General features: G+C 38.0%; 1 protein-coding gene across 1 annotated transcript; it reads left to right on the plus strand.

The window, feature by feature from the left end:
- The first annotated feature begins 17,879 nt into the window (after positions 1-17,879).
- CARNMT1 (carnosine N-methyltransferase 1) lies at positions 17,880-58,635 on the plus strand. Its single transcript, XM_021008529.2, has 8 exons — positions 17,880-18,210; positions 25,568-25,763; positions 26,688-26,851; positions 41,633-41,773; positions 43,524-43,702; positions 51,070-51,183; positions 54,667-54,770; positions 56,001-58,635. The coding sequence occupies exons 1-8, from the start codon at positions 17,891-17,893 to the stop codon at positions 56,100-56,102; spliced, it is 1,320 nt and encodes a 439-aa protein (XP_020864188.1). The 5' UTR covers positions 17,880-17,890; the 3' UTR covers positions 56,103-58,635.
- The last annotated feature ends 13,454 nt before the right edge of the window (positions 58,636-72,089 follow it).

Raw genomic sequence — 72,089 nt, forward strand, 5'->3', positions numbered from 1 at the left:
ATCAGGAATATGATGGTTTTCTTCCACTGTTTGAAGGACTTTCAAAAGGAAGGGGATTAGATTTGGCTTGGCTTGGCAAGGAACAACAGGTAGAAATAACAAAGAGGAAAATTTAAGATTGATGTCAGGAAAAGTTACCTAACAATTAAAGCTGCCCCAAAGTAGAATGGGCTGCCTCCAGAAGTCATAGGTTCCCTCACAGGGAAGGTCTTCAAAGCAAAGGTTGAATGATTCTTAGTTAGGAATCTTGGGACTGTCAAGGATTCTCGTTCATGTATTACTTTGATAGAACTGCCTTTGAGGTAGGTTCAAACTCTCAGATTATATGATTTTGAGAATCTTTCCAAACCATTCCTATTTCTGTCATGCCAAATCCAGGTTGTTTTTTTTTAACCTGTCCAATATTTATTATCTCTTGTATAGACTCCTGCAGTAGATTCCTAATATCTCCTCACCTTCAATTTTCTCCTGATATAAACCACCTTACATACAGCTACAACTTATTCCAGTCCTTTTCATAAATATACTATTTTCCAATTACATGTAAAAATAATTTTTAACATTCATTTTTAAAATTTGAGTTCCAAGTTCTCTCCCTCCCTCACTCAGCCATGCAAAACATATTTCGCTATTATCCATATTGCAAAAGAAAACACAAATCATAAAAACCAAAAACAAGAAAAATAAAGAAAGTGAAAAAAGCATGCTGTCATTAGGGAAACTGGTGTTTAGTTTTTCTTTCTTTCTTTTTGCTCTTCCTGGTTTAACAGCATTATATATGACATAAAAGGAATTTGATAGGACTCCATCTTTGCCTCTTTTTCCAAATAGTTTATATAGTATTGGAATTAATTGTTCTTTTAATGTTGAATAGAATTCAATTTTAAAACCATATGGTCCTGTGTTGTTTTTTTTCCCCCCTTAAGGAGTTCAATTATGACTTGTTCAATTTCTTTTCCCAAGATAAGGTTATTTAAGGGTTTTACTTACTCTTCTGTCAATCTGGGCACTTATCTTTTTTAAAAAGACTCATCCATTGTTAGATTTATTAGCATAGCATTGGGCAAAATGACTCCTAAAAACTGTTGTTATTTCTTTTTTATTGGTGGTGAATTCACTCCCTTCATTTTTTATACTGGTAATTTGGTTTTCTTTTTCTTTTTTTTAAAAATCAAATTAATGAATGTGTTATCTGTTTTTTTTTTCATAAAACCAATGGTTAGTTTTATTTATTAGTTCAATGGTCTTACTACTTTCAGTTTTATTAATCTCCTCTTTGATTTTCAGGATTTTCAATTTGGTGTTTCACTGAGGAATTTTAATTTGTTCTTCCAGGTTTTTTTTAGTAGCATTTCCAAATCATTGATCTGCTCTTTCTCTATTTTATTGATTTAAACACTGAGAGATAGGAATTTTCCCCTAAGTACAGCTTTGGCTGCATCCCACAAGTTTTGGTATGTCGTCTCACTGTTTTCACTCTCTTTAATGAAATTATTTATTGTTTCTTTGATTTGTTCATTGACCAACTTATTCTTTAGGATTAGATTATTTAGTTTTCAACTTTTTTTCTTAATAGTATTTTTTTCAATTACATGTAAATAGTTTTCAACATTCATTTTTGTAAGATTTTGAGCTCCAAATTTTTCTCCCTCCCTGCCATCTCTCCCCCTTCCCCAAAACAGCAAGCAATCTGATATAGGTAGTACATGTACAATCATATTAAACATATTTCTACGTTAGTCATTTTGTGAAAGAAGAATCAGAACAAAAGGGGAAAACCATGAGAAAGAAAAAAATGGGGAAAATAATATCCTTCACTCTGCATTCAGACTCCATAGTTCTTTCTCTGGATGTGGATAGCATTTTCCACCATTAGTCTTTTGGAATTGTCTTAGATCATTGCATTGCTGAGAAGAGCTAAATCTATCATAGTTGATCATCACACAATATTGTTGTTATTGTATACAATGTTCCCCTGGTTCTGCTCACTTCACTCAGCATCAGTTCGTGTAAGTATTTCCAGGTTTTTCTGAAATCTGCCTACTCATCATTTCTTATAGAGCAATAGTATTCCATTATATTCATATACCACAACTTGTTTAGCCATTCCCCAGTTGATGAGATTCCCTCAATTTCCAATTCTTTGCCACCACAAAAAGAGCTGCTACAAATATCTTTATATTTGTGGGTCCTTTTCCATTTTTTATGATTTCTTTGGGATACAGACTTAGTAGTGGCATTACTGGATCAAAGGATATGCATGGTTTTATAACCATTTGGACACAGTTCCAAATTGCTCTCCAGAATGGTTGGATTAGTTCACAACTCCACCAGTAACGCATTAGTGTTCCAGTTTTCCCACATCTTCTCCAACATTTATCATTTTCTTTTTTTGTCACATTAGCCATCTGATAGGTGTTATGTGGTACCTCAGAGTTGTTTTAATTTGCATTTCTCTAATCAATAGTAATTTAGAGCATTTTTTTCCATATGACTATAGATAGCTTTGATTTCTTTTTCTGAAAACTGCCTGTTCATATCCTTTGACCATTTATCAATTGGGGAAATGACTTGTATTCTTATAAGTTTGACTTAGTTCTCTATATATTTGAGAAAGGAGGCCTTTATCAGAGACATTTGCAGTAAAGAGTGTTTCCCAGCTTTCTGCTTTCCTTCTAATCTTCATTGCATTGGCTTTATTTGTGTAAAACTTTTTAATTTAATGTAATCAAAATTATCCATTTTGTATTTCATCATGTTCCCTATCTCTGGTCATAAATTCATCCCTTCTCCATAGATCTGACAGGTAAAATATTCTTTGCTCTCCTAATTTGCCTTTCTTTATGTCTAAATCATGTGCCCATTTCAATCTTGTCTTGGTACAGGGTGTGAGATGTTGTTCTATGCCTAGTTTCTGCCATAGTACTTTCCAGTTTTCTCAGCAATTTTTGTCAAATAGCGAGTATTTATCCCAGAAGCTAGATTCCAATTAATTTTAATTGATGTAATTTTATTGGATATAATTTTTATTAGATTATGATGTGAAAAAGATGCATTTAATATTTCTGCTTTTTTGGAGAAATATGGTTGTGAGGTTTATAATAACCTAACATGTGCTCAATTTTTGTCTAGGTGCCAATACTGCTGAGTAAAAAGTATATTCTTTCTATTTCTATTCAATTTTCTCCAGAGCTCTATTATATCTAACTTTTCTAAAATTCTGTGTATCTCCTTAACTTCTTTCTTGGTTATTTTTTGGTTAGATATATCTAGTCTTCGGAGGGGAAAGCTGAGGTTCCCCCATTAATGTAGTTTTACTATCTATTTCCTCTCGTAACTCATTTAACTTTTCCTTTAAGCATTTGGATGCTACATCATTTGATGCATCTGTTTGTTACTGATATTATTTCATTGTCTCTGGTAGCCTTTAGCAAAATGAAGTTTCCTTGCTTATCTCTTTTAATTAGATCTATTTTTGCTCTTGCTTTGTCTGAGTTAATGATTGCTACCCCTGCTTTTTTTTTTTTTACTTTAGTGGAAGCACAACAAATTCTGTTTCAGCCCCTTTCTTTTAATACTGTGAACATCTCTGTTCAAATGGGTTTCCAGCAAACAACATATTACAGAATTGTGATTTTTAATGCACTTTGCTCTCCACTTCTATTTTATGAGTGAGATCATCCAATCTGCATTCAGAGTTATGATTATTATGCATTTCCTTCCATCCAATTTTCCCCTTGTCTGTCCTTCTCTCTCTCTCCTTTCAACCTGTCCCTCCTGAAAGGCATTTTGCTTCTGCCCACCATTTCCCCCAAACTGCCCACCCTTCTATCAGCCTTCATCCTTCTCTTATCCCCTTCCTCTCTTACTTCCTCATAAGGTAAGAAAGATTTCTATATCCAACTGAATTTGTAAGTTATTTGCTTTCTTAGTCATTTCCAATCAGATAATTTCAATTGTTTTCCACTCCACTTAATCTTTCCTTCCACTTTATAAGCTCTCTGGTGCCTCATTTATGTGAGATAATTTATTCCATTCTACCTCTCCCTTCCACCTTCCACCTAGTAAAGCCCTCTTTCTCATTCCTTGAATTTATTTTCTTAGATAAAAATCCATCATAGTCAACTAACAGCCACCCATGCCCTCTGCCTATGTATACTCCTTCTAATAGCCCTAATAATAATAAAAATTTTTAAGAGTTGCAAGTATCAGCTTCTCATGCAGGAATGCAAACAGTTTAATCTTAATGAAATCCTTATGATTTCTCTCTCCTGTTTACCTCTTTATGATTCTCTTGAGTCTTGTATTTGAAATCCAAATTTTCTGTTTAGCCCTGGTCTTTTTTATCAGGAATGCTTGAGAGTCCTCTATTTCATTAAATATCTATTTTCCCCCTAGAAGGATTATACTCAGTTTTCCCAGGTGGGTTATTCTAGCTCATTCCCTAAGAAATCCTCCCCAGGGCCACTTGTGCTCATCTACTATTGGTTGCCCATTTAATATCTCTTTGGGTCTGAATGGAAGCACGAAGCAGTATTCCTCCAGGGACCCCCCTAACAAATTTATGAAATCCTGAGCCAAGGTAACCTGCAGGTTCAACTGGAGATGACAAAGCCATTTGCTTAAACTAAGTAAGCATTGGTCTAAAACTGCTAGGGACTCACCTGATAGATTACCTTAGTCTGAATTTGATGATCTTGACTATGGTGCGTTAGAAAACTTCCCACTGAACAATGTCACCCAAAACAAATAAACCATGGAGTGGGCTGATGAGACATGCCCACTGCTTCTTACAGTGCCTGCTTTTGCCTATTCTGTTCTGACTATATTCTGTTTTGCTCCTCTACCCTATTCCTCCTCCACAATGGTCAAATAGTCATTTGCAGCATGAGAGTAAGAGTTGGTGGTGATGGTAAGGGTCTGCCTTATCTGTGTTTTCTGTTAATCTATGTTGACAGGTACTTCTAAGCATCTGTTTGTTTGTTTTTTTCCTATGTCCTAATAATTAAATCTATACTTTTTCTTTTGGCCTGATCAACCAATAAAAAAGACTGTAAAAAGTAAAACTTTCAAAATATTTTAAGAAGACAAATCTCTTCTCTTCTCTCTATCTCTCTCTGTATATACCTATATATGCACACAGATATATTATATATATTTTATAAGTATATAGACAGATGAAGATTATGTATACATACATATGTGTTTATATACTATTCGAAAACTGGCCACTTTGTATATTGCAAAGATGAAAAGATAGATACGAAAAGTAAAGACTAATTCATGTTTTTAAACTAGGGATAACTTTTCCACTGAAAATGTCTCAATTATGATTCGAATAATTCCACGAGTATTTTGATTAAGTTTTGGAGGTACCAGTAAACTTTTTAAAATTTTAAGAACTCTTTTACTGATATGAAATCTGTTCAGAAGAGATTCAATAAAATTCAGAGAAGGGTTAAAATAAGTAGAACTTATGAAAACAGTACAAGAGAAATTACAATAAAATTTCTGTGAGTTTATAATACTTCCATAATTCAGAATTTAAGACCTTTCTGTTACTCACTGCTTTTTAACAACACCTTGAAGACATTGAGCAAGCCCTGTTATCAGCTCCTACTTTGGGATTCCCATATTAAAGGTGAATCCCAAAGTGATCCAAGAGAAAGAAAAGCTTGTTTAAAGGGAGGAAGCAACTGAAAAGTAAACAAAGTTCAATGTTTTCTATGAAGGCTATGATAAGTTAGGGTAAGAACACAGAAGAAATGGACTTATCCTTTGAATGATTTGAAAGGAAATAAAGAAAAAGTTACAGCTAGAGCCCTTCCAAAAATTAGTCTCCATTAGACAGCTTTTTTTTAGTAGTGCAATCTCTATTGGTTCTAATTAATCAAAATTGATTTAAGAAAAGCAGATACTTGAAATCTAGAAATTGTTATGCTACAAATCAAAGGATACTTCTAATGCAAACCATTGTTGACTATCTGACAATGAAGCACATTTTATTATAGATCATAAAGGATAATAAGGAAAAGTAATTGTGCAAATTGGAGGTTGGAATGCAGGAATGTCTCTGATGAAGTTAATGAGGACTGAAGCTTTCTACCCACTCTGAGACTGCCTGTAGGCTAAATTTAAATGAAGGAGAGCCAGAACTTCTGAGATAGTATTTGATGATGGTATTTGATAGTATTTGACCATCCTCCTAAATCTATACAACAGTTTGTTTGAAAGGAGAGAGAAGAGGAGTTATATGGCATAGTAATATGCCTTCGGGGTCTTCTATTCCAATGTGTCTTTTTCTACATGTCTCTGTGTTCTCCTGTGTTCTATTGGTCCTGGGAATTCTTGGATGGTAGGTTATATTGAAAACTGAATGAAGTCTTTAGAATATTACAAATTTTATATGAAGATAACTTGATAATTTTGGGTCACAAAGTTGGTACCTTTGGAAATGCCTTCAGAGCTCTTTGTTATTCTCTCAGTTGCTAGTGACAGAAGTTAAAGCATCTCCCTTAGATACTGCTTCCTGAATCACTTATTTCTATTAAAAGAGCCATCATTATCCCAAGCATTCATGTTAAGAATATTGGTGAGATATCTGACTCCTTTCTCTTCTTCAATATAATATATCTAATCTTCTTCATGTCCAACCAATGCTACCTCTGCCCTACAACATCACACTAAATATGATAAAAAGACATTTAATGAGGATAAACATAAAGGCTTATCTAGAAATTCAAAATTGACCCAGCATGGCTAGATAAATGTTCACACGATAAAAACTGGGAGTTTTAGTGGATTACAAGCTCAATATGAGATAATAATGTGATAAAACAGCCATAATAAGTTACGATATCAGACTGCATTGAGAGATAGAACATTCAGAAAAAGCAAGGCATAGCCCTCTTGTACTTTCTACTAGTTAGGCTACACCTAAAGTATTTTGTTCCATTCTAGTCATGATAGTGTAAGGTCATTGATAATCTATAAAATGTCCAGAAGATAATGAATTTGAGGAAAGATCTCAAGATCAAGATATATGAGCATTAGTAGAAGGAAGAGAGAGTTTTTGCCTAAAGAATATTAGACTCAGCAGGAACATGATTTTTCTTCCACTGTTTGAAGGACTTTCAAAGGGAAGACGATTAGACTTGCCTTTGCTTGGCAAGGAACAATGGGTAGGAATACAAAGAGGAAAATTGAGGATTCATGTCAGGAAAAGCTCCCCCTCCCCATCCTTTTCTCTCTCTCCTTTCACCTTTCCCCTTCTCAGTAGTGTTTTTCTTCTGCCCACTACTTCCCCCAAACCACCATCTCTTCTATCAGCTCCCTTCCTTTTCTTATTCCTTTTTCCTCTACTTCCCTGGAGGGTAAGATAAATTTCTATTCCCAATTGAATGCATAGTAATTCCTTCTTTGAGCCAATTACTGTGAGAATAAGGCTTACATGCTACCTGCCCCTCCCCCATATTCCCCTCCAATGTAAAAGCTCTTCCTTTAGTGCCTCTTTTATGTGAAATAATTTATTCCATCCTACCTCTTCGTAACACCAGTTCATCTCTCTTTCTCATTCCTTAATTTTATCTTCTTAGATATTCCATCATATTCAACTCAATACCCATGTCTTCTATGTAGGAGTTGCAAGTATCACCTTCCCATGTAGGAATGTAAACAGTTTAATCTTATTGAAATCCTTATGATTTCTCTTTCCTGTTTACCTTTTTATGTTTCTCTTGAGTCTTATATTTAAAAGTCAAATTTTCTATTCATCACTTGTCTTTTCATCAGGAATGCTTGAAAGTCCTTTATTTCAATAAATATCCATTTTTCCCCTGAAAGATTATACTCTTTTTTTTTCTGAGTAGGTTATTCTTGGTTATAGTCCTAGCTCCTTTGACCTCCAGAATATCACATTCCAAACCTTCTGATCCTTTAAGGTAGAAGCTGCTAAATCTTGTGTTATCCTGATTGTGTTTCCACCATAGTTGAATTGTTTCTTTCTGGCTGCTTGCAATATTTTCTCCTTGATCTGGGAGCTCTGTAATTTGGCTATGATATTCCTGAGAGTTTTGATTTGGGAATCACTTTCGGGAGGCGATTGGTGGAGTCTTTCATTTTCTATTTTACAATTTGGTTCTAGAATATGAGGGCAGTTTTTCTTGGTAATTTATTGAAAAATTAAGTGTAGGCTCTCTTTTTAAAAAAATCATGGCTTTTAGGTACTCCAATAATTCTTAAATTATCTCTCCTTGACACATTCTGCAGGTCAGTTGTTTTCCAATTTGTTATTTCACATTTTCTTCTTTTTTAAACGTTTTTAATATTTACATTGTTGTTTTCTGATGTCTCAGGGAGTCATGAGCTTCCGCTAGCCCAATTCTAACTTTTAAGGAATTTTTTCTTTAGTGAGCTTTTGTACCTTCTTTTCCATTTAGCCAATTCTATTTTTTCAAGGAGTTCTTTTCATCAGTGGATTTTTGTGCCTTATGTGTCGTTTGATCAATTCAGTTTTTTAGGATCTTATTTTCTTCAGTATTTTTTGATGCCTCCTTTATCAAGCTGTTGACTTTTTTTTCATGATTTTCTTGCATCACTCTCATTTCTTTCCCCAATTTTTCTCCTACCTCTCTTATTTGATTTTTTAAATCATTTTTTTAGCTCTTTGAAGAATTCTTTTTTTTGTACCTCTGACCAATTCAAAATTTTCTTTGAGGCTTTGCATATAGCTGTTTTGACTTTGTTGTCTTCTACCTGTCACTATAGTAACTTTCTGTGGTCAGGTTCTTTTTTAGTTGGTTGCTCATTTTTCCAGCCTATTTCTTGACTTTGAATTTTATGTTAAAGTTGGACTCTGCTCCCTTGGTGGTAGGTGTACTGTCCCAAGTTTCAGGTTTTCTTGCTACTGTTTTCAGAGCTAGTTCTGGGAGTGTCTAAGTTTTCCATTCTTCCAAGGTGGTATGATCTAAGGAGAGATGTGGTCACTGCTCTCCTTGCAGTGGTCACAAGCACTCTTTTCTTCCCTGGAACTATGACCAGGCTCCCCACTCCCCTGTGACCCAGAACCACATATTGGCAATGCAGCAGAGTTTTCCACCTAGTGCCAGCAAAGGGTTCCCTGTAATCTTCTGACTAATTGTCTGCCCCCTTTGCCATCTGTAGGCTGAGAGCTCTGGAAGAATCTCCTGCCTCCAATTCTGCCCCCGAGACCTGCTGCTGATCATGCACGGCCTGTGCTGTCCTCACTGTTCTACTTTCACTCAGTAAGAAAGACCTTTCCCCCTGTCCTTCTAAGTTGTCTTATGTTAAAAAATTGCTTCACCCCATCTTTTTGTTGATTCTGCCTCCAGAATTCATCTTGAGGCAGTATTTTAAAGCTGTTTGGAAGGGAATTTCAGAGAGTTCAGGGAAGTACCTGCCTTTACTTTTCCATCTTGGCTTCACCCCTAAGACCTGAGTTCATTTATTTATTTATTTATTTGTCTGTCTATCTATCTATCTATCTATCTATTTATTTATTTATTTTGGTGAGGCAATTGAAGACCTAAGTTTAAATTTAGCTTCAGACATCTTTTCAGCTATGTGGCTTTGGGCAAATCAATTAATTTGTCTGCCTTAGTTTTCTCAATTATAAAATGGGGATAATAAATAATAGCGTCTGCCTCACAGGGTTATGAGGATCAAATGAAATAATATTCATAAAAGCACTTAGCACGGTGCCTGGTACATAGTAGGTATCTAATAAATAATTGCTTCTTTCCTTACTTTCCAAAATGGACCAGTTCACAGCTCCACTAACACTGAATTAATATGCCTGTTTTCCCACAGTCCTTTCAGCATTTGTCTTTTTTTTTTTGGCATTTTATTTGCATCTCTATAATTGTTTTATATAATTGATTTAGAGCACATGTTCATTTGACTACTGATAGTCTGGATTTCAATTGATGTATACTGTAGCTACTCTTTGGAGCCCCAGTTTCACATCCCGACTGCCTGGCAGACACCTACAACTAAACGTCTCAAAAGGCAATTCAGATGCAAACCAGTATAACAGAACTCATCTTTGCCTACACTCACCCTCTTCCTAACTTTCCTATTTCTGTTGAGGACACTACCATCCTTACAGTCACCCAGGTTTGCAACTTTGGAGTCATGCTCCAGATGCTTCATTCTCACCCTTCATATCTAGTCAGTGTCTGGCCCCTTCTCTTCATTCTCACAGCCACCACTCTAATTCAGGCTTTTATCTCCTCACCTGGATTGCTGAAATAACCTCACAATTTATCTCCCTGCTTCTAGTCTTAAATATGGAACAAGAGCACCAAAAAGCAAACCCTGGATCTAAGCCAAGAATTAAGTTCTGAGTGGGACAGAGAGATTCTGGGGCAAATTTAAAACTGATAATAACGAAAATCAGTAAATCCGCCTAGCCCTCTCAACCCATCTTCCACACAACCGATATTCCTAGAGCATAGATCTGACCATGTTACTCCCCTGCTCAAGAAGTTGCTTCTAGGATAAAACAGACTACTCTGTTTGGCTGTTAAAGACCTTCACAATCTGGTTCCTCTCAGATTTCAAGAGTGATTATCTATTACTTTCCTTCACACATGATCTGATATGCTTCTTGTTCCCTTTACACAACCTTCCATCTCCCATCTTTGTGCTTTGATTCAAGCTACCACCATCCTTGGAGTGCATCCCTACTTGCCTGCCTCAAAGTTCAGTTCAAGTTCTACCTCCTCTCAGAAGCCTTCTTAGATTCTCTCAGCTGATTGGGTCCCTACCTCCCCCACCAGAAATGACTTTTTTCCTACTCTACTTATATTTTGTTTGCTTTTTGTGTTCAGGTTATTTTTCTCTAATAGTTTGTAAGTTCCTTGAAGGCATTCTTACCTTTGCATCCTCAGCACCTAGGGTAGCGCCCAGGCACAAATTAGGCACTTGATAAATGCTTATGGAATGAAAGAAGAAAGTTATCCTATGATGGTGTTTTTACTTATACTCATCACAAGCATCATAGAGTATCCCAGAAAAAATGATGTCTTTAGTCGGGTAAGTGGTATAACTTTGGAAGACCCGAGCTCAAATCTCATCTCCAACAATGACTAGTTTTATGACCTTGGACAAATCAGTTAACCTCTCTGTGTCTCAGTTTCCTCATTTGTAAAATGAGGATAATAATAGCACCTACCTTCTAGGTTATTGTGAAGATATAAAATGAGATATTGTAAAATGTTTTGCAAACCCTAAAAATTCTATTATCATGGTAAAACCAACTCAGCCTACTCTTTTTTTTTTGCAAGGCAATTGGGGTTAAATTACTTGCCCAGGGTCACAGAACTAGTGAGTATCATGTGTCTGAGGCAAAATTGGAACTCAGATCCTCCTGATTCCAAAGCTGGAGCTCTATCCACTGTGCCTCCTACCCACCCCCTCCTGACTCCTTTATTTGTTTCTATGGGAGATTTATGAGCTTACTGTATTGAGTTATAACCTCTTTTTTATCTTCTGGGTTCATTTATATCAAGAGTGTCCGTACTGAGGTCGTTTAGTTCCTCTGGTAATAATCATTCACCGTTGGACAAAGAGTTTCCATTTTTACTATACACAGTTAAATAAATGTTTATAGACAGCTTCAACAATGTGTGATTTTAACACCTCATACCTCCTTTCCACCACTTTACCAAGTCACTATGGAATCAAAAGGACTAAAAGCCATTTTGTATTTTTCTTGTTTCATAGGCCCCTCGTGGCTAAAGAACTCATCACATTGTGGTCAGCTTTTTTATAATGAACCTTATGGCATACAGATTTACAACTGAAAAGAACCTTAAGGGTCATTTTTTCCAATCCCCTCAGATGAAGGAAATTGAGACTCAGAGAAGTTAAAAGACTTGCTGAGAATCATACAGCTGATGTCTGAGGTAGGATTCAAGGCAGGTCTCTCTGACTACAAGTCCAGCAGTCTATCTACTATGCCATCTAGCTGCCTCGAATTAAGGTGATTTGTTCAAGGTCAAATAGCTAGTAAGTAGCAGAGCCAGGATTTGAATCTTGTTCCTCCAAATCCAAATCTAGTGTTTTTTCCACCATACCTTGTTACCTCCAACAGCACTTAGTCAAGCTTGTCCTCAAATAATAGATACAGTCTTTATGCTGGATCATACTCAAAGCCTTCCCAGATTTGTAAAAACCTGTCAGAATGTGTGCTCTGCTGCCATAACTTTCAAGAATATAGGGTCTCCTACATCCCAAAATTAACAGAATAGGACTTTTGTGGAAGTTAGTAGATTAAGAAAATGTCCATATACCTAGATTTAGCAAAACTGGTCAACACCTCTCATAGTATGCTCCTGGAGATGGTAAAGAGACACGTACTGAACAATAGTTTAGTGAGGTACATTCAGAACTGATGGAATGACTGGAACAAAAAAGCAACACATTGATGTATGTTGCTAAATAGCTAATTGAGTCATGTGCCATGTATTCATTGAAGACTTTTATCAATGACTTAGCTTATTATATTTTTAAGTGACATAAAGTTTGACACATAAATCTAATATGCTAGATAATAGGGGTCCCCCCCAAAAATCAACAGGTTAAAATGACGGAAGAAATAAGATGAAATGTATTTGTTTGTTTATTTATTTATATCTGAGTCTCCCTCTCTCAGCCAGGTTGGAAGGGAAGGGAACTCCAGAGCTCAGGCAATCCACCAGCCTTGGCCTTCCAGGTAGCTCCATTACAGGTGTGCACCACCATATCCAGGATTAAACTGAAATTTAATAGGAATATATCCTGCACTTAGATAAAAAACAATAAAAACCTACACAAGGACAGCTTGGATAAAATATGATTTGACAGCATTTCAAGTAGAAAGAATCTGGAGCTTTGGGTAGACTATAAACTAAAGATGCCAGGGGGAAAAATATATATCTAATCCCTAAACTTCTTAGTTTCCCTGTCTTCCTTCAAGACTCAGCTTAAATACTACCTTCCGCAGGAAGTCTTTTACAATACTACCTCTGCTCCCATGTTTCCACCCCCCAGCTGCTAGTGCTTTTTCATCTCAGATTCTCTTGTGCCTAGCTCTCCCCTATTATAATGTGAGCTCCCTGGAGGGAGGGATTGTTTTTGCCTTTCTTTATAACCCCAGCCTAAATGTCTGTTGATTGACTAATGTTTGTTGACTAATAGAAGTACCCTGTATGGAATGAGAGAGCGAATGGTCCCACAAGTAGTCTGACCTGGTTAGACCACATATGGAGTATTGTATTCCACTGAATATGCCAAATTTTAAGAGGGACATTAATAACTTGATGTGAGATAATAAGAAGGTAACCAGGATAATGAAAGGACTTCAAGACATATCATTCAAAGATAAGTTAAAGGATTTGGGGGTGCTTACTCTAAAGAAGAGAAGACATAAATCATGTTCATATTCATTTGAAAGAATGTTATGTAGAGAGATATTAAGCTTGTTCTACTTAGCCTTGAAATGTAAAATGAATACTTAAAAGACAGAATTTACAAGAAGGAAAATTTTGGCTTAGTATGAGAAAGAACTTCCTAGCAATTAGCATTGTTCAAAAATGAAATAGGCTCCATCCATGGAAAGCTAATGATTTGCTAACCACTTAAGCAAAAAACTGGGTGACCACTTGCAAAAGGAATTCATTCTTCAGAGTTTAGACTACATGACTTCTAATGTACCTTCTAACTCTAATTACTTGAATTTAGAGCAGTGCTTTTGCATATAGCAAGGATTTAATGTTTGACAAATTTAACTTATAGTAGAAATTCTTCAAAGTAAAATTATAGACTTTTAGAAATAGAAAAGACTTTAGAAATCATTTAATCTAACACCTTCATTTTACAGTTGAGAACACTGTAGCTTAGAGATGTGATCTGATTACCAAAGATCATTCAACTGGTTCAGTCAGATCTCCTTATTCCTTACTTGATATTTACTTGATAATAACTGACATTATTCAAATCTTTTTAGAACTCCTCTTTTAGAATTACCAATCAATCAACAAACATTTGTTAAATGCCTACTACTAACTATACTGTTAAATGCCACTAAAGTGCCAGCCACTGTGCTAATCCCTGTGGATAGAAATACAAAGAAATAGAACAGTCCTTATTCTCAATGAGTTTACATTGTAATGGGGAAGACAATATGTCCATATTAAGCATAAAAAAAATAAATACAGAGAGAATAAATGCAAGTAAATAGAAAATAGTTAAATATGCTGTAGTTAGGGAGAGAGGACACCAGCAACTGGGAGGATTAAGAAAGGTTTTATTTAGGTCAGGCTCGAGCCAGGTCTTAAAAGGAGAAGGATTTTATAAAGCAGAAATTAAGAAAAAGTGCATGGGGGGAGAGGATGTCAAGAAGTGCAAAGATATACTGGAATGACATGTATGAAGAACAGAGAGAAGGATGGTTTAGTTGGATGGATGTGTGTGAAATAAGTTGGGGCTAGGTTGTGAAAGGCTTTAGAAACTAAACATAGACATTTATAGTTGACTATAGAGGAGATAAGAATTCAGTGGAGTTGACTTCATGGGAGAATGACATGTTCAGACCTGTACTTGAGGAAAATAATTTTTGGCACAATGTGGCGAGTCAACTGGGGCAGGGTGACCAATTGAGAGGCTGTTTCTTTCTAGCCAAAAAATGATCAGGGCCTGAACTAAGTGGTAGTTGTGTGATGAGATCATTCAGACTTAAGAGCCACATGAGAAAATTAATTTCATATTACATCTATCTTTTCCCCTACCTCTTAGCATTAACCAACTTAGTAATTCTTTTCATTTACTATACTTAGCTATACACATCTTTTTAACTGTTTCCAAAAAATTAAATCATACATTTGGATATATGTTAAAAATCACTTACTTCCTAAGCCACAAGCTAGGCAGTACCTCCTTTTCCTGGTAGTTAGCTGAAATTAGGAACATTTTGAAGTGCTTTGCATCAAGCAGTTAAGAGCTTCTAATGGCACAAAATGTATACTCTGGGAAGCATAGTTCTATATTTAATTTTTACATAATTATTAGATACAAAGGTGAAAAATAGATTAGTAGGTGCCAAGAGTATATGGGGTTGGTTGTTACCTGAAGGAGGGGCCAGAGCAAGGCATACAAATGCAAAAGTGAAACAATCCTTACTCTCAAGGAACTTATATTCTAATGGGAAAGACAAGCACTCAGGTAAATATATAGAGAGCAACTATAAAAAGAATAAATTCATGGCAGACGCATATGATCTTACACACCTCACCAACTCAACCTCTCTATGCTTTTTTTTTTAATTTGTAAAAGGGGAATAATATTTGTATTACAGATTATAGGGATGTATGTAAAACACTTTCTACAATGCAAAGAGCTATATGTGTGTTATTATTTTGGTATGTTATTATTTTTGATTTGCATTAGCTTTTGGTAAAATCCCTAATCCATGCTTAAGAAGGCAAGGAAGTAAGGCTCAAGGTAGTTAGGGTAACATAAAATCCAGCCATCAACAAACTTTTTAGACCTAAACCCAAGAAGGAAAAAAGGAAAGAAAGAAAGAGGGTGAAAGTTGGTATTAGAGCTCTAATACCAATGTTTTTTTCACTATCACACTGTGAGATATGAGAGAAAGTGTCAGGACTTCCATAGAGTCAATAGATAATCTCTTAGCTAGGGTGCCTATCCGATGACTAAGTGCATTATCAAATGATCACAGGCTGTAAACTAGAAGGTGCCTTAGAAATCATCAAGTCCTCTCTTTTCCTCTTACAGAAGAGTAAACTGAGGGCAGCAACTCGTCCAGGGTTACTTGTCTACTAAGGATCAGATACAGGATATGAACCCAGATCTTCTGACTCTAAACCTAGGGATCTTTCCATGACAGCAAATTATGCTCCAGGGTACTTGGTGCTTATTCCCAAGGTACACAGACGCTGTAAATAATTTGGCCTTGATCATCCAGGAGACAGAAAACCTAGGCCCTAGTTCCCACATAAGAAATCTTGGCAAGGTGAAAGTGCCTCGTATAGTTAGCCAGGGTTAGGGAACCTTTGGGCTCCAGGCCCCACATGGCTGGCCCTCTAGGTCCTCAAGTTCAGCCCTTTGACTGAATCCAAACTTCACAGGACCTAGAAGGCAGGCCACATGGGGCGGAGGGAGCCCAAAGGTTCCCCATCCCTTTGAGTTCTTTGCGATTCTGAGATTCTGTGAAATAAAATTTTAAAATAAGTCTTCCAGAAAATATTGTGAAATGTGAAGCTAATTTAAAAAACCTTTTAATTCAATGTTTAAAAATCTTAAATTAGTAAAAACTTTAGGTTTTTGTTTGTTCTGGAGAGATATAGGCACTTTGTCCTCAATATCACAAACCTTATTGTAGCATCAACTGCATCTAAGATAGTTTCTTATGGGTGTGTGTGTGTGTGTGTGTGTGTGTGTGTGTGTGTGTGAAAATAAACAGCTGACATTTATAAAGCACATTAAGGTTTCCAAGGTGTTTTACATGCATTATTTCTTTTGATCCTCATAAAACCCCTGTGAAATATGCACTATTATCCCCATTTTACAGATGAGGAAACTAAGTCGAAGACAATTTCTTACAGGCTGTGTAAGATAAAAAAAATTAACTGACATTTATATAGCTCTTGAAGGTCTGCAAAGTGTTTTTCATGCATAATCTCTTTTGAATCTCATTAAAGCCCTGTGAAATTATCCCTGTTTTGCTGAAGAGGAAACTCGGCTACAGTGGTTAAGTGTCTGAGGCAGAATTTGAACTTAGTTCTTCCTGATTCGAAATCCAGCTTCCAAGGGGCTCCCTCTTACCTCTAGATCAATTTTTTTTGAACTGGTCTGTTTGTTTGGCTTTTAAAGCCCTTTGCAATCTAGAGCCCCGTCCTGTTTCCAATCTTCTTTCCCCCCTCTCTACTCTTCGATCCAGTGACACTTGTTTCTTTACTGCTCCTCGCCCAAGACACTCCCGACTCAGAGCCTCTGCAATGGCCGTGGCCCGAGCCTGGAATTCTCTCCCTCCTCATCCTCCACCTCCTGGCCTCCCTCAAGTCTCAGCCTCGAAGAAGTCCCCAGCCTCTTCAAAGAAGCCTTTCCTAGTCCTCTGCAATCTTGGAGGCTTTCCTCTCTTGATTATCTCCCATTTATCCTGCACACATCTTGTTTGTGCATAGCGGCATGCATGTCACGGCCCCCGTGAGCTTCTTGAGGGCAGGGACTGTGTTTTCTTTTTCTTTTCTACTTTTTTTTTTTTACTTTTCTTTGAATCCTTATAGCTTAGCACAGTGTCTGGCACATAGTAGGCGCTTAATCGATGACTGAGAAGGCGCGGGTTTCCACCCTGGCAGGCTCATACGTTGAGTGACCTTGGTAATGTCATCTTTCCCCCATCCCGGCCTCAGTTTGCCCATCTATAAGAGAAGGGCTTGGGCTAGCTGACGGCATTCTGAATCCCTCTGCAGTTCTACAGCCCGCGGCCACCTCAGCCACCGGACAGGACACTGGTGAGGCAGCTTCCCGATCCCGGAGTCTCCGCTCCCCTCCCCCTCAGGCCCCTCCCCCCACACGTTCCTCCCTCCCGCCTCTCCCAGCCCGCGTGCGGCTGTCGCCGTGACGTCGGCACGGCGTTGCGGACGCCGAGTTCCATAGAAGGGGAAGGGGGTGGGAGTGGGGGCGGGGGACGGGGCACTGGGCACCGAAGAAATAAACGGGCGGCTCGCGGGTCGAGCTCGAGCCCGACGGCCGGTCCCAGCGCCCGAGGGGCGCCTCCGCGACGGCCCGAGGGATCGCCCGAGCGCGAGGGCCCGCGGGGGGAGGGGCGGAGGGGGAGGAGTCGAGGAGGGGGCGGGGGCAGGGAGGGATGTCAGCCGCGTGCGCCGTCTCTCAGAAGGCTCCGCAGCCGCCGCCGCCTCAGTCTCCGCGAGAGGAGCGGGCCCGGCCGGCGATGCACCGGCGGCGCCGCCCTCCGCCTCCCGCCGCTCAGCCACCCGAAGGCGGAGGCGATGGCGGCAGCGGCGTAGGGGGAAGAGGGGAGAGCGAGGACGTGGAGGTGCTGTTCTCGGCCGGGCGCCGGGCGGCGGCGGCCGGGGCAGCGGCGGTGGCGCGCAGTGCCGAGGAGGAGGAGGAGCGGCTGGAGCGGGAGCACTTCTGGAAGATCATCAACGCCTTCCGCTACTACGGGTAAGGGCTCGTTCCCCACCCCTCCGCGATCCCCGGCGCGGCCCCGGCCCGGCCCCCGCCCCGCGGGCCTCGGCCCCGCACGCAACAATGCCCACCTCCGTCCGCCCTCCCGCAGGTGCCCGCGCCGGCCGCCGGCATCCATCCCCCGGCCCGCGGGACCGGCCCCCCTCCTGCTGGAAGTTGGCTTCCAACTTCCCGGGGGGATGTCCCACCCAGCCTCGGTGCAGCTCCGAGCACTCGCCGGACCTGTGCGCGTTACAGATGCTTGAGAAATGCTTGTTGAATTGGATCGCACTCCATCGGATGTGGCCGAGGTCTCTGCCTCTCCTTGAATAATGTAAACTTGTCTTTTGGGCGAGTCTAGAAGCAGCAAGCATTTATTAAGCGCCTACTAATACCCCGGAAATGGGATGGGCTCTGAGAATACCTAGAAGGGCAAAAACAGCCCCTGCCCGCGGGGGACTCTCGGTCTAACGGGGAAGACGGTGCAGACAACTTTTCACCCACGAGATGTGTGCTAGGTGAATTGGAGCTGATCTCCAAGGGAGACACTAGAGGGGCCGGGTTGTTGCCTCCCTCTCCCACCTAAAGTAATCTTACCTCCTCAGATGTTCTCATGACTTTGAATCTCCCCTTAATCTATCAGTTGGTCAGTCAACAAGCGTTTAAGTCATTGCTATGTGCCGACGCTGAACTACTCTTCAGATGTAAAGAATGGCAGTCCTAATCACATTCAGCTTTGCGTGACACTTGTAAGTGTGCACGTCAAGGGCAGAGACTTTTTTAAAAACCTTTCTATTCCTAGCACTGTTCCTTGCCTTTATTAAATTAAAATTAAATATTTTTAAGAGCCTGATTTAGAAAGAGATTTTTCAGTTATCTGATAGGTCATAAAAACGTCACATATGATAGATACTTGCTCTATTAGCAACATTTTTATGTTTTTATGCTAGGCTGTTCATACAGTTTTGTGTGTGTGTGTGTGTGTGTTGTTTTTTTTAATATAGAGAGACTTAGAGTTTCCTACTGGTGGAATTGAGTGTCAGGCACTGTTTTTTCGATTGTTTTTCACTCGTGCATAACTATATTAGCCCTTACAAACTGATACTGATTGAACTTTGAAATTTCCATTCTTTATGAATGCAGACTGATGAATTGTTGAGTGATGCTACATTTGTTGGTGTGTTGAAGATGGGTGGGGAATAATTTGCATCAGTTCAGTTTTAGGTTTTCATAGTTGATAGAAATTGACAAAAGCCAAGGCCTTTAAAAAATCTGCTACTGTTACTAAGTACTGAAAACTGAAACCAGATTAAATAAGGAAAATGTGAGTTTTTGTTTTAAACAGTCGGGGTTAAGTGACTTGCCCAGCGTCACACAGCTAGTGAGTATCAAGTTTTGGTCTGAAGCTGGATTTGAACTCAGGTTCTACTGACTTCAGGGCCACTGTTCTCTATCCACTTGGCCACCTAACTGCCCCCGAAAATGTGATTTTCTGTCTTTCGCATCAGTACTCCCATTCTGCCATCTGCACTTGGGATTGACCTATAATGCATAATAGTTTTGGGATGGATATCTGTATATTGTTAGCCTACCCCTATATGCACAGAGGACAAATTTGACCCTGAAACTGCCATTTAAAATAAATGAATGGGATTAGAATGAGGGAAAATGTAAAAGACTATATGGATAGAAAAGTAAGTGGTTTCTTCAGCAAAAGATAGAGATTCTGTAGGTATCAAACACAGGATCATAGGATTGGAGGAAGACTAATATACCTCCTCTTTTAGGTATAGAAATTATGTTAAGGTGAAGGGTGGAGTCATCTTCCTGAATTAAAATCGGGCTTGAAACCCTGGAAAAGCCTCAGTTTCCTCATCTGTAAAGTGAGCTGGAGAAGGAAATGGCAAACCAATCCTGTATCTTTGCCAGGAAAACCCCAGATGGGGTCATGTAGTGTCAGACACTACTGAACCACAGCAAAAAAAGACAATGACATACCAAGTGTTAGAGGTTTCCATGTTACAATGAAACAATTTGATACTACCATGGAGGCATGATTTGACTAACATTATAAAAAGTCCCAAATAGTAGTTTGTTGTTGTTGTTTTTTAATCTTAAACTGATCTAGTACTTTAACTTGGGATTGACCCCCTTAAATACTGTTCCTCCTCTTACCTTATTTTCAGATGACATAACTGACATTTATATGACTCTACAAAGTTAGATACAACAGTAATTATTATCCCTACTTTACAAATAAGGAAACTGAGGCTACAAGAGATTAGGTAATTTCTCCATGAACAACACCTAATAAGTGTCTCTGTATTTTAACCCAGATCTGTCATTCTCTCTACTCTGTAGTGCTGCATCTGAAAATAAAGTAGCATTCCTTCCTTTGCAGCATATTGCAAAATGTCAAGTTAGATACTGTTATTGTAATTGAAAAATATTTTTAGGTACCATAAATGTCAACAACCAAATGAAACCCAGATATCAGCAGGTATAAACTATGTATGACATTGTTAAGACATAAGGCTCCTAGTATTTTTTAGGGGAAGGATTGGAGGTGATAGATTTTCCTTAGCTTCCCCACACAGGACAACTCTTGTTCTTTGAAGGGAATTTATTTCAGTCAGGGAATAAATAAGGGAATTATTTAAATCTTAATCAGAGATAGTAGATATAATTTATTCCAGCCCCCTGGCCTTTGACCTAATTTGGCAATATTCATCTCCTTTATCCTACTCTCCTCCCTTCACAGATGAGCTGGTGGAGAAAATTGTAGCAGTGTTTTACAAGTGTCACACACAGTGCCTTGCACATAGTAGACATTTAATAAATGTTTGAGTTGAAAGTTGTTGGTAGGGTCACTGTCTTATTTGCTTTTCCTGAAGGGCTGAGCACATTATAGTCTTTGAATAAATTTTGTCGAATTTTAAATTATATTATTCCTTTATGTTCCAGTTAGTAGTAAACATTGGATAAATATTTGTTGATTTGATAAATTAACTTGTTATAATGTTGTGATTTGATTTTTAGGAACTTTCCTGTAAAAAGCTGGAAGTGCTCTGTATCCAAAAAAACTGAAAACTCCTTCAGAGTTCTGTGTTCCTACCACCTGTGCAAGAAATGCCTTGGCAAAATAGTTACTAGTTTAGTTAGGAAGCTGTCTTAAGATTTGCTCCTATCCTCTGCCTGTGCCAGAAAGGAGTTAGTGTGGAGCTTCAGTTTCTCCCGGTTTTATGACCCATTTTAGATATCCCTCTTCTCTATGTCTCTTCTGACCTCTTGTGCAAATGAAAATGGTAGCATTGTGGCAGAAAAATTGAACTTAAGAATTGAAGTAGAAGTATAAGGAAGGTGAGGGGAGGGGTAGCTGGGCATAAAATGGACAAGAAGAATATGTACTCCTAGTTTATTTGCATCTGGGGAGAGGGAAGAATGAAAGGATCAAAGACAAAAAAATCTGGTGCGTTTTCTTTTTTAAAAATGTGGAAAGGATGTTTAAGAACTCTGTAGAAGAGCCATGGACTTGTATTCGTTTAGAGCAGATAGTTTATTTCAGTGATTAGAGACATTCTTATAGTCAGTGCTTGTAATGCATTACAATTATGCTTATAAAATGACTGAGTAAACCTAATAGTCCTGTGACTTGGAGATGAAGTGTTGCTTTCTAGTTGTTAGGTCAGTCCTTTAACATAATTTCTGTGCAGTATATTTTGACTAAATTGCTGTGTCCCTGTTGAAAACTTCTCCCTCTGCCCTTCCTCCCTTTCTCCAAAAAAGTCCAAGGAAGGGAGGGAAGAAATTTCACTTAATTTTTGTTCAAGTTTCATTTGCATTATTACCAGTTTCACATTTAACTAATCTAGGGAAGAAACATCACCCTATTCCTGAAGACAAAGTAGCAAATAGATCTCCCTTCCCCAAATACTTCTTTATATACTTGTTTTTTTTTTCCTCTTTGTGGTTTATTTGTCTTTAAGGAGTATAGCACTTTTTCTTGGTTTTATTACACTGTGTAGTCATTTTAGATTTTAATTTCCTAGGGCAAGAAATGTACTTTGATTATTTTCTTTCATTTTCCCCAAATACTGAAGTTCTATGTTCAGCAAACAAGTCATGCTAAATAAATATTTTGTTACTGAAGTTGAAAGTTTTGAGTATAGCTATAGCAGTTGTTTTTAAGTAATAGGCTACCATTTCTTTAGTATTAAAAGCATTACCTTTTTTTTTAAGTGTCTTTTTACCTGCCAAACAGTATCACATAGGGGAAGGGACCTCAAAGGTCGAGTCTAGCCTATACCTGAATAATCAATCTTTCTATCCCCTCGTTAGTAATCTTCCACATCTGTGAGTAGTGGTAGCTGCTCTACTGGGGACCCAACTGGCCAGTTCCATTTGGGCAGTGCAGCTCCTTCTTTCCTTCCTTCTCTTCTCTCCTTTTTCCCCTTCCCTCCTTCCCTTCTTCTCTCCCTACCTTTTCTCTTTCTTTCCTCTTCCACTGTCCACATAGGGAATCAGACCTTTATCTGCAGGTGCCCTGCCCAAAGGAATATACATTTTGATCACTGTTACCTTGGGGTTTATGGGCTGGGTTTTCTTATTTAAGGACCGTATCTTAAACCCAAATCACTCTGGCTTTCATTGATTAGCCAGCAACATCCCAGCCTAAGCTGTCTCAGTCACTGTATGGGCTCCTGCTGGCTCTGAGTAAGTGTAAATAGCGGTTGTTTCTGCTTTGGCCAGAAACCCTGAGGGTCTTCCCCTCCCAGATTGATTTTTTTTTTTTTGGACTAGATAAAAGAGGCCTTTCTTTGCCTTATTTCTTACCTAACCTTAATCACAAACTGTGACCTTTGGAAAGACCTTAGCTTAAAAAGGCTGGTGTCTCCCATTGTATGAGGGTCATCTCCTGTCATTCTGATCTATATCTTGTCACTGGATCCAAATGGCTCTGGAGGAGAGAGTGGCCCTCCCTCACTTAAGTCCTAGCACTTGCTTATCATTGATAACATATGGGGGGGGCAGCCCTCTGCAGAATTAGCTGGTAGAAAAGTTTAAGATATTTAACTGCTTTGGCTAAATATCATATTTAGATTCAGATGATTAAATATTTCATCTATATCGATTCAGTTCTCCATGATTTTTGTTTTTGAATCTTCCCCTTATTTCTACTCTTCTAGTGTTTTGAAAATAGTTTTCCAAAAGATTCCAGATTACTTTTTGTTTGACTTCTGTGAACAGGAACATTCAGAGTTTAGAAAATGTTGTTCAATGAGCTAAAGGTTACAATGGAAAGTAATCATCTACAACATGGTCTTTCAAATATTTGAAAATTGAAATGGTTTCAGTTGAAAAATATTGTGGCATGACTGAACAGTATCTTAAGAATGCAATTGAATGTTACCTTCCCTTCCAGATGTCATGGTTCTCTTCAAGAACAAAGGACAAACAAACTAGAAACAATCTTTCACACTGAGTGGATTCTTAGATACCTACAGTGACAAGAAACTCATTGTAAAGAATATTGTCTAGGCAGATAGAATTCAGTGTCTTAACAGCCCATAAGGTAATTGTCTTGCTTTTGGATACCTCTAGATAGGATTTGAGAGCTGGATTTAGAATTAGAGATTCCTGGACTGCCATTTTACATAAGAGGAAACTCAGGTGCAGAGAAATGACTTGTCTAAGATCACTTAGCTACTTGGTAATAAACCCAGGAATATTGAACCCAGGTGTCTTGGCTCCCAAGTCCCTGGCTTTCAAATTTTTCTACTATGGACCATAATGGTGCCTATCAACAGAAACACTATTTATGTGATCTTGTGATTTAGAGTTGGAAGAAATCTCAGAGGTCATCTAATTCCAACCCTCACTATTTTACAGATGAGGGAACTGAATCTTTAAAAGACTGTGACTTCCACAGATAGGTGGTAAGTTGCAGAGTAAGGATCTTCTGAATTTAAATCAAGCACTATCTCCATTGCACTGCACTACTTCATTGTTAAATAATGGGAAGGAAACTTTTCTCAGTCCTTGTTAAGAAAGATTATGTGTCATTAATTTATTTCCTTGGTAAATTTCCTAATTGTTTAAAACTCTTAGGTTTAGATTATTATTCATCGAAAAATAAGTACTGAAGTTAATATAAATGACTAAAAATATTACATCTATATGTATAAAAAGTTGTTATTGCTTCAGTAAGTTGTGGGAAGGGAGGGTCTTAAGAGTTAGGATAAAAGGTCTGACAGAAGAGGGAGGGAATTGCAATTCTTTGCAATTGCCTGGACTCGGTTGGTTTTTAATTGTCTTCCTGGTCAGATTTTGGTAAGAGCTTCAGCTACAGTTCTTTATAACTGGAGGTTCCAAGTATCACTTACTTATTCAGCTATGTGACCTTAGCCCAATCACATAGCTTCTGTGAACCTCGTTTGGTTCATCTGTAAAATGAGAATATTTGTCCAACATGCACTTCTATTTCCTTTTTTTCTAGTTTTATGGGTCAGTTATAAAATTCAGTTGTAGGAAATAATTATTGGGAAGCTTGAAATACATATTTGTTCAATCAAAAATAACAGAGGCTTTTCTCATAAGATTTAAGTTCAAATGCTAGGGCATTTCATTGCAGTTGAAGTATTTCATATGACCATTTATGATATAACAGTGAAAAATTGTATTTAACACAGAATACTTAGGTATGGTGTGGAAAGAGCCTTGGATTTGGAGATCTGGAGGCTTGAAGTCAAAACCTCATGTGGCATTGTGGAAACAGACCCAAAGAAGAAGAATTTCCCCATTTCTAAAATAGAGAATAATAATACTTGTACTATCTAACTCAAAGCTTTTGAGCAAATAAGATAATAAATATGAATATTTTGTAAACTATGTATTACAACACAAATATAAGAGTTTATCATTAATAAAATATCAGGGGGGAGATATTTAGCTGTTTTGACCAAATGTCATATTTAGGTTCAGATGATTAAATATTTCATCTATATGATTCAGTTCTCCATGATTTTTGTTTTTGAATCTTCCCCTTATTTCTACTCTTCCAGTGTTTTGAAAATGGTTAGTTTTCTAAAAGATTCCAGACTACTTTTTGTTTGACTTCTGTGAACAGGAACATTCAGAGCTTAGAAAATGTTTAATGAACTAAAGGTTACAATTGAAAGTAATGATCTACAACATGGTCTTTAAAATATTTGAAAGCTGAAATGGCTTCAGTTGAAAAGTATTGTGGAATGACTGAACAGTATCTTAAGGACACAATTGAACAGCTATGTGAAAGAAGATAAGACTACCCTTTGGTGTTAATCCTTGTGCCACTGACTGTTTTTGTCCTTTCTAGAACGAGCATGCATGAACGAGTGAATCGAACAGAAAGGCAATTCAGATCACTTCCAGCTAACCAGCAGAGCCTGCTTCCTCAATTTCTTCTTCACTTGGACAAAATTCGGAAATGCATTGATCATAATCAAGATATACTACAAACCATTGTGAATGACTGCATACATATGTTTGAAAATAAAGAGTATGGAGATGATGTATGTAAAGCCAGGCTAAAATGCAAAAATTCCTCCACTTCTTAAATTCTGAGTATTTGATGACTTATGAAGTAGGACCTATGCTCCCCTCTCCTTTTCTTGGTTTCATATTAATCATATATCTTACTGTGCTAATTGGTATCATAAACTTACTGTCAGACAATGAAATCAGAGTTAGTAATATATATTAATCACTTCCCTGAAAAGCAACCAGCTTTTCCTAATGTGCTCAGTCACATAGTTGACGCTAACTCTATTAGAGGGGTAACAACTTTAAAATCTGATTTTGTTACAAATTTAATCATTCACATTTTAGGTGGCCTCTTCATTTGATTACTGTTACCCTGCCATAATAGTTACTTCTCACTTCAGACAGTGTAGTTATTTGTTATTAACACTATAAAATTAATATTTTAAGATCCCCAAGTATTTTTACCAATACAGTTTATCCATTGACATACTGTCCTTTTAAAATAATATTTACTCTTATGAAGTTTAAGGGGCTGATACTGTTAGAAACTGAAGTCTTCTTTTTGTATTCACACAGTAGGTACAGGTGGGCCACTCCAGTGTGAGCTTCTCCATCAAATGGCCACTAGTGTCACCTAGAGGATCTTCCCTCTTGTTAGGTCTATGGCAGCTCAGGTTTGGTCCTCTTCTGAGTAAAGATGACTGCCCAATTCTATGGTAGTTTTTTTGATAAAGAACTTTAATCTGTTGAGGGCAGAGTTGAGACCACCAAACTCATTTCACTAAGGATCTCAAGCTACACTGAAATATTGGTGGTAGAGGTGAGAGGCAAGAGCTTTATCCATTAAGCCACCTGTGATAACTCTCCCAGTTGTTTTCAGCATGTCTGTTGAATTTATTCAAGATTACTTTTCTTAAACTGCTTTAACTCACTGATGTTTGTATTTTAAACAGGGGACAGGGAAGATTATGCCAGCATCCACATTTGACATGGATAAGTTAAAATCTACACTGAAACAATTTGTAAGAGATTGGAGTGAAACTGGGAAAGCTGAAAGAGATGCCTGCTACCAGCCAATCATTAAAGAAATTGTGAAAAATTTTCCAAAGGAGAGATGGTAAATAATGCTTTTGTTTTCAGCCAATTTTGTTGAGATTAATGTAGTGACATGTAGTTGTGGAGTGTTTGTCAATAATACTTAAGCAGTACAGAAGCACATTCTGAGCACCTTCTGCAGTATTATTCTTTTTCTTTTTTAACAAAAATTATGCTGCTTCATCTTGAAATGAATTAATTGAATTTTTGCATTGTTGATGCAGTAGTTTTTCAAAACACCCTACTTTATGGTGGAAAATTTAAAAGAATACTTTTTAAGTGTTTTAAATAAGCAAGTGAAGGGAAAGTATGACAGAAACCATATTGCTGTTTGGTTGGAATTTATATTGGAATCAGTTATTAATATAGTATTGTTCTGAGATTGCTATTTAGTGAGTAATATTGCAGATGGCCTCTCTTGAGTCATAGAATTTAGTATTTTTAGTGGTGACATTTGCTATCAAAAGCTTTGAGTATTTAAATTCAAGTTGGAAAGGGAGTATCTCCAACCTTAATGACAATGAAACTTGTGGTATACACAGTTGGTAGCCATCGCACTAATGGCTTCTGTTCTTGAAGTCGGTGTTTACATTGTTTATTTAGAACCCAGAATACATTTTCTCATCCTAACAATGTTACTAGAAATAGTGTGGCCTAGTGGATAACAAGTCACCCTTGGAAGCAGGAGGAGTCTCTCCCCTAGACATGAAGTTTCAGAGCAAGTGCTGCAGTGTGCATTGGTGAAGGAAATACCTTTGCCAGGAGTGTACCCGTCACGTGTCTGAACAGAAATTACATGTTATAAGTAAATGATAGGTTCTTATATCAGTCTGTGGAAGCTTATTTGACCCAGAAGCAAAAGGTATTGTTATTATAAGATCCTTTTCATTACATTAATCTTTTGTGGTTGGCTTTAGAACCTAATATATGGGAAAATGCATTCAGAACTTGGGGAAAAGCAGTATGATGTAATGGAAACCACAAAATTGGAGTGGGACTGTATTCTGGTCCTGGGCCACTTGACACTACTGTGTGAACTTGAGCAAATCATTTATGCCTTGTTATCCTCATGTCTGAAATGAAGGGGTTGGATTGTCTGACTTCCAAGCCCCTTTCCAATTAAATCTTATGAGCGAGGAATGTGAATGCTCTCTTTTTGATCTGTATCTGGCTCATAACGAGAATGGGTACATGAGGATTGAGCAACACAGCTCTCTGTGAGGAACCAGTTCTTCAGAACTACATGGGCTATCAGTTTGTATAGATGGCATATTCTTATTTTTTTTTAGGCTATTGGGGTTAAGTGACTTGCCCAGGGTCACACAGCTAGTTAAGTGTCAAGTGTTTGGTCTGAGGCTGGATTTGAACTCAGGTCCTCCTGACTTCAGGGTCGGTGCTCTATCCACTGCGCCACCTAGCTGCCCCAATTGTCTAGGGATAGTGTACTTTTTTTTTCTTTTTTGGGGGGGGTGTGGTGTGGCAATCGGGGTTAAGTGACTTGCCAAGGGTTACATAGCTAGTAAGTGTCATGTGTCTGAGGTCACATTTGAACTCAGGTCCTCCTGACTCCAAGGCCAGAGCTTTATCCACTGCACCATCTAGCTATTTTTTAATTTTCTAATTTTTTTTTAATTTTTAGGCAATCAGGATTAAGTGACTTGCCCAGAGTCACACAGCTAGTAAGTGTCAAGTGTTTGGTCTGAGGCCAGATTTGAACTCAGGTCCTCCTGACTTCAGGGCCGGCACTCTATCCACTATGCCACCTAACTTAACCAATTCATCTGAGTAGAATTTCATTTTATAGTGACTTTTATTCTGTGTATTGAAGTATATCTATTTTACTAGTATTATCCAACCATAGAAATAGGACCTAGACCTGTTTTGGTATAGAGAAGCCTAGAATGAAGAAACTCCCTTTATCAATGACAATTACCATCTCCTCTGCTATTTGTAGACTTAGAGAGGTGCCCGGAAGCATTGAGAGATTAAGTGACTGGCCCAGAAACTGGACTGCCCAATGTATAGGAGGCAGGCCTCATATGCTAATTCTCAGGCTTTTGTTAACTTTGGTGGTAGATCTTTATGCATTATTCCTTCTGTGACTGGCCTTAATTAGGAGATAATAATTCTAGCTTATACTTTTTTAGGGATATCAAGAGACACCTGGCTTGACGATGGAGTGCTTGTGATACATATAGGATTTCTTCTCCCTATACTCTTGGGATGTAACTACAGAGCTTATCCCATGTGTGGGCTCAGACCCGTTCTTGGGAACCCAGACCTCTGGCTTAAAATGCTCACCACTGGCTTAAAATCAATAATACCCATACCTCCCAGTTCTGCCTCATTCTTTAAAAAAAAACATTACTTTGTCCTGGAATTCCTTCAGGCTGTAGCTATATATTTTATCGCTAAAATCCTAGAAGGAATCCATACTCATTGCCTCAGTTCCTTGCAGTCTGACCTCTGAACCCACTGCTTGACCTATACTGTTCTCTTTAAAGGTTACCATGAGTTTCCTATCTGCTCAGTCTGATGACCTCTTCTCATCCTTCTTGAATTCTGTAGATTTTTATATTATTAATTATATCATTGATTATTGGATATGCTCTTCTCCGTTGTATTGTGTGATATTCTTTCTCCTGTCTGTACCTTCTGATATTCTGATCAGCATCTCTACTAACCTTCTGATGCCTCAGTTTTTCTTACTGAATCATCATTTGTTTCTTGTCCTCTTAGCATGAGTATTCCCTTGGACTTTGTCCTGGGTCCTTTCTAAATACATTGTCTAGGAGATTTTTTAACAATTCATGGGTTCTAGTGTCTTTATGCAGATGACTCCCAAATCTGTTAAGTGTAGCAGATTTTACACTATGTGGATTCTTATAATTGAGTCTGCATCTGCTTAAAGCCACTTTTCTGTGTTCTTGAGTTGAGCTCAGGAATTTGTATTTCCCTCTGTTAGTTTAAAGTTATCTTTGAGCCCCACAAGTTAAAACTTAGTACCATCCCTAAAAGACATATTGTCTCTCCTTACTTGTCCTTGTGCAGTTAGGGGAATTTTTATCTTTTCCAGGGAGACAGCAAGTCTGGTAGTTTTCATCCCCTAGCAAAGATTACAAGATGCGGATTGGTCCCATAAAGCAATCAACATCCCTTAATTGTCATAGAGGGAGTGGTTACTAGCCCACTTTCCTTGATATAACCATTCATGTTTTCCCCATTTCTGTGATGCTGTCTACCCTGTAACCAATCACATTGTCTTCCCCACCTGCCCAGTTATGAACTTCTCAAAACTGCAAAGAACTGGTGAGCCCTCCCTTGGAGTCTTTGGTTATTGAGAGGCCATAGACCCAATTTATTGGTTACTGCTCAGACTATTATGTCTCAGTTTGCCCTAATTTTTTAATTTAATGCTATATAAACTAGTGCTAATTTCTCCCTAAAAGGAGTAAGACTTCATCAGATGCTTGCTGATATATCTATTTGTTTATGTTATATAGGCATTTCAAACTTACTGTGTTATTTTCTTCTTGTAACACCATTCCTCCAAACTTACTACTTCTGTTGAGGACACTGTTATCCTCCCAGTCTTCCTTGACTCCTTTAGCCTATGTTGCCAATAAGTTGTCAGGTCTTGTCAGTTCTACATATGAAACATTTCTCACATCTTTCCTCTTTTCTCCACTCATGCTGCCATCACCCTTGTTCAGACTCTTATCACCTCTTGCCAGGACTACTTTTACCTTAATTGAGCTCCTTGTTTCCCTCTCTAATCCATCCTTCACACACATCTAACCACCATAATAATGTTCTTAAGGCATAGAGGTGATCATGTCTCTCAGAAACTAGCAGTAACTAGAAGTAAGATGCAGCAAAAACTTCTCAGCCTGGCATTTAAGGCTCCTCATAATCTGATCCCATCTACCTTTCAAGCCGTATGTCATACTGATCCCCTCTCTGAACTTTGTTCAAGCCAAGTTTGGCTACCAGCATTCCCTTCTCATCTCTGCTTTTTGGGGTCCTTGTTTTCCTTTAAGCCTTAATTACAGTTAAGCCATGAACTCCAAAACCTCCATTTAAGGAGGGAGCACAGCTCAGAGCATCTCATTTCTCTAGTTTTAACACTTCTATGACTTTTCCAACAATTTCCCCCTCTTCCCCTTTTCTCCTTCTTTTCTTCCTGCTTTCCTTCCCTCTCTGCCTCCCTAGCGCTTGTGGAAGATGGTAGGTGCTTTTTGTTGTTTGGTCATTTTTCATGAGTTATTGTTGTTTAGTCGATTAGTTGTGTCTGACTCTTCATGACCCCATTTGAGATTTTCTTGACAAAGATACTGAAATGGTTTGGCAGTTCCTTCTCCAGCTAATTTTACAGATGAGGAACTGAGGCAAACAGGGTTAATTAAATGACTTGCCAAGGATCACACAGCTAGTAAGTGTCTGAGGCCGGATTTGAATTCGCAATGATAACAAAGGGCTGGAGCAGAAACTATTATGCTTCAACTGAAATAAAAAAACAGCCCTTTATTTAACTCTATGTGTATCTTTCTGTTTCAAGTATGTTTCTTGTAAAACCACTTGTTGTTGGATTCTGATTTCTAATTCATTCAGCTATCCTCTTTCATTTCATGAGTGAGTTCATCCTGTTCATATACACAGTTATGATTGCTAATTGTGTATTTCCCTCCATCCTTTGTTGCTTAGACTTTTCCTTCTCTTTCTTTCCCACCTGTCTTTAACAGTTTGTTTTGCCTGTGACTAAATCTTCCCTCTTATTCCTCTACCCTTTCCCTTAACCCTTTTCCGTCTTGTTTCCCTGTAGGATGAAATGTATTTCTGTACATGTGTATTATTCTCTCTTTTGACCAGTTTAGACAGGAGTGAGGTTCAAGTGTTGATGCCCCACATACAGTGAAGATTGTATGGTCCTCCTCTCTGCATACTCCATTTATGTAAAATAATTTTTCCCATTCTTGTTTCCCTTCTTGCCTTTTCTAGTACATCCCTCTTCCCTACCTTTTCCATTCTTCTTTTGCTGTCATCCAAACAGAATCATTCCTAGGCCCTTTGTCCAATTAGACTCCCTGTAAGACTTCTGATGCTGATGGAGTTCTGCAGGGCTAAATAGATCATCTCCACGTATAAGACTGTAGACATTTTAACTTTGTTTAGTCTCGTATGCTTGCACATCCAAATTTACTCTTTGTGTTTCTCATGTATTGCCATATCGTGTGACAGATTTCTAACAGCTCTTGTCTTTTCATTCGGCATGCTTAGAAGTCCTGTATTTCATGAAAGGTCCATTTTTTCCTCCTGTAAGTTTATATTTAGTTTTACTGGGTAAGTTATTCTTGCTTACAAGCCTAGATCCTTTGCCTTCTGGAATATTGTACTCTAAACTCTGTGCTCCTTTGTCGTGGTGGCTGCTAAATTATATGTAATGCTGACTGTGGCACCTCATTACTTAAATTCTTTATTTCTGACTGCTTACAGTATTTTTTCTTCGACCTCTGACCTGGATTTTGGCTATAATATTCCTGGAAGTTTTCATTTTTGGATTTCTTTCAAGAAGGGACCGGTGAATTCTTTCTATTTCTACTTTGCTCTCTATCCTAAAAGATCTGGATAATTTTCTTTAACAATTTCTAGAAAATTTGATACTAGGCTCTTTTTTTTTTTTTGGTAATTATTTTCAAGTAGTCCAATGAATATTAAATTATGTCTCCTAAATCTTTTTCTCTAGGTCAGTTTTTACTATGATATACCTCATATTTTTTTTCCCAGCCTTTGGACTTTGTGTTAATATTTCTTTATGTCTTGATTCTTAGCTTCTTTTTCAGTCGGTTTCATTTTTACAAAGTTATTGGGGTTTTTTGGGTTTTTTTTAGGCAGTTGGGGTTAAGTGACTTGGCCAAGATCACACAGCTAGTAAGTGTCCAGTGTTTGGTCTGAGGTCGGATTTGAACTCAGGTCCTCCTGACTTCAGGGCCAGTGCTCTATCCACTGAGCCACCTACCTGCCCCCAAAGTTAATTTTTTGAGTAAGGTTTTTTACCTCTTGTTCCAAGATATTAATTCCCTTTCCAAATCTTTCTTCCAGAGCTCTCATTCTATCTTCCCTCCCATTTTTTTCTATTACTTTCATTTTTTTAAAATAAGTTTTTAACTTTTTTTTTTAATATGCTTTAACTTTTTCAGGAATTCTAGTTAGATGTGTCCAAGTTATTTTTTTCTTTGAGGCTTTGCATGTAGATATTTTGGAGTCATAATCTTCTAGATTTGTGTCTTGAGTTCTCTTTGTTACCAATATATAGCTCTTTACAATTTGATTTTTTTTTAAAGCTCATTCTTCTGGTGTGCATCTTAACTTTGAACTTTTTAATGCAACTGGACTCTATGTACTTCTGTGAGGAGTGTCTGTCCTGAGCATCTGTACTCTTACATCCTTCTACTTTCACAGCTTAGGCTGGGAGCCTGTAGTGTTCTCAGAGTGATTTGATCTGGGGCAAAGCCTGCTCACTGCATCTCCTGGTCTGAACTCTGTGCATTCCTCACCCAGGTTTGTCCCTGGTTAAGAGTTTCAGTAGACTAATGCTGGACCCAGCCACTGTTATTAGCCCACTTACAGATTCTGTAGGTTCAGAGCAAATGAACTACAGGCTCTCCTTTAGTCTGGACTCCTGGCTATTTCACTGCAGACCTGCACCCTAATGAGATCTCCCTCCCCCCCCCCCCAAGGTCAGAGCCATACATTTACTGTTTGCTTCTAAACTTGTCTCTTGCTCAGCTTGGGCCCACTGGTGACTGCCCTTCTCTGCTCCCTCTAGGTGTGGACCCAGAACTGGATAGTGTTTGATAGAACTTCCGATTGGCACCCATTCCTACATTCTGTGCTAGTTCAGGGATCTATTGGGATCTCTTCTTAGTTTGATGCACAGTGTTGCCTTTCAGTGCCTGGGCTCTGTAATGCTGCCTAGACTTTGTCCCCAGTGTCCACACACTTCTCTGTCTCCTGAAGCCACTCTGGGTTGGAAAAATGACTCACCATGAGTTGTTCTTAGATTTTCTGAACAAAATTATATCTGATAAATTTGTCAAAGGGAGATAGGCTGTACTTCTTCCTGCTACTTTGCTATATTGATTCCATCTCCCTTCTTGACCTTTTTGCAGCATTTGACACTGTTGATCTCTTCTTGTGCATACTCTCTCCTCTCTGGGTTTTAGTAACTTCTCTCTCTTATTCCACGTCTGACACTTCTCAGGTTTTTATGCCAAATCTTCATCCGTATTACTCCCACTAATTGTGAGTGTCCCCCAGGGCTTTGTCTTAAATTTTTATTTTTTTATTTTTAGGCAGTTGGGGTTAAGTGACTTGCCCAGGGTCACACAGCTAGTAAGCATCAAGTGTTTGGTCTGAGGCTGCATTTGAACTCAGGTCCTCCTAACTTCAGGGCCAGTGCTTTATCTACTGCACTACCTAGCTGCCCCCAGGGCTTTGTCGTGAGCCTTCTCGTTTTTCTCTACACAATTTCATTTGGTGTTCACTTCAGCTCCCGTGGGTTTAGTTTTCCTCTCTTATGTCGATGATTCCAAGATCTGTATATCTAGCCCTAGACTCTCTCCTGAACGCTAATCCCGCATTACCAATTGACTGTTAAACATTTCAAACTTGATGTCCCTGAGGCATCTCAAATTCAGTATATCTAAAACTGAACTCATTATTTTCTCTCCCAAACCCTCCTCTTTTCCCAACTTCCCTATTACTATCAAGGGAAGGCATCACCATGCTTCCAGTCACCCAGGTTCTTAGCTTCATTATCATCCTCTACTACTCTCTCTCATTCACCTCGTATCTCCAGTCAGTTGACAGAGCTTTTCATTTCTACTTCCACAGCATTTTTCCCATATTCTGTCACTGTATTCACATAGCCATCACACTAGTTCAGTCTCATCACCTCTTACCTGGATTATTACAGTAACTCCTCCCTACCACAGGTATCCCTGCACTCCAGTCCATCTACAGCACTGCTGCCAGTGATTTTCCTAAAGCACAGATCTGACCAGCTCAGACATCCTCCCTCCTCAGCAAACTCCAGTGGCTCCCTCTTACCTTCAGAGTCAAATATAAAGTCCTATGTTTGTCACTTAAAGCTCTTCCCAACCTGGCCGCATCCTGCTTTTTTAGTCTTCCTGCATATTACTCCCTTCCACACATTTCTGAACAGGCCTGCTTGCTGTTCCTCACACACAATGTTCAATTTCCTGTCTCTCCGTCTTTACACTGTCTTCCATTCCTACGGTGCCTCTCCCTTCTCATTTAGCCTCGTAGAACTTCTGGCTTCCTTCAAGGCTCTTTTCAAGCATCATGTAATTGAGGAAGTTTTTCCTGGCCTATGCCTTTTCCTGCTGGTGCCTTCTCTACCAAGATTATCTTCCATATACTCTGTATGTGTCTTTTATGAATTGATTTCTGTATGTGTTGTTAACACTAGAATGTAAGCTCCTTGAGGGCAAGAACCATATTTACTTTTTCTTTGTATCCCTCGTGCTTAGCACAGGCCTGGTACGTAGGAAGCAATTAATAAAGCTTGTTGATTGATATTTGATTATTGATGAAGGAGTGATTGCTAATAACTAGAGAAAGGCTTTCTATGGGAGATGACACTTAAATTGAAGCTGAAGATTTTAAGGGGGAGAGGGACTGGACCTGTGGTCCAGATACCTCCTATGGAACTTACACATTTAGAGAATTATCTAGAGCACTCTGGGGTTGCCAGTGATGTCAGACTCTTACAGAAACTGGGGCCACTAAATTCCACATAAGGATCCCTGAAGACTAATGTATCTGTGTTCTTTTGTATTTTTTTTTTGTTAGGTGTTTCCCAAAACCAGGTTGAATGACATAGTGCCTAGTGAGAGAGGTAAAAAAGGGAGTATGATCCAGGCCAGGGCAAGAAGGGCAGCAGAAACCACTTTTATAAAGGCACAGAGTGGGGCGATGGAATGACAAGTTCAGGAACTAATAATCTAGAAGCGGTTGAGCTAGTGAAACGACATCAGAGCAGAAATGGCCCTCAGACATTATCTAGTCCAAGAGTGTCAAACCCAAGTAGAACTGGATTCTTGTGGGTCACTTAATGACTTAGAAAACTACAAATTAACATTATGTTGTACTGCATTTTTATTTACTTTGTTAAACAATTCCCAGTTACACATTTTAATTTAGTTCAAGCCATGCTAAATTTGGAAGGTGGTGAGTTTGACACTTCTGATCTTCCCCAAACCCTTCATTTTACAGATGAGGAAATTGAAATACCAAGAGGTTAAATAAGTTGCTTCAAGCTTCATCACTACCAAATGATTGAAGCAGGATTCAAATCCAAGTTTTCTAAGTTTAAGATTATTCTTTTCACTGTGCCTCATTTCCTTGAAAGAAAGTCAGCCAATAGGTATTTATTTAGCAACTGTTAAACTGGCCAACACAAGGAAAGTCACCTACATTCATCTGTCCTAAGTTAAGTTATCAGATTTCAGTATCATCACCAAGAACTGTGAATGCTTCCTATATTTAGGGCTCTGTGATAGGTGCTGTGGAAGATCTCTGGAAACTTCGGGGAGCTTCCATCTTAAGTAACGATTGACCATAGGTTGACCTTTACCTGCTTAGGCCCATTTGCTTGTCTGTAAAGTGAAGGGATTGGAACAGCAAACAGTATCTACTTGAAAGAAGTTTACATTTCCCTGGGAGAGCAGAAAAAGAGACAAGTAAATATATAAGCATATAGATAATAATTTGGGGAGGTAGACACTAGCTGGAAATCACTCAGGCCCTTTCTAGATCTAATATGTTATAAACTATTTCAGAATTAGAGTAGAATAGATAGAATATTCTTTCAGATGAGAGACAGCCTTGGAGCCAGGAAGACTTAGGTTCTAGTCCTGCATGCTAGCTTTGTGACCATAGTGAAGTCACTCATCCTTTCCGTGCCCTAGTCAAGTCTATGATAATAATAGTAGCTAGCATTTATATAGTACTCTAAAGTTTGTAGATAAAGAGATCAAAAGCAAGGGTTCTTAACCTGGGATCCTTACATCCCCAAAAGGTTTGTGAATAGGTTTCAAGGGATCCATGAATCTGGATTTGTTTTTTTAAATATATGTAAATATATATATAAAAATAAATATATATATATATATATAAAATTGGTTTCCTTTGTAATCTTACATTTTTTATATTATACACTTAAAATAGTTTGGGGTTTTTTTAGTGTGCTGAAATTTAGAACAGTGACAAAATTGTTCTGTTTGTATCCCCTTCTAAACTTCTTGTTTTCGTTTGTATATTATTCTCCTTGCTATTTTATGCTATTTAAGGAATTGAAATAAAAATTTTCCTTTTTATTATGGACATAACCATCATCAACAAACATATGACTATTTCGTTGTACAAAGGGGGTAAAAAAAAGAAGATTGTATATGAAACAATTTCTTATATGGTTTAGGTTTTTTTAAGTATGATAAAATTTAACGCGGTAACAAAATTTCTTTGTTTTGTGTCCCCTTCAAAGCTTTTTGTTTTCACATGTATATTATTAGTAGTTCATTGGTGCTCTTATTTATCTATCCATCTGTCTATCTATCTATCTATCTATTTGCAGAGTTCTGTCTTTACTTACTGAGGAAGCTAGGTGGCACAGTAGATAGATTGCCAGGCCTTGAATTCTAGAAGATTCATCTTCCTGAATTCAGATCTGGCCTCAGCTGCTTTCTAGCTCTTTGACCCTGGGCAAGTCACTTAATCCTGTTTGCCTCAGTTTCCTCATCTGTAAAATCAGCTGGAGAAAGAAATGGCAAACTACTCTAGTATCTTTGCCAAGAAAACCCTAAATGGGGTCATGAAGAGTTAAAAACAATTAATTGACTAAACAATAATGCTTATAAAAAGATGATAAAGTTATTGAGGGCTTTCTTTGTCGATATGACTGTTGTTGCCCGCAACCAGATTGTACACCGAACGGAGAGGCGTGAAATAACTTGTGACGTGGGCCAGGCGGAGCAGAATTACTGACTCAGTTTATTCATCTGAGGGTACAGGATATATAGAGAAAATTTAGCCTAACTTCAAAGAGTCCTCCCCGTGAGATACTCCCCAGAACATCTGCTGAGGATGTGACAACATGAATTTCCTCGTTATCAGGGTTCCTAGATTGGGTTGTATTTTCCAAGGTTTTCCCAGGCGCCTTGGCACCACCTGCATAGAGGAGTGAATGTGTTAAGTCTAAGGTTCAAAGAGTGAAAAGGAATGTCTCAGGAACCTCCTAATCAGGAAGGGATTGGAGAGCCGTACCACTTAATCATTGAGCCCTTTCGGGTAAAAGCCTGGGCAGAGGTCAAACTCTGCCTTGGATCTTAAACCCTTCTCAGACTCTTAAGATCGGCCCTCAAGAGACTGTGGACATAGTCTTATTTGGGTAATATTCATTCAGTTTGTCTCAAAGGATAGTGGTATTTCCCTCCTAGTTGTTGCCCTCTATTTGTGAACCTTTCAAAACAAACATAATGAACAAAAACTTTGCCTTTGGATCCCACATGGTTGACTATTGTCATTTCTGCTTCACTGTTGTGTTTACATTTTTATTCAGATAAGTTTTATTGATGCCTGTTGTTTTTAATCATAATGCTTTCTGAATATATACATCTTCCTCATAACAGTTAAATAAAACCGGCCTGCAGAGTGACCCATCTGATAGTGTATGGCTGAAGGTCATTTCTCTGCTTCTCTTCTCCGAGTCTGTGATGATTCTTAGTGTTTGGATCCATTTGTCTGCTCTGCATATAATTCTGCAAGTGTGCACTTTTGAATAAGGGATCTGAAGCAAAACCCTTCTAACTTGTTCTTCTTTGACGTCTTTGGATTTTTTATTAAGTTGCAGTGCTATATAGGTTCATTCTCCTATTGCACATTTGGATCATGGAAAGCATTTTTAAAAAAATATAATTAACATGAAAATAGACTCAAAGCTGTAACTGGTATGAGGAAAAGGTAGTGGATTTCTCTCCTGTAGTAATGTTCATTTTCTGTATGATCACTTAGACGTTTAAATACTACCCAGCTGAGTATAAATCTTGCATAGACTTAATCTTTTTTTTATTGTAAAATGAGTATTCTTATTTCTACAGAAATGAAGAGTAAATAGTAAAGTAATCATCTGTGACCCTTGGGGAATTTAGAGATATAAAATTTAGTTGCTCAGGAAGAGAGGAAAGACCCTTGTTCCCTTGAAATATTTGAGATCCAACTGAATAAAGTAAGATCTTACTTTATTTAAAGGAATATTTCCTCATTGAAAAAATTCTCAGGGCCGCTAGGTGGCGCAGTGGATAGAGCACTGGCCCTGGAGTCAGGAGGACTTGAGTTTAAATCCGGCCTCAGACGCATAATATTCACTGACCACACCAAAAGAACTGGACATCAGTGGTTCAGAGTGAGTTAGGAGGGAGTGAGTTCTGAGGTTAGGAGGGAATTGAATGTGCCTAACCCTTCCACTTGCTATTACTCTAGGATTAGGAGAGGGGCCCAGTGAAGCTAGCAGCTGGGCCAGTATGGAAGAGGTGAAAAGTCAATACGTCAGGGTTCTTCTGCCAAGTAGTAGATAGTAAGATAGCGTGCCTGCTTCTGTATCCCATCCCTTAATGAAAAAACACCTACCACATAGTTAAATAATCCCCTTTTTTCTGTGCTTTCACTCTCTACTGCCATCCTATTTTATTTTGTATCAGAGTTCTTCTCTTCTAGAGCATAATCCAATAGCTTCTCTCTGGTTCTTTGCCATTTGAAAAGTTCCTTCTTGTGTCTTCTTTCTCAGTCCTTCCTATCCTATTTTCTTGTTCAGCTTAATTTCTGGAGGGAAGTTACACAGAAGTGCTTTGAGGAGTCATGGGTGTGCAAAGACCTAAAGTAACATTCAGTTCATATTTTAGAGGAAATGTGGGCTCTGATCCCAGTGCAATGGAAAGAGTGCTGGATTTGAAATCAGCAGGGCTTAAATTTGGGTTTGAATCCTGGTTCTAATACCCCCTACTCTTGTGACCTTCAGCATGTCACTAAACCTTTTGGCCCTCAGTTGCAAAAGGACAGGCTTGGACTAGATGTCTTTTAAATTCCCCTTCATCATTACATCTTTCATCCTTAAAGTCTCCTGGACATTTCATCTCTGGGTCTATGTTAGGAACCCTGAGAAGCACAATGAGATGGATAGAGGTAGGAAATGTAAAGCAAGACAAATTAAAGGTTTTTCTCTTTTCAGTTTCTCCTTCTCTCTTTAAAGTTGCTGGCCTTCAGTGGGAGAAATGAGAACAAAGTGCTAAGAGAAGGAGCAAGGGAAGTTCTGTGACTTCTTCAAACACGACCTTAACTTCCCTAGCTTGGGTTTTCTAATTTGTAAAATATGGGCATGTCAAACTAAATTATTTCTAAGACTTTTTACAGCTCCAAGATGCTGTATTATTCATGTGGATGGTGGATATTCTAAATGCAAGGCCTTTTTTAATACATTTTTTAAAAATCTTGTTCAGTAATGTGGTATATAACTAAGCATTAATACTAAAAACTTAAAGTAATAATTAGAGATGACAGGTTAGTGAGAAACTGTGTAAGTTTTGTTCAAATTTAAGTTGTCTCTTTTAAAAAATTTTCTCCCACCTACCCACCCCCCAAAAAATCTTAGACTGGAAGAGGAAGCTAAATTTTACTTATTTTTTTTTTAGCAATAGTTTATTAAAACTCAAGAATATTTGCTAATGATTCTGTTATTTTAAAATTTTTAATTTATAGACCATTAAAATGGTTTTTGTTTTAATGTCTGGTGTAATCTTTTACTGTTATGACTAAAATAAATATTTCATGTTATTTATTAACTTTTATGGTTTACTATATTGGCTATAAAACTCTTATGTCTAGTGCAGGCTTAGAAGTTTGTAAACCAGTGTTCTGATACCTCTTGGGATATTTATGGGAGTAGGAAGAACTTGAATTATAGAAGTGGTACCTTGGGGTGAAGGGAGGGGATCCCCCCACGGGCTACTTTGGATTAAGCATTTGTATCATCTTGGCATCAGTGCTGTAGTTCGTTATCTACTGTTTTATGGTAGTCTTTTTCATTCCTTCTTCTTATTTACTATTGTTTCCTGGCAAAATCATCCATTAAAGACCTTAGTGTAGTTACCCTGGGTTCTTAAAGTTGATGACAGTAAGCCAGTAAGCTCTGATAGATCCTACCCAAGTTGGAAAAGCTTTGAGTATGTATCCAATGATGCACTGTATGCCTGATCTGAGTACTAATTTAAGTAAGTTTGGAAAGGCTTATCACCAGGTTGGCCACATATTAATTTTTTGGCCACTTCCACCCTCAAAGATGATCTATTGATGTAGTAATTTACACAGTTCAGGTTCTTAAAGTATTTAGGAGAAATATTTTACAGAAAATCACTTTCTTAGGGGAGCATAACTTTGGACAAGTCTACTTATTTTATTTTTATTTTTATTTTTTTGATGAGGCAGTGGGGTTAAGTGACTTGCCCAGGGGTCACACCGCTGGTAAGTGTTATGTGTCTGAGGCCGGATTTGAACTCAGATTCTCCTGACTCTGAGGCAGGAGCTCTATCCACTGTACCACCTAACTTGCCCCTAAGTCTACTTATTTTAATTAACAGTTTTTAACGGGAATGTTGTTTGTTTTCTTTTACCTCCTGTTTTATAACATTAAATGTTTGAACATAATTGCCATGTTTTTATTTAATTTCAGGGATCCTTCCAAAGTCAGTATTCTGGTACCTGGTGCTGGACTAGGAAGATTGGCCTGGGAAATAGCTATGCTAGGTTATGCTTGCCAAGGAAATGAATGGAGTTTTTTTATGCTCTTTTCTTCCAATTTTGTACTCAACAGGTATTTATATTTACTTTCTATTTAGGATGTAAAATTCCCAGAGAAGAATTACATTTTGCTTGCTTATGTGAACTTTCATGTATATTTTTGGTGTTCTTTATTTTAAAATCACTCTGCATATAAAAGTAACTTTTTTACCTACACATTTATGTACCTAAATGTTGGGGCAGAATAAAAAACTGTAAAGAAATGAATGGGATCATAGATCTGGAAGAGACCATAGATCATTGTGTCTAATGCCATTCCCTTTGCAATTGAGGAAATTGAAATTTGGAGAGTTTAAATGACTTGCCCATGTTCATATGGGTAGTAACTTAGCAGAGTTGGGATTTAAACACTAGTCCTCTGACTTCAGGTCCTATAAGCAAGCTTTTATTCAGAATAATTAAGACGACCTCTTTTTTTGCTTCAGAAATTAGCATGTTCTCACTGCTTCTGTGAAATTCCAGTGGTCCCTTGATTGTTCCTTTGCAGCATTGAAAAGCCCATGAGAAAAAAATCAAGGTCATTTAGGTGGTTCCCCAATCACAGAATTTCAGAATTAGAAGGGACCTTGGAAGCCATCTAGTCCAAGCAGTACCTGAAAAGGTGTTTCCCTCTACAACATACCTAATCAGGGGTCGTCATTTAGCCATTGCTTAAAGAACTTACATGAGAAGGCATACACACTACCTCTCCCAGTTGACTGGGTACATGTAATCAACATCACTTAATTGGGCAAACCCACCAGCCAAGAAAGGCATTAGAAATGCTGCTTTCTCTTCTGGAGCACTAGTAAGTGTTCAAGACTCAGTTAAGGAGGTTATTAATTAAAAATCTTGGAGTTCTGGAGGCAATCGCTAGTCTATTCTTTGCATCCCAGAAATTTGTCTTATTATGGATAATTGCTACCTTCTAAAGAAACAAGCTATGCTAACTTAGCCTAAAGGACAAAATATTGTGGTTGGAAAACAAAAAATATAGTAGAACTGTGAGAGTGTGTGGTATAGTAGATATAGGGATGGACTTGGATTCAAGAAGACCTCCTCAGATATTTACTAGCAGGGTGACCATGGACCAGTCACTAAATGTCTCTGGGTCTTAGATCCATATGTTTAAAATGAGAGGATTACACTTGATGGCCTTTCCAACTCTTAATCTACAGTCCTATGGTCTTTCCATTTTCTTGGGTGGTCGTATTTCCATATTTGTAGTTCCTTAGTAGTAGTATAGTTTTCAGTAGATTTTTTTATGTTCTGTATTACATTTTAGAATAACTAACAATTTAGTGTAGAGAGCTCTGGATTTGGAGTCAAAGGAATTGAGCTTAAATCTTAGTGCTGCTCCTTGGCACCTGTGTGACCTTGGGCAATTAGTTATGCTGCAGTTGCTTCATTTAATAAGTTAGGGAGTATGACTTAAGTGGAGGAAGCTGGGTAGTTTGTGGATAGAGCTCTGAGCCTGGAGTCAGGAAGACCGAAATTCAAATCTGGCCTCAGGTGCTCACTAACAGTATGACCCTGGTCAATTCACTTGTTTGCTTTAATTCACTGGAAAAGGAGATGACAAGCCACTGCAGTATCTTTGCCAAGAAAACTCCCATACGGGGTCATGAAGAGTTAGCCATGACTGAACCACAATGACTTAAGTCCTTTCCAGTTCTACTTTGTTACAATTAAAACATATCTAATCAGAAACAATGTTTTAGCATTACATAATTCCTTGAGTAAAATATTTAGTTAAAATCAATTTGGTTTTCATGTTTTTGCAGATGCTCCGAAATTAACACGCATAAACTTTATCCTTGGATTCATCAATTTAGCAATAACAGAAGATCGGCTGATCAGATTCGACCAGTCTATTTTCCTGATGTTGATCCCCATAGTCTTCCTCCTGGTTCTAACTTTTCTATGACAGCAGGAGATTTTCAGGAGATATACTCAGAATGCAGTAAGTTCAAATCAAATAATTATAATAAATTATTTCCCTAATCTGAGTAAGATGAATCAGTATAAAGTTTAGAGCATTCCATTTGTTGTCAGAATTTAGCTCAGTAAGTGTTTTTACATTATTGTTTACAAGCAATTTTGCTAGACATAGTTGAATATGAAATAATAGAATAAAAAACATTCTCTGCTTTCAAGGAGCCCTATATCCAAGGTGTGTGTGGAGGTAAGAATGAACAAGGTATTTGAGGGATCATAGACCAGACCGTCTAGAGGAGTTGTTTTCTAATACAGTGTTAAATAACTTTGGGAAAAGGTAGGTTCGGGTCATATTGTGAGGGACGTTAACTTTCCTACTAAAGGAATTTTACTTTAAACTATTTACAGTAAGGAAGGATTAATAATTTTTGGGTAAGAATTCAATTTCATTGAAGAAATATTTATGAAATACCTACCATGTGCAAGGCAAAATACTAGGTGCGAGGTAGACGAAGACAAAAATAGAACAATTTCTGCCCCCAAGGAGCTTACATTCTCCTGAGAGGATACAAAGTAATTTGTGGAGAGGGGAAGAGCTTTAACAACTAGTCTTGGAGGAGAATAGGAATGGCCTTGTATACAAAGTGACAACTGAGCTGAGTCTTGAAAGGAACTAAAGATTCCAAAAAAGTCAGGTAGGAGAGCGTTCTGGAAAGGGAGGCATCTTCTGCAGTCATGGAAGCAAGAGAGGGAATGTCATGTATAGGAAACAACAAATAGGCCAGTTTGGCTAGAATGAATAGTATGTCAGGAGAGTACTGTGGAATTGGAAAGAGGCAAATTCTGAAGGGCTTGAAATGCCATATAGAGGGGCTTGTATTTTATTTTAGAGGCAATAGAGAGCCAGAAAAACTTCTTTAATAGGAAAGTGGCTTGTACTTTAGGAATCTCACTTTGTCAGCTGTGTGGAGGATGGATTGGAGAAAGGATACTGGAGGTAGTAAGGCCAGTTAGGAGGCTGTAGTAGTCCAGATAAAAGTTATAGCAAGTTCCTGAACTAGGTAGTGGCCTTGCACATAGTAAAAGGTCAAGAGGGGTAGGTGGAAAAGGTGCTGTGACAGTAGAATCAATAAGACCTGGCTACTGATTAGACACAGAGGGTCAAAGAGGTAAAATGCCCCTACTTATGCAGGAAGTCTTTCCAATCTCTCTTAATTCTAGTACCTTCTTACTGTTTGTTATTTTCTTTTTATCTTGTGTATAGCTTGTTTTTACGTAGGTCTTTGCATGTTGTCTCCCGCATTAGGTTGTGAGGTTTGTGAGAGCACAGATTAATATATAGTAGTCACTCAATGTATATTTATTGACAGACTGACTTGGAGTTCACAAACTTTGAAGACTGGAGGAATGGTAGTACTCTTAACAGAGATAAGAGCTGGGAAAGAAAGGTGGGTTTGAAATAGGGGTGGGGAGGGCTAATTAGTTCTGTTTGGGACTACCTGTGGGAAATCCAGATGGAAATGTCTGTCAAATAGTTGGTAATATAGGACTGGAACTCCAGAGTGAGGACTGGATATGTAGATTTGGGAGTCATCTCCATGTTTGTGATAATGGAATCTGTAATAGTTGATGAAATCTCCAAAGAACATATGGAGAGAAGCTAACCGGGGCCAGGACAGAGCTCTGAAGTACATGCATGCCTAGAGAATGGAATATAGCTGTGGCAGCAAAGAATAAAGGAGTGGCCAGACAAGAAGAGAACCAAAGGAGAGCAATGGCATGAAAACCCAGGGAGGGGACAGTACCCAGGAAAAAAGTACCCAGTGTCAGGAAGTATAACAAATGAGAAAAGGCCTTCAGCAGTTAGATTTTTTATAATCTTGGAGGAAATCATTTCAGTCCTGTGGAGGCACTGGCAGATTGAAAGAGTTGAGACTTTAGGAGGGGCTAGAGTGGGAGCAATGACTATAAAGAGCTTTTTCTAATTTGGTTGTAAAAGAAGATAGGGCCATGACAGAGAAAAAAGTCCATCAACAAGCATTTATACTGCCTACTGTGTGCCAGGCTCTGTACTAAGCTCTAGGGCTGCAAAAAGAAGCAAAAAACAGTACCTGCTCTCCAGGAACGCATAGTCTAATGAGGAAAACTCATGAAAACAAGATATATACAGGATGGAAAGGGGATAATCAGTAGGGGGAAGAAAGTAGCATAAAGGGAGATTAGGAAAGGCTGCCTGTAGAAGGTGGGATTTTAGTTGAAACTTGAAGGACTCGAGTGTAGAGATGAGAAGGGAGAGAATTCTAGGCAAGGCAGAAAGCCTGTGAAGATCCTGGGTGATGAAATGCCTTGTGTGAGGAACAGCAAAGATGACAATGTCACTGGATCACAAAGCATGTAGAGGTGAGTAAGGTATAAGAACACTGGAAAAGTAGGAAGGGATCAGGTTACAAAGGGCTTTGAATAATAAATAGGAGATTTTTATATTTGATCCTGGGGATAATAAGCCTCTGGGGAATGAATGGAAGAGTGATTTGATCAGATTTAAGTTTTAGGAAGATCACTTTGACCCCAGAGTGGAGAGTGGGCTGGACTGGAGAAAGACTTGAGGCCAGGAGACAAACTAGCAGGCTGTTTTCAGTGGTCTAGGTGTAGGGTGATGAAGGCCTTTACAGGGTAGTGGCAAGGTCAGAGAAAAGAATGGGGCATCAAAGAGATGTCACAAAGGTAAAATTAACAGGAAGGTGATGGAGTGAGGAGTCAAGTATGGTGCCTGAATGGTGAACCTGGGTGACTGGTAAGATGGTGGTGCCTTCAACAGTAATAGGGAAGTTTGGCAGAGGGGAGGTTTGGGGAGTGGACAGGAAATAATGAATGGAGTTTAAGGTGCCTATGGAACATCCAGTTGGAAATGTAAAACTGGCGATTAGGGCTGTATAAGTGTATAGAATCAGCAGCATAGAGGTAATAACTGAATCTGTGGGAGCCATTGAGATCACCAAGGGAAACAAGAGGCCGTAGAAGAGTCCTCCTCAGGGATGCCTATGTTAGGCAGGTATGGCAGGGGTGAATTATCTAGCAAAGGAGATGGAGAAGGAGCAGTTAGATAGGAGGAGAACCAGTGTAGTGTGGTGTCACAAAGATCTGAAAAGAAGAACTTACCAAAAGATGATCAACAAACAGTATCAAAGCTGCACAGAAGTCAAGAATGATGAGGAGTGAGGGGACAACATTAGATTTGGCCAGTAAGAGTTCCTTGGTAACTTTAGAGAGAGCAATTTCACTTGAATGATGAGATCAGAAGCCCGACCATAGAAAGTTAAGAGAGTTCAAGGAAAGAAAGTGGAAGGCTATGACAGTAGTTTGAGGAGGTAGCTGAGTTAAGAAGTGGATGTAAAGGGTGAGGGGCAAGTGTTAAGTAGCTGATTTAATATCTCTAAGGTTGTTTTGTTTTTTCAGCTCTAAAGTTCTATGATTCTATGTAAAGTTTGACAGTGAATTAGATGGTAACCAAAAAGACGAGTAGGATCACGTGAAAAAATTTTAAAATAGAGTATATCTGTGCATATCTGAAAGCAGAAGAGGAGTCAATATAGTAGATTACTTGTGGTATAAAGCAGGAAATACACTGTAAAAGGTACAAGAAGTCAACAAATGAGATTGAGGATACAGGTAGGAAGGTAAGCCTAAGAAAGGAGGATTGATTTTTCTCCCAGAAGCACGAATGGATCCACAGTTTGGAGATGCTAGTATTTATACTGATGTTGGAACTAAGAAATGGAAAAGAAAAGAGGATAAGGTAGTTTCCGGGAGAGGTAACTTTGTAAGAGCTAGAAGGGACCCAGGAATGGAGATGGTGATATTGGGACAAAGGTAGAACAGTAGTAAAGAAACTATTGGTAAATGAAGCTTTAGTGTAGCAGCAGCTCAGTGGGGTTGATCTGGGCTTTGTACCTGAAAAAGGAGAAGGGTAAGCCAGGGCAATTTAAGGGCAGAATCCAGAAAAGCCACTTGTCAGGTTTTGGGTGGTAGTAGAGCAAAAATCCTTTTAGATTTGGAACAAATGGTAGACTGGAGACCTTACTTCTTCAGTATCCAGGGAAGTTTAGCTCTAGCTCTAAATTGGGATAGAAATATGAGTGAACTCAGAAAAGGAAATGAAAAATATATATAAAAACTAGAACTGTGTTTAAACTCGTGCCAAACCAAATGAGAAAATGTGAGGGTATGTAATTTAATTTAATTTAATTTGTACTTTGTATTTTCACCTGGTAGCAAGACAGTTGTATACTTTAAACTGTTGTGCTGGGGAAGATGCAAGACCGTTTCGGAACATACTTCATAGTAGAGGTCAATTATCACTGATAGGGCACCAGTGTCAAACTCAAATCATTCTACATAGGGATTACTAAACTGTACATTGGGATTTGAAAACTATGTATCAACATTATCTATGTTCTGTTGTATTTGTATTTATTTTGTTAAATATTTGTTAATTACATTTTAACCAGTTGGAGCATTGGTAGGGGAGTGGAGTTAGCATGTTTCACACTTCTGATGTAGAGGATGATGCAAAGATGAATAAAATAATGCCCCTGTCCACAAAGATAAATTCATAGAACTGAAGAGTTGGAAGGGATATCAAAGGCCAACTAGTTCAATTTAATCAGCACAAATTTATTAATTACCTGTTTATTTGCAAAGCACTATATTATACTATGCATTATGGATGCGAATACAATGAATCATCCTGGAAAGCAATCCCTGTGGAGATGGAGCCTAGTCCAGAAAATCATTTTTTCATAACTGAAGTCCTTCACACTATCAAATGGTTCAGGATCAGAAATTTTAACAGATTAATAAATTGGGGCTCATAGTAGTTAAAGTGATTTGTCAGCCCAGCATCACACAGCTAATAAGGGGTACAGCGAGAGCTAGAACCTAGGCTTTCCAATTCCTACTCCATAGTCAGTTACATTATACCCAGTACTTGAGTTAATATTTAAGACTGTCCAAATAAAAATATAGCATTCTATTGGATCTGTTATTTTTAGGGGAGAAGTATTTTCCACCCAACTGGCCCTAAAATTTGGCCTGTGGAACATAACCTAAACTGTATACCATTTTTTAATATTATGCCCATACCATTCAGTTCTACCTTTCTCATTGATCTGAATTGATAGGTTCCTTATATACTATGCTATAGCCTTCTAAGAATGGAAGTCCATTGTCCTTGTGATATTTTTTGCCCGTTTTCACTCCTAATTATCAGAAGCAAAGCACATGAGTGTGTTTTCAAAATTGTTTCTGTTAATCTTCAATAAATGCATTATTACTTTGCAATCTCTCTGAAATCTGCTCTGAATCAGTTGTTAATCTTAGTATGAATCAGAATTTTAAATGTAAAATGTCACTTTTTCACCTTAACTAATTTTAAATAATGAAAAATGAATGGGTTAGAAAACAAATTTTTCCAGAATGGTATTTTAAGACTTCACTCACTGTACTTTCTAAAAATAATTTGCACATTGATTATCTTATCACAGCTCTAATGTCTCTATTACAGACTAATATCATTTATATTAATCATTTTGACACCTTGATTACAACAATGGTAAGATTTTAGCTTCAGTTGCCAAATACTGTCAATTCTGCCTTTATGATGTCTTTCACATATGTCCACTTCTTTCCTTTGATAATGCTATCATCCTGGTCCAGACATTCATCACCTCACACATGGACTGTTGCAGGTAGCCTCCTGGTTGGTCTCCCTGGCTCAGGTCTCTCCCCACTCCAGTACATCTTCCATTTAGCTGTCAAAATGATTTTCCTAAAGTTCAAGTCTGACCTGGTCACCTCCCTATTACTTGCAAAATCAAATATAAAATCCTCTAACTTTGAAAGCCATTTTTATGACCTGGTCCCTTTCTACCTTCCCAGGCTTCTTACACTTTACTCTCCTTCATGTACTCTGTGCCAGTGACACTGGCCTTCTTGCTGTTCTTCAAGACACTCTGTTTCCTGACTCTTGACATTATCACTGGCTGTCTGCCATCCCTGACACTCTCTCCCTCCTCAGCCCTGCCTCCCGGATTCTCTGGCTTCCATCAAGTCTCAGCTAAAGTTTCACTTTCCACAAGAATCATTTCCTGATTCCCCTCAATGCTAGTTCCTGCCATCTTTTGATTACCTCCTATTTATCTTGTATATATCTTGTTTGTATGTAGTTGTTCACGTGTTGTCTTCCCTCTAAGACTTTGAGCTTCTTAAAAGCAGGAAGTGTTTTTGTTTGTTTTTCTTTGTGTCCTCCTCTCTTAACACAGTGCCTAGCATGTAGTAGATATTTAATAAACAGTTGCTTACTTTCAATCCCCTTCTATTATATGAAGAATTAATAATTCTAGAAGAGATAATTTAATAATTGATTTTTTAAAATCTATAGTTTTACATAAACAAGACAAGTTCTGTGACTCAGTGTAGTAATTTGTGTTGGATTTTGGAAATGTGGTCTCAGACTGCCTCCCCTCGAAAGAGAAAATACTTAGGTTCTTGTCTCCTACAGGGCCAGACCCCTTGGTAAATCATATCCCTACTGATAGTATTTATCTCTCTTTCTTCCTTTTCTCCTTCCAATGGAAGGAGACTCCTGTTGGCGCTCCATGTTACTTAAAGGACTATGTGTCCCCAAAAGCTTCTATAAATCTTGGCAAGCCATGGTCTGGGTGTTTTTGCTCTTCTCTAAATGAATTTAAAATTGAGGGACACAGAGGGGATGCCAAATGCTTTGGTACATAATTATAGCCCTGCCTCCAGTCGTTATCCTTATTCCTCTGTGACTAATTAAAAAGTTGTGTCCTTGTTGGAGTAACTATAGCTGCTAGAGCAGTCCAAAGATTCCGGAAGTGCATAGTATGCAGACAAGATGCTTGGTAGTGCTGCCCTTTACTGAGCCTCCCACAGAGCAAGAAGGAGTCTCAAATACAGTTGATAATCCTTTCTTAAATCCTAAAACCATGATATTAGTATATATATTTCAAATGACTTGTGATTAATAAAATAAGTGGAAATCACTGCATTAGGTATTAATCTGATTAGATAAAACCTACAAATAATTTGATAAATACTTATCCTTATGAAGTTTCATCACCGTCAGTAGATCAATTCAGTGTTTTCTATGTATGTTATATTTGTCTGGCCTTTCTCCCACGCATTATCTACCCATTCCCTCATTCCCAAGCTCATCAGTTTGTGGAACTCCATTTTCATATTTTATAATCTATTTCAAGCTGATTGTATTGTCTCTTACTGATAGATATTTAGCCATGACCTTTTCTTCTCTTGCCAGGGCACGTCATACCCCAAGAGTTTGATTTTTCTTTTTTTGTTTTGGAATAGATACCTGGGATTGTATTGCTACTTGTTTCTTCATAGACACAGCCCATAATGTCATTGATTACATTGATACAATATGGAAAATACTGAAACCAGGAGGAATTTGGATAAACCTGGGTAAGTTGTACTGTGTCCATAGCCTTTTATGGATTGTCGCACACCATGTTATATTGGATAAAGTGCTAGATTTGGATTTAAGAGGATCTGGGTTTGAGTTCTATCATTGCTACTTAACTAGCTGTGTCACTGGGGCAAAGGTTATTTAAACCTTCTAAGCTCAAGTTTCTTCATCTTTAAAATGAGGATAATAATCCTACAGTACTACCTTACAGCGTTGTTTTTAGGGGAACGCCTTGTAAGCTGCAAAGGACAATATTTGAGCTGCTGTTCTTAGTACACTTTTTTCCTAATTTTGTTTCATGAAACTTAATACCTTAAACTTTGTGTCTAATCATATTATGTTGTTTTTATTTAAGACTATAATTTTGCTTATCCGGCAAACCTCCAATTTTTACCAGCCTTCTCTAAACATATCTACAAAAGCTGGATGAAGAACATTAATATCCTGAGAAATTGTATGGTGATATTAATACATACCCAAGATAATCCGTTAGTAAGCTGTCTTTTGCATGGTTTGAAGCCATCTTAACTCTGTGAAATTACATGTGGAACTAACTCCTCATATTACAGTTCTGTCAATGAAAAGAGCACTGGACTCGGAAGCAGAACTGATTTCTAGTCTCAGCTTCATCACTCAGTAGCTGGGTGACCTCAAGCAGGTCATTTAATCCTCTCTCAGTCTCAATTTCCTCATCTTTGAAATGGGCATGATGACCTAATCTGCCTGATTCACAGGGATCTCGTCTGGATCTGATGAGTTCCTTATATAAAACGTAATTTTTGTACCTTTTTCCTTCCATGATTAGTCAGACATATTAAACACCAGATGAAAAAGAATGATTGAGAATGGGGATGGGGGTTCATAATACAATTTCTCCTTTTTAAAAAAAGTGGAATAATAAGTTGTCGGCTATTTCCTGGTCTATGGGAAGGGAATTTCTGTACCTAATCTTGATTTCCTCAGCCCTTAGAGTGGTATTAGTATTAATACTACAGCTACTTAGTGTGGGTCTCCCTAAGGGACTCTCTGTGCTCTGGTCTGTGAGGGACCACAAGCGCTCTTTTCTGCCCTGGAACTGTGAGGAGGGTTCCCTCAGTACTGCTGCCACAAGTTCTGCCATGCCAGTGCTCCTCCTTGCCTCAGGACTGGGACCCAGATACAAGTAAGGGCAAAGCTAGCCTCAGTGCTAGCAAAGAGACCCCTTTAATCTCTTGCTGACCAGTTGTTTGATCCCCTTACTCTCCGTGAGCTGAGAACTCCAGAAGCGGCTACTGCTGCCGCTGCCCTGGGGCTGTGCTGGGGCCAGGGCTAGACTTTGCTCCTCTCTCACCCAGGTCCGACAGACCTTTCCTACTGACCTTGTAAGTTGTCTTTGGCATTTGTGGGCTAAGAAGTGTGGAAACTGCCATTGCTGCCAGTGATTCAGTCCCCTGAGGCCGACTCCTGGTTTGCTGGGGCCTGGTCTATGCTGGCATGGTCTGTGCTGGATTGTGCTCCTCTCTCAGCCTGGTGCAACAGACCTTTCCTGTCGACCTTCCAGGTTGCCTTGGGCTAGAAATTTGTTTCACTCTGTCTTTTTGTGGGTTCTGCTGCTCTAGAATTTGTTTAGAGTCATTTTTTAAAGACATTTGGAGAGGTTTAGGGGAGAGCTCAAGCGAGTTTCTGCCTTTACTCTGCCATCTAACTCTGCCCTCCCAGTTTGGTTTAGTTCTTAAGGTGGGATCATTCATTTGAATGTCTAAATTCTGAAAAATTTGTTAACAAGGTGGTCTGATTATTTTGTTTAAAAATAGACAGGCACTAGGAAGGATTGAAGTGCGGGAGAAAATGGAGTCTAGTGACCTTCAAGAAAGAATTTTCACTAGAATGATAATAATGAAAGCCAAATTGCCAGTCAGGGCAAATAGATAATAAAAAATGTGAACAGAAAATATACATTAGTCATTCAAGATGTTTGGCAGTGAATACTACTTCTGTATTTCAAAGATCCATGATTTCATTCCCATGGTTATTGCCTCTACTGACTCAAATTGTAACTCTGCTAATTTATTTTTTTTATTTTTTCTTATTTGCTTTTTGGTGAGGCTATTGGGGTTAAGTGACTTGCCCAGGGTCACACAGCTAGTAAGTGTCAAGTGTCTGAGGCCGGATTTGAACTCAGGTCCTCCTGACTCCAAGGCCAGAGCTCTATCCACTGTGCCACCAAGCTGCCCTTTTGTATATGACCTTTGAAAGTTTCTATGGCCAAAAAAAGTCAGTCCCTTGCAACTACCTTGGCCATAAGCCATTTTGAAGATCCTAGCTAGGCTGTTCCTTGGGTGACATTTATGGTTCATCACCTGACCCATGTTATACACCTTTCTTCTTTGGTATAGTGCCTGTGCTTCTCTGGCATGGCCTTTGAGAAGGCAAGCAGTGTCACTATACCATGATGAGGCAGAACAATAGGAATTCAACAATGAAAAAGAGAAAAATAGAATTGTAGGTGAAGGTGGGCCTAAAAGGTTAAAGTTATATTTAATTTTATTTTCTATTAGGAGAGAATTGCATATATGAAGGCAAGAAAAAGAAGTCTAGTGAGTGGAGGGGGAGAAAATAAAAAATGCTTTAAAAAAAAGATAACTATAGAAGCATTATGTTTTCAGATATTGAAATAGATGGAATCTAAGGAGTAAGGAGAGATTTTTAAAGAGGACAAGGAAATACCTGGCCAGCCCTCCCTGCTCCCTTATAGCTAAAAGTATAGAAATCTTGATAAGTGTAGAAGTCTTGATGAGAATTAATACTGAAGAAGGTCAGGAGGGGAGGAAAGTTGGTAGTGTTGTTGAGAGCAGCCTTGAAGTAATCAATTTGTGAAGTCTATTATAGTTAAAAAGGGGATTAATGGATTAGGTGAGATTATAAGGAATCACGTAAGATAACATTTTGTTTAAAGCAGTTTATTAAGTTTGGATTAGTAACAATAATAGACTACTTTCCCTTCTGATAAATTGAACAGTAACAACAGTGGAATAAAAAACCTTCAAAATTTTTAGGACAGGAGGGAGGGAAGAGAATGGGAGTGGTAGTTTCAGAACATGGTTTGCACGATTAGAAATATTTTGAAATTATGTAGACCTAATATTCATAATAGTGTACTTTTAAGCTCTTATGAGCCAACTAGATGGTCTTCATTAATCAAAATTACTTAAATCATGCTGTTTTTCCAGTCCTTTTTGTTTTCAATTAACTTCACTATGCCTGTGTCCAAAAAAGTAGAAAGTACATTCCATTCTTATCATGAAGCTATTTGTTCTTTTTAGCCCTTATTATCTTCAGATTTTTAACCTAATAAAACATTTAATTTCTTGTTAGTAGCTAAACTATCATAATCCTATGCGAGGTGCTGTTTCAGCTTCTGTTTTTATAGAATGGTAATGTGCTGGTAATGTGCATGTTTACCAATCAGGTAACTGATTCATTTTATTTTAAAAACATAGGTCCTTTACTGTATCACTTTGAAAATCTGGCAAATGAACTTTCCATTGAATTGAGCTATGAGGATATAAAAAATGTTGTTCTCCAATATGGATTCCATATAGAGGTAAGGATGGAATACAGATTAAGAACTGTTAATGCTTATAAAATTTAGTTTGTAAAGTAATTAAAGGCAAAGAGTATGTGTTAGGGAGTAACAGGAAAATCTTTTTTCTAAATAATATTTTTTCTTCAATTACATGTAAAAACAATTTTTAACACTTTTTTTATTTTGAGTTCCAAATTCTATCCCTCCCATATCCCCTCCCTGAAATGGTAAGCAATTTGATATGGTACTTATGCAGTCATGTAAGACATATTTCCATATGAGTCATTTTGTGGAAGAAAATTTGAACCCCCCCCCAAAAAAAAAGAAAGTGAAAAATGGTATTCTTCAATCTTTATTCCGACTCCATCAGTTTTTTCTTCAGAGTCAGATAGCATTAAGTAGAATTGCAGGGCATTTTTCTTTTTCTTTTCTATTTATTTTGATTTATCAACAATTACTTCCATAAGCTTTTGAGTTTTAAATTTTTCTCCCTCTTCCTCCCCATCTCTTTCCCCAAGACGGCACGCAGTCTGATATACGCTGTACATATACATTCCTATTAAACATATTTTCACATTAGTCATGTTGTAAGGAAGAATTAGAACCAATAGAAGGAACCACAAGAAAGAGGAAACAAAGCAAAACAGGAAAAAAAAATTGCAAATAGTATGCTTCGATCTGTGTTCAAACTCCATAGTTCTTGCTTTGGATGTGGACAGCATTTTCCATCATGAGACTTTTGGAGATGTCTTAGATCCTTGTATTGCTGAAAGGAGTTAAGTCTATCAAAGTTAATCATCGCACAGTGTGGCTGTTACTATGTCCAACGTTCTCCTGGTTCTGCTCACTTCACTCAGCATCAGTCCATACAAGTCTTTCCAGGTTTTTCTGAAGTCCGTGCAGGTCATTTTTCAAGGATGTTAACAAATTATGTGCAAATTATGTTCCTAATTACAAATAGATATTGCCTTTTCATTAAAAGCAAGACCTCCACTTTGAACTTGAATGCCATTTTTGTTCGTTATTTTGTGTATTTGAAACTGCATTTTTCCTTTCATTTTATAAAATTATAACTCAGAGAGTTTAAGCTAATTTAAATGTCTTTCCCCCAGTTATCCTTAAATTGTAAGGCTTTAAAATTCTCTGTTGAATTTGGAGCCATACAGAATTTGAAAGCGTGGAACCTGTGCAAGATAAATGAGATATTTAGCATCAAAAACATTGTAACAGTGTCATTTTCTACTGCAGGTAGAACAAGAATCTGTGTTGTCCACATACACTGTGAACGATCTCTCTATGATGAAATACTACTATGAATGTGTGCTGTTTGTGGTTCGTAAACCGCAGTAATTGTCTCCTGTGAGCTCTTCAGGAAAAAAATGATTAATGGAGAAAATGTTGAAACAAACAACACAAAATCAGCTATGGGTGGTGACAGGACACAACCTCAAATCAGTGGTGCCTTCTTTATTCCTAACAGGATTTAGATATAGTGTCTATTTTCTTAATATATGTCTGTTATTATCCAGACATGTACTATGCCATGCATATTTGTACTATACGAATGAGTGAAAGTGAAAGGAAGATCTTCAAATGTACTTTTCCCTTGAAGTGCAGAACTGTTTGTCTCAAGTAGAAAAACTATCCTTCTTTGTCTTTCTGAGGCTGCCCTATTGTAAGACTGCTGCACTGATGACTCAGTAGTATTGAAATCCTAATACACTCTTGGCCTTGTTATAAACATGTACACATTCAGTTCAATAAATGTCTAAACCATCTTCATCTCTTAAATGAAAATTTTTCTCAATTTGGATGTGAGGCAGAATATCTAATGAGTTTCTTTTATCATTAAAATTAGTTGAGCATTTCATTTCCACAGTTCAACTTGATTTTGAGTAGTATTTAAATTTTTTTCATAAAACACTGAATTGGGTCATCAACAGATAATGCATTTAAGTATCAGTGAATTTTGCTGAATCTTTTGGTCATACTAAACAGATTTCTTAAAAATGCTAGTCATTGGGTTGTTTTGAAACATTTGACAAGACCTCAGAGACTGAAATGAGGCATAAAGCCCTGTCTTTAAAATGTAATAAATTTGAAAAATGGGAATAAGACTTTGCCCACTTATTACTTAAGACTTCAAGCTATAGTCATGTGGAATTCATCAGTGTAAATGTTTACGTAATGTTTTTTTCTTTAGCTAGGTTATCTGAATTACTAATAACCAGGCATTATTCTGTTTAGAATAACTACACACTAAGATAAAAATAATTACACAGTAAAATCTGTACCATGGTAACAAACGTGTGGTGTGATGTGAGAAAATTGTGAATGTGAAAATCAGGGTTATATTCTGCCTATAGTATACACCTTAAATATTGTTAGCAACAGCTACTAATGTAATTTTGGGTTAAGCAGGTCAGTTCTAATGATTGTTAGCGGCTTTAAATTTCTACCTCTAGTAGTTCCTTTTTTGGAGGACGTTTGCTTTGTGGAAATTGTAATTTGTAAGACTATCGCTTCCACACTTTAAAATGTATAGAGGGGAGGAATTGCTCTTGTTGAATAATTTCACAGGTTACAATGTATTGTATCAAAAAACTTGTGAAATGTATTAGATAAGTCTATTGATTATAATAATGTGCTGATAAAATTACACTTATCGGTAAGAAAAATTCTGGGAAATCTTTAGTTAGGTGTTTGTTTTCAATGAAGTTAGGAAGTCATAACTCCATTAAGGTGTCTTATGACCCCATTCACTACTTTCCTCTACTAGCATATTTTTAATAGGGCTTCTGTGACCTTGACTACAATGGAAGTAAGAAAAATCCCCTGAATTGCCTTATTCATTGGAATATGAGACTTGTAAAGACTTTACCTTATTGAACCATTTTTTCTCTTTTTGATCCCTGGGTACTTGCAGTATTGATGCAGAACACCATAAATCATTACCTCCACAAACTAATTTGAACTTATTTTCAAGGAACAAAAAAGCCAGAAATTTTAGAAAAGAAAAAGGAAGTTTGAAAGGAGCTTACATGACAAAATCCTTTGAAAAGTTGGAGCATGCCAAATGGGGATAATTTTAAAATACTTTACTTATATAAGCAATTTACTGGTATTTACTTCATTTTCGTACACTTGGGTCAGAACAGTTGATGATCCTTAATTAAAGCAGGAATATATCAGCATGTGTGAGTCAGCTTTATTACTGAACTACCTTTTGTCTATTTTCTGCATCTAACATATAATAATGTAACATACTTCCTAATTATATATGTAGTGTTTAGTTGGTTAAATTCAGAACCAGTTGTTTCATTTTATTTTTCCTTTTCCCTTCACAGTCTCTTTTTTCCATTCTATAATGCACATTTTTATTTGTCTTTTAAATATTTGCATCTGAAATATTCTAAACTTGAAGAGGTGGCTTAGATCAATAAAAGGGCTCCAGTGGAGGGTATGATTTAGTATTTCTTATATTTAATTACCCCTTTTCACTAAATTGCATGTTCTTCATTGTTACTTTCTGAAGTGTTCTGTATGCACAAGCATTTTCATTCATGTTTTAATAAAAGGGAAATAAGCATGTATTTTTGCTTAATTTTTCTTGCCATAATCTAAAACAGCACAGGTTGATGAAGTGTGCAAGATGGAAAGTGTAAAATACAAAGAAAAGATGTATAAATCATAGTATAAAACTTCAAATGAAGTTGTTTGGCAACTATAAAATATACTGTATTGATATGTAATCTTCATTCTAAAGCAGCTAAAATTGCTGAATTGGAAGCTTCATGTCTGCATGAACTTTCCTATATTTTTAATTGTGTATGATGGACTTAATTTTTCTTGGACATTAAAATCTGCAATTGCTATGAAATTATATGAGCTTGATCATTTGCTTCCAGGTAATGGGGTCAGTGTAAGGAAAATGGGATTTGCAGTCTGAGGACCTGGGTTCAGATCCTACCTTTGCTACTTACTTGTGTGACCTTGGGCAAGTCATTCAACCTCTCCAGGCCTCAGTTCCCTCTTATGTAAAATGAAGATTTTGAATTAAATTACTTCTAAGGTTTTTTACAGCTCTAATTATTTGAACCAACAAGGTTCGTAATCACTACATAGCTAATGGTTTTGATGCAGGAACTAGAGGCAGCATGATAAAGAAGAAAGTGAATTGATCTTGGTGTAGAGAGACTTGGATTCTAGCTTTGACTCTGCCACAAACTCACTGGGTAACTTGGTAAATCACTCGATCCTTGGTTCTTTCACATGAAGAAATTAGAGCAAACTCTTTTTAGCTCCAAAATTTTATGATTCTTTGATATATACTTAGTGGCTCTTAAGAAGGCCTCTAAGAGTCTATTCTTGTTTTTATGTATAGCCTTCCAGAACCTTGAAACTATTACAAATGTATGAAATTGAACAAAAGGATAAACTGAGGGCATTCTCTGAGCAAGATAACATTTATTAACAGAGGCATACTTGAGGCAAAAATAGATCAGTGCTTAATAGGAGAGCTGGATTTCTAAACTTCACCCATTACAGGCCAGCTGAATCTCAACTGGTTTCTGAGACAGAGAGCCATGACACAATTGTAGGACAAAAGCAGTTACAGAAAAAAATCAGTTACTTTAAACAGAATTGATCTTAATTTTCTCAATTCGTCTCTTTGATCAAGGAAAGATAAATATCTCTCATAGCTCACATCTATTAAAAAATCCATTAAGATCTTTACACATAATCATTATCAACAATAGGGTGCACTAGCACAAATTTTTCCAGTGGAAGTTACTCATCTCAAAGATAACTGATAACACTGAAATTCTTTTCCTTAAAACAAAACTGAAGGTGTTTCTGATTTACCCTTACTGAGTAACAGACTCATACCTTGGTCCCACAAATTCCTGCAGCATTGTCTAATATCATATATCTAATATCATCATCCTGGAAATTTAAAAACCTTATACACAAATATGTAACTATAAACAGGCAGATGACAAGCCCAAATACCCTTTACTTAGTTGTCTGTAGATTGAAAGCAGCAAGATCTGATATGCTTGAATCCTATAGCAGTGCAGAAGGGCTAAAATATTGCATCAACAAGACTCATTTAAAAAACAACAACATGGATCAGCTTGCCCTGATCCAAGAGATTTGCTGTGAAAGGAAGAAGCAGGTTGGGACCACTATAGCAGCATCAATACTGGTCCTCCAGGCTTAAGCCCAAGGGCACACACTGACTCAACACTTGTATAATAGGATAAAGCATTCTTAATTCCATTTGCTTTCAGGTAAGAAGAGCATACACAGCCAAGTATATGACAGGATACCGCAGACAGGCGTAGAATTAACAGGTGGGAAGATTTCTTGAATGGGAAACTGAGTCAAGAGGGTACCACCTTAGTCTTCACGAAGTCATCTTCCCAACTTTGTTCCCAGGGACAGATACCCACTGGCCATGGATCACAGACCTCATTCCCATTGAGCCGCTGGTGTTTTTTTTTTTCTTGAAGCATTGAAACATTGGCTTAAAGACACAGCAAACCTGAAAACGAAGCTCAAAAAAAAAATTCATCCCCTCTTTCCTATAGAGAGGACTACTTCAATATCCTTCTCACCCAATCTCCCTGCCTCGAGTCTCTCACCATTCCAATTCATCCTTCATTCAGCTGCCAAGGTGATTTTTCTAAAGTGTAGGTCTGACCATACCACACCTCCCTCCCTCACCCCCCTTTCTCCAAATTCAGACAGCTCTAGTGGCCCCCAGGATCCAGTAAAGTGGCATCTACACCTCTCCATAACCTGGCCCCTTTTCTGCCTTTCCAACCTTCCTACACGTGATTCCCATATGCTGTGCAATCCAGTTATGCCAGCTTACTTGCAGTTCCTTGAACATGACTCTCCTTTCTCTGTGCTTTAGCAATGGCTGTCCCCCAGGCCTAGACGGTTTCGCCCCCTCACTCTGGCTTCCTTCAAGGGTCAGCTCAAAACCTACCTTCTGTAGGAGGCTACTGCTTCTCATCTGATTCCACTAGTGTTTTCCCTCCAAGATTACCTTCCATTTATGCTCATATACCGTGTGTGTGTGTGTACACATATATGTCTCCCCCATTAGGGAGCAACTAGGCACAGTGGGCATGGAGTCAGGAAGATTCATCATCCTGAGTTCAAATCTGGCTTCAGACACTAGCTGTGTGACCCTGGGCAAGTCACTTAACACTTTTTGCCTCTGTTTCCTCATCTGTAAAATCAGCTGGAAAAGGAAATGGCAAACCACCAAAGTATCTTTGCCAAGAAAACCCCAAATGGGGTCACAAAGAGTTGGACCTGACTGAAATGATTAAATAACTCCCCCATTAGAATGTGAGTTGCTTGAGGACCATGTTTTTGCTTTTCTCTGTATCCCAAGCAGTTAGCAATGTGTGACACATAGTAAAACATTTAATGTTTGTTGACCTGAAATGGTTGGTTCTGTATAATTTTTTTTATTGATTCCATTTACAATTACGTGATTTTGTCCTATAGCTGCATTTGTCCTGTTACTGCTTAAGTCCTGGTTCTTTATCTCTGATCTTAGTTAAGAATTCAGTTGACCTGTAAGGGGTTAAATTCCAATCATGGGTAGAACTGTGCTCAAAATCCTTGGAATGTTGTGAACCTTGGGGGGATGCATGGATAACAGGGAGTCTGGTCTAGTAACTTTTACACCACCAAGGCATCCTTCAAGGATGTTTGGTTTGCTGTCCAAAACGTTTGGACCATTGTCTTTTGAGCTTGCATCTGGACTCAAATATAAACACTTCTTAGTCATGGGGGTAAAGAGAGGACTGGGGGGGGAAAGAGGGAGTCAGCGCTAGTCTCTCATTTCCAACCAATCATATTGTTCCCCACATCTCATTTATGTAACCAATCATGTCCTCAACCCCATGATGTCACCTACCCTGTTCTGTTCTTTGTTTTGTGTTTCCCCAAACCTATAAAACTGTCGCCCTCATTTGAAGTCTTAACTTACTGAAGCAGCTGAGATCCTATTTATTGGTAGATTTGTGCTTTGCCAATAAATTTTACTTTATTTCAACTATTACAGACCTACTGACCATATCATATTCCTCTGTTCAAAATGATCTTCATTATTGCCTACCGCTAAAGTTCAAACACTTTTTTTGCCTGGAATTCAAAAGCTTTCCACAATCTGACAGTTTACCTTATCAGCCTTATCTTATTAATCCCCTCCAAGAACTTATGTGCAGCAGCCAAACTACTACTACTCCTACCTTCCTGAAAATGAATTGTACTCTTGCATTGACATCTTTGTACACATTCCCTGAAGCTCAAATGCCATTCTTCACTTGTTGAATTACTTTAAAGCCAACTCAAGTGCAATTTCTATGAAGTCCTTCCTCATCTTGCACATTTCCCTGGTTAGTGACCACCTTCAAATTTTACTCAACAAATTGCATAATTGGAAGAGAAGACGGGCTAGTGATGTGGTGAAAGTAACATGACAGGTGGACAACCAGTATTCCACTGATAGCCTCACTACTGAAGTTTTTGAGCAAAGTTTTTAGAGAGGGATGACTGGGAGCTGGAAAACTTAAGAGGCTATATTCCATTAGTCCAGGTGATAGAAGGTGGCCATGTGAGTGAAGAAGAGGATATGGAGGCAAGAGATGCTGTGAATGCAGAATTGACAAAAGATGGCAACTAATTGGATATGGAGTATGAGGGAAAGGAACAGTTGAGGATAACTGAGTTTAAGAACTTGTTTGGACTGGAAATATAGTAGTACCCTTGACAGAAGTACAGGATTTTGGAGAGGGAAAGGAGGTTTCATGGGAAAGGTGATGCATTCTGTTTTTAACATTGAGGTTAGGATGCTGATGAAATGCTTAAGTAAAGCGGTCCACTAGGTGATTGTTAATGTGGTTGGTGGTGATGTGGACATTTAATGAGTGCAAGTGATGTGGAAGTTACATGGAAATGACGATTGAACCTGTAGGAGCAGATGAGATCACTAAGGGAGGAGAGCCTAGGATAGCCTTCAGGTATACTCTTGTTTAGGGGATATGAGGTAGATAATGAACCAGCAAAAGAAACTGAATAGGGTCAGGTAGGAGAGGGTAATTAACTCTTGAAGAGTGGTCAACAATATCAAAATTGTGAGATCAAGGATAAGCTCTAAGAAAAGTACCTGAGGACCTCTGCTGGACAAGCCATACTTTCTCTCAATGAAAGCAGCTGATATACCTTAATGATAATGATAATTTTGTCTTTTAAAAGTGGAGGAAGCAACAAAGAGAATTCCCATTCCTGACATGGTTTTAACATGAAGGACAGGGTAAGAGTTTAGGAACAAGTGACCACTCCATCATGAAACTCACGATAGATAAGAAAAGGAAAATTAGATATAATTTGACATGAACCCTACATTTGGGAAAGGAAGATTACAAAGGATCTAGAGAAAGGATCAGCAGGGTCCAATGGCCTACTTGTTTTGCAGAGAAAGAGCCCAAAATTGTGCAAGTTCATACACTTTTACCCACAGATCCCACTACAAAGCATATCCCTCAAAAGGTTGACGCTAGAAAAAAAAGTCCTCTGTGTAACCAAATAGTTATAGTATCATACTGTGGAAGCAAGGCACTGGAAACAAAATGTGTCTGCTGATTAGGAGATGGCAGAACAAATTATTGTATGTGAATGTAATACAATATTATTGTGCAATAAGAAATGATAAATATGAAGAACTCAGAGAAACTTCAGAAGGTTTTGTATGAAATGATAGTTAAGATAGCAAAATAGAACAAAGGACAATACTTAGTGATAACACCAAAATGTAGCAAAATTCTGATGAATTGTAATGGTAATCCTGGTCCTGGAGAACAATAAGAAAAAAAGCTTCTTCCTCTCAGAGAAGTGCGAACTATGGATATAGTATTCAGCATATACTGTCAGACATGGTTTCTGCTTTGGCTTTTCTTAAAAGGTTTTCTTTGTTATAAGAAAGGATTCAGTTGGGGATGAGGTAGAGAAGGTGAGAGGGAAAACAAGGAAAAAAATAACACAGTGGAGGAAACAACCACATTCACAAAAAGACAATCAACCTAAGAAGAATGGGAAGATCCCCGAAATGAGATTCTAGACACACAAGCAAAAATTACCCTGATGAGAAGAGAAAAAGGAGAGAGATGACTCAAGAGACATGAGGCTGCAGTAACCTCAAATTCAGATTTCAACAATGGAAACAAGGACCAGTAACTGAAATGGAGCATAAAAAATGAAGATGGTCCTCTAAGTGTTGTGTCAAGAGAACTAAAGGCCAGAAAGATTTAAGACCGGTAATAAAAACAGCAACAACAACAACAACAACAACAACAAAAGATGGATATGTATGTTATGTGGGAGGACAGGAGGATCCAAAAAAAGAAAGGATTAGGATTGATGGAATGGTGATATTGGATATTGGGTAAGAAGACAACTGTTTCTTACTTTGTTACGGTTTTCCTTTCTAAGGAAATGATTTTGGACTGGGAAGGATATGGTTTTTGTTTTGTTTGTTTTGTTTTTTGGTAGGGCAGTCGGGGTTAAGTGACTTGCCCAGAGTCACACAGCTAGTGAGTGTTATGTGTCTGAGGTCGAATTTGAACTTAGGTCCTCCTGAATCCAGGGCTGGTGCTCTATTAACTGCACCACCCACCTGCCCCAAGGCTATGTTTTTAAAGTTACTTTTTTGTTGACATTCAGTCGTTTTTCAATTGTGGCCAACTCTTTGTAACCCTCTTTGGGGCTTTCTTGGCAAAGATACTGGAGTGGTTTGCCATTTCCTTCTCCAGCTTATTTTACAGATGAGGAAACTGAGGCAGGCTAAGTTAAGTTACTTGCCCATGGTCAAACAGCTCATAAATGTCTGAGACCAAATTTGAACTCAGGAAGAGGAGTCTTCCTGACTCCAGCCCTAGCACTCAATCCATTGTGCCACATAGCTACCCTATAGGTTACATATTGGCAAGGTACAAAATCACGGTAAATGAGGAGACGGTAAGACAATGTTCAACTGCCTTCAAAAAGTTCATAACTAGGCTAAGACAAAGTGTAGAGTGGTAAAGGAATTAGCAGGTATGACTGCTAAGCCGCTGCTATCAATAATCTTTAAAAGGTGTATTGATAACACACTACACATACACTTGAATTCAAAAAACAAATTTCACAAATATAGGGCAGAGATGTCACTGGTCAACTGTTCCTGTGAATAATATCCAGGAGTTTTGGTGGACTAGAAAATGAATGAGTGATCAACAGTGTGACACAGTAATTTACAAATACCTGAGACAAAGTAAAACAACAATTGACATATAATAAACTTTATAGCATTTTACAACTAAATTTTTTAAAATATACAATATCTTTTTGCTATTGTCATTTGTTCTTATAGGAGTTGGCATTGAATTCACAAGTTTTTAACACTTCTGCACCTTCACAGTAATATCTGTTCTTAAAAACCATAAAATTTTAAATTCAACAATAAAAAAAAACATGTGTGAATGAAATGAAATCCAGCACTCAAATGATAGACAGCTAATGCAGGGAAATTCAGTCCAATACGCTTTTATCTGGTCAAGGTCAGATGTTCTGAGTCAGACTGGTAACAGGCCCCATATTCATACCCATTATAATTACAAAATGAAATCACATAAAAATTATTGCTTGTTCAAAAATATTCATTTAGGAGATTAAAAAAAAAAGTTAATGCTATCCCAATCTGTGTCAAGAGATTTGAGTCCAGAATGTGAGAGGTTATAGTTCCACTTTATTTTACCCTGGTTGGAGCAGACAGTCTGATATAGGTTATAGATGTGCAGTCACGATAAACATTAGTCATGTTATGAAAGGAGAAACAGTAAAAATGGAAAAACTATGGGAAAAAAAGTGAAAGTAGTACGCTTCAATTTTCATCCAGATTCCATAGTTCTTTCTCTGGATATGGATAACATTTTCTGTCATGTGTCTTTTGGGATTGTCTTGGATTATTATATTGCTGAGAAGAGATATGTCTATCACAGTTGATCATCGAACACTTGTGATTACTGTGTACAATGCTCTCTTGGTTCTACTCACTTCACTCAGCGTCAGTTCATATAAGTCTTTCCAGGTTTTTTTTCTGAAATCTGCCTGCTCATCATTTCTTACAGCATGATAGTATTCCATTATATTTGTATACCATAACTTGTTCAGCCATTCCCCAATTGATGGGCATCTCCTCAGTTTCCAATTCTTTGCCACCACAAAAAGAGCAGCTATGAAGATTTTTGTACGTGTAGGTCCTTTTCCCTTTTTTATGATCTCTTTGGGATACAGACCTAGTAATGGTATTGCTGGATCAAAGGGTATACAACAGTTTAATTGCTTTTTGGGCAGTTCCAAATTGCTCTCCAGGATGGTTGGATCAGTTCACAACTCCACCAGCAAAGTATTAGTGTCCCAATTTTCCCACACCTTCTCTAACATTTATCATTTACCTTTTCTGTCATATTAGCCAATGTGATAGGTATGAGGTGGTACCTGAGTTGTTTTAATCTGAATTTCTCTAATTAATAATGATATTATTAATTACTCATATTACTGTAGATAGGTCTGATTTCTTCATCTGAAAACTGCCTATTCATATCCTTTGACCATTTGTCAGTTAGGGAATGACTTGTATTCTTATAAATTTGATTCAGTTCTCTGTATTTGAGAAATGAGGCCTTTATCAGAAATACTTGCTGTAAAAATTGTTTCCCAGATTTCTGCTTTCCTTCTAATCTTGATTGCATTTGGTTTTGTTTGTGCAAATCCCTTTTTAATTTAACATAATCAAAGTTATCCATTCTTCATCTCATAATGGTCTCTGTCTCTTGTTTGATCATAAATCCTTCCCTTTTCCACAGATCTGACAGGCAAACTATCCCTTGCTCTCCTAATTTGCTTACGGTATATCACCCTTTATATCTAAATCATGTATCCATTTTGACCTTATCTTTGTATAGACAGTGTAAGATGTTGGTCTATGACTAGTTTCTGCCATACTATTTTCCAGTTTTCCCAACAGTTTTTGTCAAATAGTGAGTTCTTATTCCAGAAGCTAAAGTCTTTGGGTTTATCAAACAGTAGATTACTATAGTCATTTAGTACTGTGTCTTGTGTACCTAATCTATTCCATTGATCTACCACTCTATTTCTTAGCCAGTACCAAATAGTTTTGATGATTGCCACTTTATAATATAGTTTTAGATTTGCTACAGCTAGGCCTTTGCATTCATTTTTCATTAATTTCCTTGATATTCTTGACCTTTTATTCTTCCAGATCAATTTTGTTATTATTGTTCTAGCTCTATAAAATAATTTTTGGTAGTTTGATTGGTATGGCATTGAATAAGTAAATTAATTTAGATAGAATTGTCATTTTTATTATATTAGCTCAGCCTATCCATGAACAATTGATATTTTCCCAACTGTTTAGATCTGACCATATATGAGTACTGTTTGGTTCTAGGTATAACATTTTAAGGAACAATATAGACAAGCTGGAGTATATCCAAAAGATAACCCAAACAGTGAGAGAACTGGAGAAATGTCATACCAGAATCACTTGAAGAAACTGGGAGTGTTTACCCTGAAGAAGAGTTGGGGAGACATGAGCTGTTTCTCAAGTATCTGAAGGCCTGGCATGTGGAAGACTTGTTCTACTTAGTTCCAGGAGGCAGAACTAGGAACAAGGAGAAGTTGCAGTCAGATTCAAGTTTAACTTAAGGAAAAACTTTCTAATAATTAGAGTGGTTCAAAAGTGGATAGGCAATCTAAATAAGTAGTAGATTCCTGGTCAACAGAAATCTTCAAGCAGAGTCTGAATGACCACTCATTGGTTATACCGTAGAAGGCATTCTTATTCAAGTGCTAGACTTAATGTCTGAGGTCCCCTTCCAATTACAGAACCTTCTATAATTATGTGAGATCACTGGCAATCTTTTAAGAAAATAGTTTAAATGAAAGTGGGATAAAAAAAATCACAAGAGATTATTAAGGGAATGAGAGAAGTCAAATGGCCTAGATAGTACCCTAAAATGAAGTTTTGGTCTTTTCTCTGGGGGATTGGAAGAGGGCATTTAGGCAAGAGTTTTATTCCACTAGAATGTGAGTTTCTTGAGGGTAGGGACTATTTTTGCCTCTCATGCTTAGCCCATAATAGTTTGTTGACTTGACTTCCATTCACAAGACTTCTAATTCCACTGATAGCATAACAGAAGTTCAGCACAGCCGCATCTTAAGAGGCAGTAATCATCTTGAAAACAGGTATATAATAAGCCCAGTGTATATATCCATCTATATATGAATCTGCCCTTGAGACAGTGTCCCCTTGGAATTCTAAATTAATAAGCTCAACTTTTTCCAATATTTGGGAGAGTTATTTTCACCAGCCATTAGATTTACCCAGAGAACATGCAAAACAGAGGTATTATCCTGACCTTAGCTCATACTGAAGAGCTAAATCTGAGAGAGGCCTGGAAGAAACAGAAATAAGAACAAATGCTATACTTAGAGATAGGCAGTTCTGTTGCAAAAATTTTCTGAGTTTTCTGTTCTTATAGCAACAGGAATGAATAAAGGTAACTAAATATGCAAAAGTGGATTGTATCTCAAACTAAGGATGAAAAGTGATAAAAATGTCCGATTAGTTGCACCAAACCCATTAAGTACTAGTTGCTTCCCTCACAGTTTGGAAGTTCTTTGGAAGTCTCAACTCTGGTTAGTAGTGTCACTAAATATTTCCTAAGCAGTAAGTAGTGCCTCAAAAAAAAAAAAGAAACCTTAAGAATAATGTTTCTAAAAGTGAGCAATGGATCCCTACAGTTCCATGATTCAGTCCAAAGAACGCCAAAGAAACATTTACGGTAGAGAAGCAACAAAGCCGGTCTAGCTGTGTTGCTGTCCTTTCTGTCAGTCACTGACCAGGTGCTGCTGCAGCTACATCTAATGTGTATGAACGTGCTGGGGCAGCTAACGGACAGCAATCTATCATCTCTTTGTGGTGGCATTTCCTTCTTTAGCCAAAGTTACTGCCAAGCACAGCAACCCACCTGAAATTAGGGACTGAGGTATGTAGAACAAGTTAGGAATTCCAGTGCTAGCAGCAAAGTCAGCACCATGGTTGTCTCTCTCCTTTGGCACCACAGTTTTACCAGTGTGTCCCTGAAAGTATTAAATATGAACTGACCCCCACCTCCTCCTCCACAGTATCACAATTTTAGAGTCAGTAAGGGACCTAAATGGGCATCTAGCTTAACCAGTAATTGAATAAAAATTCCTTCTGCAATATCACTAAGAAGTGTTCATTTGGTTTTTGCTTAAAAATCTCTGATCACCAGAACTCACTAATAAAGCAGCCCAGTGCACTTTCGGACTGTTCTAATTGTTAGGGAATTTTCCTTTGTGTAACAGTGTTGGATTGAAGCATTTGCTTTGGATATGAGCATGCACCCTTGTGCTGGTCCCTTGCTAAAGGTCACGTGTGACCATAGGCTCATGGGTGGTCCCTTGATCCCCATGACAGGGAACTATGCCAAAGTGGACTGACTGGTCTAGGCAGGAAAAGCTGCCTACTCTGGAAGCCATAAGGAGAGATACCTTCTGGTTTCAAGTATCTGTGATTTTTATTGGTCTAGGTTGTTCTTCCAATTTAGATTGTAATCCCTGTATGCCTTAAGTTAGATAGCTGGGTGGCAAAGCAGAGCACCAGGCCTGGAATTGGGAAAACTCTTCCTGAGTTCAAATTTGGCTTCAGACACTTATAAGCTGTGTAACTCTAGGCAAGTCATTAAACCCTGTTAGCCTCAGTTTCCTCATCTGTACAATGGAGAAGGAAATGGTAAACCATGCCAGTATCTCTGTCAAGAAAACCCCTAATGGGGGAGGGAGAGGTGCACAGCTAGGTGACACAGTGGATAGATCACTGGCCCTGGAGTCAAGAGGACCTGAGTTCAAATCCAACCTCAGACACATAACACTCACCAGCTGTGTGACTCTGGGGCAAGTCACTGAACCCTAATTGCCCTCACCAAAAAACAAAAACAAAACAAACAAAAAAAGAAAACCCCAAATGGGGTCATGAAGAGTTAGACATGAATGAAAAAGAGCTGAACAACAAATGACCAAAAAAATCATCATGCTATAGCTTACCTAGCAGCAAACCTCTCCAAACTTTACCATGCTTATCCTCAGATGAGATGGAGTCCTTTGGCTTGTACTTGAAGCCTTTCCACTTAGGTAAAACTTATACTCTGTTGATGTAGCCTTTGAGAATTGAGTCACCTCTATACAATGGCAATACTTGATAGCAGGACTTTAGTAGAAAAGTAAAAATTTGGTTGGGAAGAATTGTATCAGAAAATTGAAACAAAAAAAAGTTTGATACTTATCTGAGAAATAATTATGCAAAACACCATGTCGAGTCATATCTGAGGCGTTAAGTGTTAGGTTATACCAGTATTCCATTGACTGCACGATAGAATGGTTCTTTGCATGATGGCTACTGCTTCTAGAATTGAATTTGGTACCAATTTCTCAGTCTTCCTATACCTTCCTTTTATTTCTGTATCCATTTTTATGGTTGGAGAAGTTAGTTTTAGAGGTGTGCTGGAGTCAGCTCCAATTGGCCAAGTCTTGTTAAATTTTCAGTATGAGCATTTACACCTTAGAAATCAGCAAATGCTACAAACCAGGCCTTGATTTATTGTGTTATTGAAAGTCTAGGCTTAAAATGATGAAGAAATGTTAATAATTCAAATTAAACTTAAAAGTGTTTTTGTGAGTACATTTTTTGGGGGAAGGAGGAGGGTTGGTTGTTAAACATTTACCTGCACACCCCTGATTATAATCTTAAGTAGCAAGGATCCTTTTGGTATTATTGATCTGCCTATGTTTTTATCAATCCAATCAACTTTTTTTTTTTGCTTTTTGGAGAGGCAGTTGGGGTTAAGTGACTTGCCCAAGGTCACACAGCTAGTAAGTATCAAGTGTCTGAGGCCAGATTTGAAATCAGGTTCTCCTGGCTCCAAGGCTGGAGCTCTATCCACCTAGCTGCCCCCCAATAAACATTTATTAAATGCTTATGAGGAGCCATACACTGTGCTGAGTGCTGGAGGGTGTATAATTGAAAAAAAGGAAAACAGACCCTGCCCTCAAAGAGCTTATAATCTAAAGGAGACAACACACATAAGGAGGTAGGAAAGGGGGGAAAGGTGTAATACTATTACCAAGTATTCTATTCATTAGGCATGGAGATCATGGGGCAAAGAGATCAATTATTTCAATGAATATATAATCTCATAGATGCAGATAGTTCCTCTAAAGTGACAGAATAAAAAAAAAAATTTGTCTTTTCATCCTGTACAACTGTGGAAAGATGAAGGTTCTGAACTGGTTCAGGTGTATGGACCCAAGGAGTAGTCATTGATGGTTCAATGTCATTTTGGAAGTCAATAACAGAATTCTCCAAAGATACATTCTGCTTAGATTTTTATAAAGTGGTTGGATCAAGCCATGTATATTGAGAAATTCAAATTAATTCTACTTTGCAATTGATTGTATATTTTAATTGATTCTGTATCGACTTAAGTCCCCTTTCAATGTCCTTTAGTTAAGTTCAGGAATTTAGCTTTCTGTTCTGCACTAGTTTAAAGGTCAGCCTAATCATAAGTCTCTGTAATTAAAAGGAAAGGATTGTCATGTTCTAAACCATTAGCTCTTGGGTAAATACCAAAACATCTAGTGTTATCTTTAAGTCCTGAAGCTAGCTCTAAGAGACCCTGAACTGTCCTTGCACCATTAAGGAAAGCTGTTATCTCCCTAACAAACCATACCAGGTGCTGGAGAGTTTAACTCTGATCCACTAGCAAAGATTATAGGATGCAGATGGATCCCATAAATCAATGACAGAGGGAAGCGATCACTAGCCCCATGTTGGTACTCGCCTGCATTCCTCGGGAAATCTAATAATGTTCCCACCCCGTTGATGCTGTCAGCCCTGTAACCAATCATAGTGTTTCCCTACCTACCAAGTTCTGTTCTTTGTTCTAGGCTTATAAAAATGAGCTGCCTCCCCTGCTAGAGGTCTCTGGCATTACTGAGTTAGCCATTGACCTACTTTATTAGTAGATTCTAGCTTTACTGATAAAATGATAACACGCAGAATTTTGTGTCTCAGTTTACCTTAATTTTAACCATGACAATATCAAATTTGTTAGTAACAAAAAGTTCTTAACAGGCTAAGATAGAGGAAAAATACACTAGGACTTTTAG

This window comes from Phascolarctos cinereus, unplaced genomic scaffold, assembly GCF_003287225.1.
Source record: "Phascolarctos cinereus isolate Bilbo 61053 unplaced genomic scaffold, phaCin_HiC Scaffold_4;HRSCAF=312, whole genome shotgun sequence".
Classification (NCBI taxonomy): Eukaryota; Metazoa; Chordata; class Mammalia; order Diprotodontia; family Phascolarctidae; genus Phascolarctos; species Phascolarctos cinereus.

What these genes read in the sequence shown, in the direction of transcription:
- CARNMT1 (XM_021008529.2), top strand. Translation starts at nt 17,891, where the DNA reads ATGTCAGCCGCGTGCGCCGTCTCTCAGAAGGCTCCGCAGCCGCCGCCG. An exon ending in AACGCCTTCCGCTACTACGG is followed by an intron (nt 18,211 to 25,567) that starts GTAAGGGCTCGT and finishes TGTCCTTTCTAG; the next exon opens with AACGAGCATGCATGAACGAG. An exon ending in ATAAAGAGTATGGAGATGAT is followed by an intron (nt 25,764 to 26,687) that starts GTATGTAAAGCC and finishes TATTTTAAACAG; the next exon opens with GGGACAGGGAAGATTATGCC.